Source organism: Myotis nattereri (genome assembly GCF_964212035.1).
Source record: "Myotis nattereri genome assembly, chromosome: 1".
Lineage (NCBI taxonomy): Eukaryota > Metazoa > Chordata > Mammalia > Chiroptera > Vespertilionidae > Myotis > Myotis nattereri.
In genome coordinates this window covers 110,114,853-110,186,941 of record NC_138075.1, presented here as the reverse complement: position 1 = coordinate 110,186,941, position 72,089 = coordinate 110,114,853, and the positions used below count along the sequence as shown (strand labels likewise).

At 45.2% G+C, this 72,089-nt stretch overlaps 2 protein-coding genes and 3 pseudogenes across 5 annotated transcripts; 4 read left to right on the top strand and 1 right to left on the bottom strand.

Annotated features, from left to right (window-relative positions):
* Positions 1-9,835: 9,835 nt before the first annotated feature.
* On the bottom strand, positions 9,836-12,602 carry CYP1A1 (cytochrome P450 family 1 subfamily A member 1; the record flags this gene model as incomplete). The annotated part of the gene is made up of 6 exons (XM_081105505.1): positions 9,836-10,121; positions 10,257-10,343; positions 10,490-10,613; positions 10,706-10,795; positions 10,883-11,009; positions 11,766-12,602. 6 exons carry the CDS (start codon positions 12,600-12,602, stop codon positions 9,836-9,838), a joined length of 1,551 nt encoding a protein of 516 aa, XP_080961631.1.
* Positions 12,603-30,226: 17,624 nt separating this feature from the next.
* Positions 30,227-34,915, top strand: LOC308512926 (cytochrome P450 1A2-like; the record flags this gene model as incomplete). Its single annotated transcript, XM_081082646.1, has 6 exons — positions 30,227-31,057; positions 31,562-31,682; positions 32,102-32,191; positions 32,436-32,559; positions 33,393-33,479; positions 34,618-34,915. The coding sequence occupies 6 exons, from the start codon at positions 30,227-30,229 to the stop codon at positions 34,913-34,915; spliced, it is 1,551 nt and encodes a 516-aa protein (XP_080938772.1).
* A 14,122-nt stretch (positions 34,916-49,037) lies between these two features.
* Positions 49,038-49,562, top strand: LOC308535461 (replication protein A 32 kDa subunit-like; annotated as a pseudogene). Its single transcript has one exon. The product of its transcript is annotated as a replication protein A 32 kDa subunit-like (transcript).
* Positions 49,563-50,359: 797 nt separating this feature from the next.
* LOC308527898 (small ribosomal subunit protein uS2-like) lies at positions 50,360-51,274 on the top strand (annotated as a pseudogene). The gene has a single exon. The product of its transcript is annotated as a small ribosomal subunit protein uS2-like (transcript).
* Positions 51,275-61,880: 10,606 nt separating this feature from the next.
* LOC308526162 (dnaJ homolog subfamily C member 7-like) lies at positions 61,881-63,246 on the top strand (annotated as a pseudogene). Its single transcript has 3 exons — positions 61,881-61,957; positions 62,115-62,579; positions 62,929-63,246. The product of its transcript is annotated as a dnaJ homolog subfamily C member 7-like (transcript).
* Positions 63,247-72,089: the final 8,843 nt, after the last annotated feature.

Sequence of the window (72,089 nt, the reverse complement as noted above, 5' to 3'; positions counted from 1 at the left end):
AGTTACTGGGGTGATCACTTCCTAAGTTATATAAATGTTTAATTGTGGGTTTGTACACCTGAAACTAATATAATATTGTATATCAACTGTGATTTAAAAATACAAAAATATTAGCAAACTGAATTCTAGAGCACATTAAAAGTATCATACTGTGCTGGGCTGCATATCTGGCGCTTTGGCCAGATGGGTCATACCGTGCTGTCTGTTCCTAAAACACATAGATAGGAAGGTACTGACATCAGGCCAGGCCTTGAGATATGGTCTCATGGCCCCTTCCCAGCATGCAGTACTCTCTGTTCCTAGAACACATAGATAGGAAGGTAGTTACTGTAATGATGCTGTACTGTGTCAGGAACTAAGGTTTTGTAACTTTGTGGTTTTTGCAAATAAAAATGCTGTAATTCCTGTAGTCTGGGCTGCAGTTCAGCCTCTGTTTCGGTAGGGTGCTGTAACTGTAGTCAGCTGGCCAGCTTAATAAAGGCTCTGAAATTTGAATTCTGAGTCGGTGGTCTATCTCACTGAGTGAACCCATAACAATACACTATGATCAAGTGGGATTTATCCCTAGGACACAAAGATGGTTTGATATATACAAATCAATAAATGTGATACATCACATTAACAAAATTAAAAATGAAAATTATATAATCATCTCAATAGATGCAGAAAAGCATTGACAAAATATAAAATCCTTTCATGATAAAAAACACTCAACAAATTGATTATAGAAGGAACATACCTCAACATAATAAGAGCCATATATGTAAAGCCCACAGCTAACATTATACTCAATGGTGAAAGGAGAAAAACTTTTCCTTTAAGATCAGGAACAACACAAGTTGCCCACTTTCACCACTCCTGCTCAACACAGTACTGGAAATTCAGCCAGAGCCTTTCACATTGGAAAGGAAGAAGTAAAAATGCCTTTGTTTGAAGATGATATAATCTTTATGGGGTACCATTAGATTTTTAGATTTAGCAAATAAAAATATAGGATTTCCAGTTAAATTTGGATTTTAGATAAACAATTAAATTTTTTTTCCTATAAGTATGTCCCAAATATTGCATGGGACATACTTATATTAAAAAGTTATTAAAGCTCTTGAGGGCCAGCTTGGAAAGGGACTTATTAGATCTGTGCTGTTATGTGTTCCCTAAAAAATGCTCCTTTAAAACAATCAAAACAAAAATTACTAAGGAATGGCCTAACTGGTATGGCTCAGTGGTTGAATGTTGACCTATGAATCAGGAGGTCACAGTTCAATTCCCAGTCAGGGCATATGCCCAGATTGTGGGCTTGATCCCTAGTGGGGGCATGCAGGAGGCAGCCAAATGATGATTCTCTCTCATCATTGATGTTTCTATCTCTCTCTCCCCTCCCTTCCTCTTAGTAATTTAAGGAATTACTAAGGAATGAAAAAAAATCATTTGACAATGAAATGATAAACAGGTTTAGTAAAGGATTGCCTAATGAACTCTCTAAAGTGTTAATAAAAGAGAGAACCACAAAGGAGCCTAGTATATCCTAGGATAACAAAATACAGCAGTGAGACTCAACAGAAATACTTGAAATTCAATATTGTCCTTGAGACACACCCAACAGCAAACTGGAAGTTATCAATAAAGGGCACACAAGGTCAGAATTGAGTGCTCAAGCATTGAGGGTCCTGTGGGATTGCCACCATGTGGGGCCTTCATTCTGAAGAAAATTTAAAATGGAGACTAACTGAAAGACAAAAGTGAATTTATTAAACTTGCCAAGTAATAGAGACCTTCATTTATTTGGAAATACAGTCTTTCCCAAATAACTCTTCCAGCGGTTCTCAACCTATGGGTCACGACCATCGGAAAACACATATAGCATATCAGATATTTACATTACGATTCATAACAGTAGCAAAATTACAGTTATGAAGTAGCAACGAAAATAATTTTATGGTTGGGGGTCACCACAACATGAGGAACTGTCTTAAAGGGTCGCAGCATTAGGAAGGTTGAGAACCACTGCTTAGCCATTCTTATATGTTACACTTAGTATGCACAGAAGATTCTCATTGGCCCATAGACCAAATACGAACAGCTTCAACCTTCTATAAGACTCATTTGTCCTGGCCTCCTGGTCCCTGATGTAATTTTTAAATTTGAGATATAGTACGTATACCATAATATTCACCCTTTTAAAGTCTCTAATTCAGTGTTTTCTTTACTATAGTCATGAAGTTGTGCAACTATCACCACTAATTCCAGATCATTTTTCTCACCTCAAATAGAAACTCTGTACGCATTAGCAGTTATTCCCCATTCCTCCATATAATATGTGGTCTGGCTTCTTTCACTTAACATAATGTTTTCAATGCTCATCCATGTTACAGCATGTATCAGTGCTTCATTGTTTTTAAGTTTGAATAATATTCCATTGTGGATATTACACATTTTGTTTATCCAATAACTCAAATAACATTTGAGTTATTTCTGTTATTTTGGCTATTATGAATTGCTGGGGTCTGGCCCCAGCAGACCAAGGGTTCCCAAAGGTGTGGATGGAGTCGGCGAAGAATGAAGGACATGGAGACAGCGTTCAGTTGATCAGTATAGCCAGGTTCTCTCTTTATTCTCCTGTTACATCTGTATTTATACCATTTGATCTTATAAGCATGCCTCTATAGTTACATCATCATATGTTTTGGGTCCTCCCTTGACCTTCTACAGTTCCTTGTTTCATGTCTATAGTTTCTTATTTGACCTTTGCCAAAAATCCCATCTCCATCTAGTTCAGTTGAGTTTAATCCTATCCATCTTATTCCAAAGGTTAGGGCTAGTTATCTCCATTTCAAGGTCACTATTCTACTGTTCTGTTAAGCTATAAGGAAGTAACTGAAGGAGATTATCCTAAGTAAAGATTATGTAGCTTAAGCGTGATTGTTCATAGTTAAGGTGATTAACTACCTGCCTGGCACTTAGTTAAGGGGTTTTACTGATTTATTCCCTTCCTTAGTCCTGTTAATCCCTAACTCCAGGCAAAAATCCCCACCTGGGGAAACAACCTTTCTCAGGGAGGTGGCCCTGGTTAGAACACATAGCGCTAAGAAGGGGAGCAAACATATTAAGAACAGTATGCCTTGGAACATATGCTGTGCAGATGTTTCTTCCCTGTAGCGACTGTGTCAAGCAGCAAGGATGGACCAGCTTCCAGCAATGAATAACATTGTTATGAGCATTTATGAGCAAGTTTTTGTGTAGACATATGTTTTAATTCTCTTGGTTATATATCGAAGAGTAGAATTTCTAGGTCACATGGTAACTCTATATTTAAACTTTTGAGGAGCTGTTTTCCAAAGCATCGACATCATTTTACATTTCCACAGCAATACATAAGTGTTTATTTTTGCAGACACTAAAGTATATCATGCTTCCTTAAAAAGACACTCAGAAGCCTCCAAAATGAGGCAAACACAAATTATTCATAAGAACTTCCATGAAGGATAACTGATTCCGTCTTCATGGGTACTCTGCAGCTACAATTCTCACAGTGGGAATAGCACAACTAGAAAAGATTCAAAGTTGTCTCTGACCTACCAGAGTAACATATGATCCCACTTCTCTTCTGAAGCCCAACAGGCTAGTTTAAATTCATTGACTAAAGTTGTCAGACAATCATACAGTCTGTGATTTCCTCTTGGTCAAGCAAGGGGAAGTCTGGGCTATAGCAAATATGCCTGCTGCACCTATGTAAATAAATACAAGGAAAATATAAAAAGCCACTGACTCCCTACAATAGGCCCAAATGAATTCTGGAACATGTTTTCATTGCCTGAGTTTTAATAATGTAGGTCCTTGGCTTCCAGGCCTATCAAAATACTAATAGTCATTTTGATTCTGATAATTTTCTAAGTTACAATTGGCCAATATGGCCTGTCTAGAATCTTAAGTAGTGGTAGGGTCCTACTAGTGGGGTAGCCATTGTCACAACAGATGGCCCAATAACATCCCGCAACAGAAGAAAAGATTAACCGTGGTTCAATTATAGACTACAGTCAATTACAGAAGTGTATGCTCTTCTTAATCAGCAGAGTGATCTTGGTCAGCAAAATCCTGGCAATGATGAAAATCTGGATGAATGTTCTGAGGCCTCCCTTTGTTTGTACTTGACCAAAAAAGAGGACTGAGAAAGAACAGACCCTAATCTCTGGAACTGATTTGATGCTCCCAGCTAGACCTCAGTATTTTTATAAGCTGGCCTGATACTCATTGGCCACTTTGTTCTCAGTTCTTTTTCTCATACAGGGTTATTTTGAGAACATGATAAAACAAAATAAAGCCACTATCATAGAGGCAGAATCTATGTGGGGAGGGGAATAAAGAGTTATTGTTAGTGGGTATAGAGTTTCAGTGCTATAGTGATGGATGTTAGTGACCATTGCATAATATTGTGAATATATTTAATACCACTGAACTGTACACTAAAAATGGTTAAGATGTTAATTTTATGTATATTTTACCAACATTTAAAAAATGTAAAAATACAAGACAGAGAAACCAAGATGGCGGCATAGGTAAACACCAGAGTTTGGTGCCTCGCACAACAACTTCAAAAATACAACTAAAAGACGGAACAGACATCATCCAGAACCACAGGATGAGTGGAAATTCTACAACTAGAAGGAAAGAGAAAAGCTTACCGAGACTCAGAGGAGGAGCGGTGCGAAAATAAAATACTAAGGTACAGAGGTGCATGCGGAGCGGGCTGGCGGCTGAGGGCGTGGTTGTCTTTTGCAATCAGGAGGGAGTCTCAGGCTCAGAGCTCCAGTTATGGGTGAGTCCTTGGGGACCCAGACTCATACAGGAGAACCGGGACTGTCTGACATCGGTCAGAACTCGAGGGCAGCTTTCTCTCCGAGGGGCTTGCAGTGATTACTGGGACATTGAGAAGCAGAACCTCTGAGGGCAGGACTGAGAGCAGCCATAACTGCTAGCCCCACCCTGTTGATCCTGTGAGACCTGCCCCGCCCAAGCCCTGCAGGGAGGCTTTTGCTGGGTAGCCTCAGGCAAAGGCTAGATTAGCACCTCCCTAGAGAACCAGGAGTGAGTGTGCCCAGTGGTCAGAGTGGGACCATCCAATTTGCACCTCCTTGGACCCTTATAGGACTCACTCAGGGGGCAGACTCAGTGAGCACCAAAGCCCCACTGAAGTAAGTCTTGCCCCGGAGGGTCTCCAGCACAGAAGTTCTCCCACTGCAGACACAGCTGATTCTCATAGTCAATTGGCCTGGAGGTCAATTCCTCCCAGTGATAGCTACAACAATCAAGGCTTAACTACAACAAGACTGTGCACAAAGACCACAAGGGGGTGCACCAAGAGTGTCCTCCTCAGGTAATTGGGGAGGCTGAACTACTGGGCCTTAGTGGACACTTAGCACAGAAAACCACTTTATCAACACAGGGAAGCATAAAAAATGCAGAGACAAAGAACAAGGACACAAATGACAGAAATGGAGGAAAGCAAACTACTGGACATAGAGTTCAAAACCACACTTTTAAGGTTTTTCAAGTATTTTCTAGAAACTGCTGATAAACTTAATGAGACCTACAAGAAATCTAATGAGACCCTCGAGGTTGTGATAAAGGACCAACTAGAAATTAAGCATACACTGACTGAAATAAAGAATATTATACAGACTCCCAACAGCAGACCAGAGGATCGCAAGAATCAAGTCAATGATTTGAAATGCGAAGAAGCAAAAAACACCCAACCGGAAAAGCAAAATGAAAAAAGAATCCAAAAATACGAAGACAGTGTAAGGAGCCTCTGGGACAGCTTCAAGCGTACCAAGATCCGAATTATAGGGGTGCCAGAGAAGAGAGAGAGCAAGATATTGAAAATCTCTTTGAAGAAATCATGACAGAAAACTTCCCCTACCTGGTGAAAGAAATAGACTTACAAGTCCAGGAAGCGCAGAGAACCCCAAACAAAAGGAATCCAAAGAGGACCACACCAAGACACATCATAATTAAAATGCCAAGAGCAAAAGACAAAGAGAGAATCTTAAAAGCAGCAAGAGAAAAACAGTCAGTTACCTACAAGGGAGTACCCATATGACTGTCAGCTGATTTCTCAACAGAAACTTTGCAGGCCAGAAGGGAGTGGCAAGAAATATTCAAAGTGATGAATGCCAAGAACCTACAACCAAGACTACTTTATCCAGCAAAGCTATCATTCAGAATTGAAGGTCAGATAAAGAGCTTCACAGATAAGCAAAAGCTAAAGGAGTTCATCACCACCAAACCAGTATTATATGAAATGCTGAAAGTTATCCTTTAAGAAGAGGAAGAAGAAGAAAAAGGTAAAGATACAAATTATGAACAACAGATACACATCTATCAACAAGTGAATCTGAAAATCAAGTGAATAAAGAATCTGATGAACAGAATGAACTGGTGATTATAATAGAATCAGGGGCACAGAAAGGGAGTGGACTGACTATTCTTGTGGGGGAAAGAGGTGAGGGGCATGCGTGAAGAGACTGAACAAAAATCGTGCACCTATGGATGAGGACAGTGCGTGGGGGGAGGTGAGGGCGGAGGGTGGGGTGGGAACTGGGTGGAGGGGAATTATGGGGGGGGGAAGAGGAACAAATGTAATAATCTGAACAATAAAGATTTAACTAATCAAAGAAAAAAAAAGAAAAGGTAGAATAAATGCTTGCTTTTTGCCTTGGTTTTTCACTTTTCAAGATAAGTAGGTTGGTTCCGCTGAAGGTAATCAGCTGATTTTTTATGAGCTCATGGATTCAAACATATTTGATGGGTTTTAATCAGTGGAAATATTTTTATGACACTCAGAATTGTTCTATCTTTGGCCAGTTGGAGCCTTTTCCATAGGCTCCTGAATGGCTTAATCCACTCATGGTCATATTGTGGCATATTTGCTTTGTGGTTTGTGTAACTGTTTTAAGCTCATCTTTTACATTTCTTACCCCATATCTGTAACCAGTGTTTCTCTTGCAAGAAACCCTGGATGGTAATCTAGGCATTAGGAATGCTCATTGCTATGAGTTGGCCATTGTTTCTAACACTTAGAAATATACATATACATTATATATATATACCTTTTATGCTTTTTAAAAAATATTTTTTTATTGATTCCAGAGAGAAAGGGAGAGGGAGAGAGAGATAGAAACATCAATGATGAGAGAGAATTATTGGTTGGCTGCCTTTGGCATGCACTGGGAATTGAACTGTGACCTCCTTTTTCATAGGTCAACTCTCAACCACTGAGCCACACCAGCCGGGCAACATATATACCTTTTAACTTAACCTTTTCTATATTATATCTGTATCTCTTTTTTTCCATACCAAAAATCCTGGTTCTCAAGGATACAGGGGATTATGAATTAGAATATTCTCATTATTAATTGCTCATTTATTTTACCCTAAATTACCATGTAGTCTCAAAATAGAAATACTAATATTATTAAGAATATGATTATTGAGAACTTTACATAAATTGTGTATATACTATCCCCATTCCTTTCTCACTTTTTTTTAGAAAAAAGGTTGACAAACTCTTTCATTTTTTAGTGTTTTAGTTTAAACTGCATAATTCAGTGGTTTTTAGTATATGCTGTGCACCTGAAAATAATACAAAATAATATTGAATGTAAACTGTAATTGAAAAATAGCATAAAAAGGTTATCCAATCATCACCATTATATAATTCCAGGATATTTCCATCACTCTTAAAAGAAACCTTGTATCTTCCTTTATTCCATCCCCTGGCCCCTGGCAACCACTAATGTACTTTCTGTCTCTATGAATTTGCATGTTCTGGACATTTCATATAACTGGAATTATATAATATGTGGCCGTTTGTGTCTGGTTTCTTTCATTTAGCATGATGTTCTCAGGCTCATCTGTGTTATAGCACAGGAAACAAGTTATTTTTTAAGTAAAAAAATAAATCAGTACAAGAATGATTGGGCATCTCTAGCTCAGTGGATAGAGCCTGTGGACTGAAGGGTCCCGGGTTTGATTTCGGTCAAGGGCATGTACCTTGGTTGTGGGCTCGATCCCCAGTAGGAGGCACACAGGAGGCAGCTGATTGATGATTCTCTCTCATCATTGATGTTTCTGTCTCTCTCTCCCTCTCCCTTTCTCTCTGAAATCAATAAAAATATATTTAAAAAAAGAAATCTGGGCCACAGTCTGCTTATGTGGCTGACAACCAAAGGCCTTGTTCTCCATCTATGATTAGCCTTGGGTTCTAATATGGCTGCAGGACCTGAGCCAGATATGACTAGTGAGGAATAGACCACAACTTTGAACCTCTCCCTCTCTCTACACTGACCAGAATCTACCCAAGGGAAACTACCTTCAAGGAAGACTATTCACAGTTGTCCCCAAGACCCAGTAATCTTTCCCACCATCCCTCACCCCAAGGCTCTGGACCTCACCCTCCTGTATGTATCTGCCTGATCACAATGAGTAGGATAATGTGTTTATGAGCCAGCAACTTGGGAGGCGCTCGAAGGCAGGGGCCATGTTTTACTCACTTTATACCCCCCCAGTGCCTGGTCCAGAGAATGCTGTTAGTTAATGTGTGCTCTGTCCCCAACCAGATTGTGAGCTGCCTGGGAAGAGTGGCTTTACCTCCTATCCACCTACTTTTCTTCTCCTACAGTAAAACTAGACACAAGATTGAGAGCAGGGTGGGAATGTAGATGAGCAATGGTTTAATTCAAGATTCAAAAATCTCCACTTCTGCATAATATCTTTATTTAGCTCAGGAAGATGTTTCCTACACATTTCTAGATATGTGGATATGAATTTTTCTATCACATTAAGTTAGTTGTTTTTAAGCTTTTACATACTGTATAATAAATGCAAACAAGCAAGTACAATGCAGGCTAAAATGAAAAGTTCCTTGTTTACAAACATTTTAAAAAGACATATTAATACAGGGTATAGAGAAAGGAGACCAATAGAAGGTGATTGAATTACCACCCCCTAGTTCCAGATGTGATCCTGGTTACTCGATATAGGACTCTCTCTGCTCTTTGCTCTTCTAAGACCCAAGTCCCTAGCTCCTCCTGGATAGGAACAGAGGCTGCCTAAGGCCGGAAGCAGCACTGTTCCTGTCTGCAGAAAGGAAGGGAATCCTCCCAGGCACATGTGGTCTCAGACTCATGTGGTCAGATTCTTCAGCCTTGTTCAAGAGGGGAGCCCATCTCTGTGCCAGTATCCTGGGCTGCCTCTTCCCTTCACTTTTGATGGTTCCCAATTGTCAAAGTGATTGGACAGGCCCTGGTGTTGCTTATTCTAAATGTTTCTCAAGCCAGTTAGCCCCCACATAAAGTCAGCTAGATGCTGGGCCCAGGGACTTCCAAAGAGCTCCAGAGGGTTGAGAACCTCCTAACCTTACCAGACTTCCTAGCTCAAGCACTGTGTCAGAAGGTTCCATCAGCTCCTACAGTGTCCACTGTCTGCATTTAGTATGCAGAGGGGGAAAGTCCAGGGTGGGGTACAGGCATGATCCTTCAGGATTGCCTGCAGCTACACAGTAGAATATCAGCCAGTCCACTATTTGTGGTTTTTAAGCCAAAGCTTAGACCTCCCTGGGCCATCCCCCTGGCCTGTCTGGGCAGCCAGGCCAAGGAGACAGTTATGGGCCTTACTTCAATTGGTATACCTGATCAGGACTGGTGGGAGGGACACGATATGGAAGGTAGGGGGTCTCGTTGTGGCCCTGTGCTTGACTTTACCTCCATCCCCAGTACCACCAGAGACACAAGTCTGAGTAGCTTTTACAGGTACAAGGCTCTGCAGGGCTCTCAGCCACCTAAGAGCGAACCTGCACCTGGAAGTGCTCGCAGTGGGCATGCTTCATGGTCAGCCCATAGATGGGGGTCATGTCCACCTTCACGCCTGGTGGTATGCTGAATTCTACCTGCTGCAGCATGATGGCCAGGAAGAGAAAGACCTCGAAGCGGGCAATGTTTTCACCAATGCACTTCCGCTTGCCGAGGCCAAAGAGAATCACCTGCTCACTCAGTGCCTTGTTGATAGTGCCATTGGGGGTGAGAAAACGTTCTGGTCGGAACTCGGATGGGTCATCCCACAGTTTCCTGTAATCAGAGCGAGTAACTGAAGAAGCAGCTCAGAAGCAGGAGGTTGCACCCCAGCCCACAAAAGTAGGGGATAGGCAAATGGCCAGGGACAGCAGGGTCTGAAACTCAGAAGAGGGTGGAGTTTCAACTTACTGGTCATGGTTGATCTGCCACTGGTTCACAAAGACACAACGCCCCTTGGGGATGTAAAAGCCACTCAAATTTGTGTCTCTGGTAGTACTGGGGAGGGAAGAAGCTCAGTTAAGCTCAGGGCCACAATGAGATCCCTCGACCCCCCATACCATGTCCCTCCCACCAGCCCTGATCAAGTGCATGGACTGAAGTAAGGCCCAGTATCAGGTAGAAGTAGTTCCATGGGGCCTCACCTGTGGGGGATGGTGAAGGGGACGAAGGAGGAGTGTCGGAATGTCTCCAGGATGAAGGCTTCCAGATAGGGCAGCTGGGGCCTGTCAGAGAGCCGTGGCTGCCGTGCCCTGCCAACCACTGTGTCTGCGGGGCACAGCGGACAGACAGATGAAGATGCCTCCCATACCACGGCTGGGTCCCCTGCACTGAGCACTCTGAAGGAGGTCACTACCTACCGAGCTCCTCCTGGATCTTTCTCTGCACACCGGGGCTTGTCACCAGGTACATGAGGCTCCAAGAGATGGCAGTTGTGACTGTGTCAAACCCTGTCCAGAAAAGAACAGAGGGAGAAGCTTGGTGGTTGATGGGGTTTGGCAGTTGAGTACAGGAAAGGCAAATGGGGTAGCTCATACCAGCTCCAAACAGGTCCAAGACGACACTAACGATCTTCTCATCTGACAGCTGGATATTGGCGTTCTCATCCAGCTTCTTGTCCTGACAATGTTTGATCAGGCTGTCTGTGATGTCTCGGATGTGGCCCTGAGTACAGAAGGCCCACGGGTGAGCAAGATCCCAAACCCAGACCTACCTCTCCATCCAGATCTGGTCTCTTACCATCCCTAGTATCTTTGTTCAAGAGATGATACCCCCACTCACACACCCAAAGCTGCCATCCCAGCTTCTCTCTGCCTGACCAAGGCTCTCTCCTGCCCCAACTCAAGAGAAACCTGACTGAGTCTGATACCATTATCATCTGGACGTGCTCTTTACCCTTGTATGTATCTATTGATTTCAGAGAGAAAGGGAAAGGGAGAGATAGAAACATCAATGATGAGAGAGAACCATTGATTGGCTGCCTCCTGTACACCCCCCCAACAGAGGATCAAACCCACAACTTGGTCATGTGCCTTCACCGGGAATCGAACAATGACTTCCTGGTTCATAGGTCAGCGGTCAACCACTGAACTACACCGGCCAGGCCTCTTTACCCTTTTCTCTCCCATGAGGCCAGGAGACTAACTTTTTAATTCTTCCTAGTCCCTATAACTGGCCTAGGGTACAGCATGGACTGGCTATTCAGTAAATATTGCTGTCTGTTAGAAGGATAAAAGGACTGGTCAAGAAAACGTTCTATTCCCCTCCATGGATGGAGTCCTATCCATTACTAACTTCAAAATCCCAGGGTGAAGGCCCCTGAGAGTCTGCCAAACCCCATGCTGCTCCAGTTATCACTGACCACCTGACCCCTGACCCTACCTGCTCCTCACCACCCACCTGCCTCTCCCCAGTCTGTACCTTCTCAAACGTTTTATAGTGTTCCTTAACCATCTTTTGCATGAAGATGTAGAACTTCTTATTCACGTCCTTGAAGATACTCAGGGCAGAGTTGGGCAGGTAACGGAGGATAGGGAGGAAGTCAGCTGGGTTTCCGGAAGCAGCCACCTCCCCGAACTCATTACTCAGGTTGACTATACTAAGTAGCTCTTGATCATCATGGTCATAGCGCTGACCAAAGCACATGGCACATATGACGTTGGCCACTGACACCACTACATACCTGTAGGGGTCAAAGTGTCCAACCCTTGCCATCAGCTCCTGGAACTTGCTGATGAGGACCTCAGCCTCCTTGCTCACATGCTCCTCCAAGTAGCAAGAAGATGAGGAAGTCGGGTCTGAAGCAATAGAGAAACTCTTCAGGGCATTTTGGGCCAGGCGCCGGCGGGCAGCCCACACCGGTCCAGAGTCTGGGTTAAAGGTCATGCTTTGTCCACCAGAGATGAAGGTGAAGCTGTAGAGGTCAGGCCGGCCCTTGAAATCGTCGCCCTGCCGCACCAGAGCCTGCCGGATGGTGTCCAGGCCACTGAGCACCAGCACAGGTGTGCAGCCAATGCGGATCTCTAGCACGTCCCCATAACGCTGGCTCAGTCGTGACAGCGCCAGGTGTGGGTTCTTCCCCAAGGTCAGCATGTGTCCAAGCAGGGGCCAGCCCCAGGGCCCTGGAGGACTCTTCAAGCCTTTGGGGACCCCAGGCCTCCAGGCTCTGAACATCCAGAATACTAGGCAGAAGGTGGTGGAGGCCAGGAGAAGTTCTGTGGCCGAGATGGGGATGGAGAGTCCAAATACAGAAAGCATGATCAGCGTAGAGATGGCAAGGTGGCCACTGAAAGGTGGGCAGGAGGGAAAGATCAAGACATCATATAGGGGCATAGGAGGAACCCATGTCCTAAAGTATCAGCATGCTGATTAAGAGAAAACCTTATCTAGAACTGCTCACTGAGCATGAAGGGGAGGAGGAGGTGGGAGAAGCTATTGAGCTGCCACTGTGTGCCAAGAATTTCCATATTCTTCATTCAGTCCTGGCCACAGCCTATGAGGTAGGCTGAGGTAAGGCTCAGAGAAGGTAAGTAACTTGCTCAAGGTCACATAGCCAGGAAGTTTTGGATCCACATGTCCAACCCAAATTATTTAATTCCAGAACACCCTCTCTTATTTGTGCACCAGTTTAAAATAGCGCTTTCCAACGTCACTTCGTGATTTCCATATACACCTGCACTATTATTTTCTTCACATTTTTTAAAAATATATATTTTATTGATTTTTTACAGAGAGGAAGGGAGAGAGATAGAGAGTTAGAAACATCGATCAGCTGCCTCCTGCACATCTCCCACTGGGGATGTGCCCGCAACCCAGGTACATGCCCTTGACCGGAACCAAACCTGGGACCCTTCAGTCCGCAGGCCGACGCTCTATCCACTGAGCCAAACCAGTTTCGGCTCTTCACATTTTTTTTTAAATCAACTTTAAATCTACCCACTTACCATCATCCCAAACAATCATATCTGTGTGAAAGTACAGGTTTGATTTTTCCCCTAATATATGTTAAAATAAACACATAATTGATATGCATCACCTAAATGCCCTTGAGTAATGCTCACCACACTTAGGGAAACACTGCTATTGGGAGAACTAGGCATCATCCACTTCTTTGGGGAAATTGATCTTCAGAGGGTGCACTGATTTGGCTAAAGTTACCCAGCAACCAGTGACTGAGCTAGGATTCAGACCTCTTAGCAAAGTTCCCTGGGAGATTTTTAGCTCCTGTCATAGCTACCTCCCTTTGAAGAGTGTTCCCAGAACCCTCAGTTCTCTCCTGCTCAACCTTAGGGTTTAGGGTATCCTGCCAGACCCTGGAATAGAGTGGGAAGGGAACAGGGGATAAGAAGACCACTGCCTAAGCCACATGGCTCTCAGCCCCAGCTCTCTATTTAAAAGCAGGTGGAGACCAGTTAGATTAAGGTCCCAGTCATAGAAATCTAGGCCAGAGTTTTTGTTGGGCTCAATTCTCACTGGAGAGCCATTCAAGACAGGGAGGTTGGCTGTATGGTTCCTACCTCAAGTACTATAGCTGTCTGTGTAGGGAGGCTTCCTGGAGGAGCTGGATCCCAAAGCACACATACAAAAGTCCTGGCTCCCTAAGTGAACTGGGAACACTGCCAGGCCTTGGTATGCCATGGTGTCCCCTTGCACACATGGGGTGCCCCAAGGACCTCTCGTCATACTTAGTAAGATGGTAGGAGCCCAAGAGATATGTGACGGGTGAGTTACCAAGGACTGGTGGTCAAGCTCCCTGAAGCTGACAGGCTCTCACACTGCTCCCCAACAGATGCCAGAGAAGACAGTCAACGGGATAGGGAAGGCCTCTGGGCAGTGCCCGGGACTCTTGCTCAGATCTCTTGTCCAAGTCAGCACATCTTGGCTCTGACAAGCCATGCCTTGGGAGGGTAGAGCCAGCCAGGGGTAGCTTTTAGATAAGGCAGGTACAGCTGGTAAGAACACAACCTGCCCCCTCCATTCACCCTGACCACCCAGGGAGAAGCCCTCCTCATCACACAACCTGAGGAGAGGCTATATATGCACCCAGTTTAGGTAAACTGTGTTCTTATTCCACATAACCAGGTGACTCTGATGGGGAAGGCCCAGGCATTTAGAGAGCCACTGGGGGATAAAGCTGGAGTCTGGGTCCTGGAGCCTGAAAGGGGTCCTTCTGGATCTAGAGTTCTGATACTAGCTGTGGGACATTCAGCAAGTCCTAACCTTCCCTTGGCCTCAGTTGCCCCTTTAGGGAGCTGGACTGCTTAGTCACTAAGGCCACTCCTAGCCTTCTTTTTTGAGGTGCTAGATCAGTGACTACCTGGGAAGACCTGGAGGCATTAAAATGTTCCTTCTATTGGGAGGGAGGGGCAGGCCAGAAGTCCCAGCACTCACCTGTGGCTGTGAGGAGGTGCTGAACTGAGCTGGGAAGAGTTGTCTCAGAAGCCAGGACCCCAAAGAAGATCAAGGAAGGCTCCAAGCAACTGTCTGTCACCTTCAGGGTGAGGGTGAAGGCACAACCAACTTTATAGGCAGCTTGCCCGTGGCCACGCCCCTTGGCTCAGGGATGCAACTCAGGGAGGGGCGGCCTGAGAGGGAATAGTTGCTCTAGGGTGGATGGGAAGTGGGGGAGCGGAGGCACAGGGACCGGTAAGAACCCACTATGGGGACGCCTCTTCCAAGTGCCGGCACTTAAAAGGGTGAGGGCTGGGGACACCTGGGGTCTCCAGTTCGAAGGTACCCCTTGGACAGCGCAGAGCCCAGGTGAGGCGGGGGTTTGGGGAGAAGTCCCAGCACAGCCCGAAAAGAGGGCATGGGAACGCCTCACCCTCATTTTTGTACCCACTGGACCTGTAAGTGCCTCCCCTCACTACTAGCGGACCGAGGCCAACCAGCAGGGGCGGGGCTGCCGGGTGGTGACCTCCTTTTCCCGGTTTACTGAGTCCGGGCTCGCGTGAGAAGCGCGGCGACCCTGCTCCCAGGTCACCGGGGCCGGAAGGCCAGCGGCGCCGATGGGCTGCCCTTTCCCCCTCGCAGCGTCCCCAGAGCCCGGCACCTAGCAAAAAGGTCCGCGCTCCCTGCCCCGGGACCGGGAACGGAGAACGTGGGTTCTCTCCGAGCGCTCACACGTTACTCGGTACCGCCTCTAGGGGCCACCTCCCGCCGGGACCCACCCGCCCTCGAAGTTCCCTCCCGGCTCCCGGGTTGCTAGCGCTTTGGCCGGGCAGAAAAATCAGGCGGCGAGGGGGGCTGCTTGGCTAGCTCCCGGTGGGTGAGGAAGGGGTTAGAGAGAGGCCCTGGGGCCGGGCAGGGGAATGGGCCAAGAGACTGAGGACGGGGCGCCGGGCACAGACACCTCCCCAGGCTAGCGTGCGTGTGTCTGGAACCTCCCTCCAGGGGGCAGAGGTCACGTGCCCCCCCCCTCCCCCGCTCCACTTGGCCCGGGGTGAGGTGCCCGGCGGTTGCGTGAGAAAGCCTGGGAGTCCCGCGCAGCCATCCAGCTGCTCATCGTCGCTGCCCTGGTGGGGTCCCGGCACAGTCACGCGAGGGGGGAAAGGGGAGCCGGGGCGGGCTCTTACAGGGTGGAGGGAGAGGAGTGGCGGAGCCTGGCAGATGTGCTATTGGATGTGGAGGTGGGGCGGTGCAAAGGGCCCAGGTTTGCGTGCGGAGCTGGGCCTTTGCCTGCAGGCGGGCGCCTGCGTGTATCCGTATTTTTGGCCCACGCCTGTAGCAGGACACGCAGCCCCAGCGTTGCCCGGCTCGCCTGTCTGGCTGCCTCCGAAGCTGTCCTTGGCCCCTGCCGAATCCTTCCCATGTGGAATGTCCAGGCACAACCTGTCCCCAACTAACCACAATACCGCCCCCCCCCCCCCGCCCCCAGCCATGCTCCCCTACCCATCGAATGGCACCACCATCCCTGTGCTGGCCCAGGCCAGAAAACAGCCGCATCCTGGCCCCTGACCTCCCACTCCGCCAGATGCCACTTAATGCATTGCACAAACATTTCACCAACTGCCTACTGTGAGCCAGGTACTGTTCTGGGTGCTGGCGATTGATGTGCAAGTGAACAAACTGACAACTTCCTGCTCACATGGAACTTAAATTCTATTTTGGTGGCGGGAGGGGGGCAGATAAGCACAGAGAGGGTGACAAATGCTACAGAGAAAAAGCAGAGAAGGGGTAGGAATCACACGGGGGCAGAATGCAGTTGAAAATAGGGTGGTCAGAGAAGTCCTCACAGAGAAAATGACACTGGGCAGAGATAGAAATGTGGACTCAAGAATCAAGGTGCACAGACACCAGGAGGAAGAGCGCACCTTGGAGAGGGAACAGCACGTTCAAAGGCCCTGCACAGTGGTTCTTGAGGGAGGGGCAGTACCATGGGAAGTTCTGCTGAAATTTAGTGCCCCCAAGGGGATGGGATGCTCATGGGACATCCCTGCCCCAGGTGCAGGGAGCACGCTGTTGAGAACGTGGAACTTCCTGTGTGAGACGGAGACATTGTAGAGTCTGAGTCATGAAGGTCACTCTGGCTTCTGTGCTGAGAATAGGCAAGGGCACATTTCTCTACATCTGTCCAGCCCCGCTGCCACATTGTCCTGTAGGTCCTCATCATCGCTCCCCAGAGTATTAACAGCCTCCAAACCTAGTTCCCATTTGCCTTTTACTCCCCTCAATTCTTTTTCCACCCTGTCGAATCCAAAGTGGTCTTTTCAAAAATGCAAAATCTCATTCCATCACCACCTTGCCCCTTCATTAGCTCCCATCTGGGTACAAACAGAATCTTTAGCAGAACCTATCAGGCCTATCAACCTCTACTTCTATTTCCTCTTGTTTAAGTCTCAACTAAACACCACTTCCTCTGGGAAGCCCCCCTGAATCCTCTCCACAACAAGTTAGGTGTCCCCTGGTCGTTTCCAGCTTCTCCATGGTAATACTCAGAACACTTGGCCCTTGCTATGACTCCGCCCCAACCTGTCATTCCTTCCTCTGCCCAAGCACCGAAAGCCAACCTGTGGGTAATTGATCTGATAAGCCAATTTCTTGCAAGATATTAATAACTGGTAAAGGAATTAAATCTAGCTGTATTATGCCCTGGCCAGTGGTACTCAGAAGTTAGAGCATTGCCCTTGCACTGAAGGGTCATGGGTTCGATTCCCAGTGAAGGACATGCACCTGGCTGCAGGTTCCATCTCTGGCCCCTATCGAGGTACATTCAGGAGGCAACCAATTGATATCTCTTTCACATTGGTGTTTCTCTCTCTCTCTCTCTCTCCCCCTTCCACTCTCTCTAAAAACAATCAATGGAAAAAATATCCTTGGTTGAGGGCTAACAACAAAAAATCCAACTGTATTATGACCAGGGTGATGCTGAGCCCAAAGTACTGATGCTGTAATGGTGGGATTTAGGCAACAGAACAGACAGGAGACAAAGGAACTATTGCTGGGCTTCCAGTTCATCCAGCATTGTTCCATTCATCCCTTCCTCTACATCTATGGCTCAGCCCACAAAACATGATGATACCCAAGAAAGCTCTGCCCTTCAATCCCAGTTGGAGCAAGAGCCACAGAGGAGAAAGAACCTGCATGGAAGCTGTGACAAGGAAGTGGGGAGGAAGGCACTCCCAGATTCCTTAGCCGGCTCTGTAGCCCAGTCTGTCCTTTGGCTCCGAAGAGTCCGCACCAATTCCCAAGCTTTAGAGAATCACAACTTGCTCATCAGGATGAGAGGACCACCTGCTGAGGCTCCTGACCAAGGATCCAAAAAACCTCTTTGTTTGATAGAAGAGGCATTGTTTTGCTCACATTCTCTAAGGGACTCTTTTTAAAAAAATTTTTTTTTCTTGATTTCAGAGGGGAAGGGAGAGGGAGAGAGAGAAACATCAATGATGAGAGAGAATCACTGATCGGCTGCCTCCTGCACACCTGGGCATGTGCCCTTGACTGGAATCGAACCTGGGACCCTTCAGTCCACAGGCAGATGTTCTATCCACGGAGCCAAACTGACTAGGGCATCTAAGGGACTCTTGATCCCAAATAAATTCATTAGCTAATTAAGCCAATTCCTTTCCCACTTTTCAGCTGGAGAAACTGACACCAGAAGGAGAAGGCCCAAGGATATATGGCAAATCAAAGCAGAGTCCAGAGCTCTAGCCTTTGCTTCCAGGCCAGGGCTCTTCCCACCATGATTTATTGTCCCAGAGTACCAGCAAAACACTGGGAGGCCAAAGGGGTACAGCCTTAGCCCCTGGGTCAGGGCTCCCATCTCCCCATACTCCTGGACATAAGTCTGGTGCAATGAGGGTTAAGGAAAGCATTGCACTTCTCACCCAGTCCTATCTCCACAGAACAGCTCCCCAGATGGTGGGGGTGCTCAGGAGCATTGGGCAAAGAAAGAGGGAGACAGGCAGGAGGTTAGAGAACCTTGGCCAGGAGCTGAATAGACAATTCTGGGTCAAAGTTTGCATGCCTTTGCGTGAGAAGCTCTTTGGCTGATTCCCTGGCGATCAATACCAGGAAAACAAAGTAGGGAGCAGAGACGGCTCTGGGCTGGGGGGATAGAGACTGCTGAAGGTCTTGACCCAGCAGACTGGTCCAGCTTAGAATCTGCAGTCAGCACCATTGAGGGCTATGTGGCAGGGGGATGGGGAGAAAGCAAAACCCACAACAAAGCTCTACTGCATGGTGGAGGCAGGACATACAATCTATGTTGAATCTAGAAATACTTCAGGAGCTGTGAGAAGCTGGGATGGAGGGAGCAGGTAAAGGGACTCTGGGAGAGTGGGGGACTAGAGAAGCATTATGGAATATGAAGAGTACAGGAAGGACATTTCTGGCAAGAGGACAGGACGTAACAAGAGCAAAACATGGGCGTGGGAGGCTGGGTGAAGCTGTTTGAGAAGAATACAGTGTGAGTGGTTGTATAGGATTAGGACTTGCTTCCCAATGTGTTTTCACACACACACACACCAGCCACCCTCTATCCCACTTGACCTCTGAACCCCAAGCGCCTTCTCCCTCTTACCTTGGGAAGCAGGAGAGCCAAAAAGATTTGATTTGCAGGATCCTGGGCTCAGTGTGGCAGTCCCCAACCCAACCCCAGCTCCCTGGCTCTTAGACTTGGTCTAAGCCTGTTGTCCTGATGTAAATATTAAAAGTGCCCCCTTTCACTCTCAAAAAAGTCCTGTCTTGAACATTCGATTATGTGGTTATGCTAGTAACAGTGGCCATCTGAGTGGTATTGTATGCCCAGCAACCATTCTCTCTTCTTCTGGTAATGTCACTTCTGTTCTTTAGCCCACACCTATTCTTAGCCAATAGGTTTGATGGAGCTGACCACACCCCAGACTATACGGGTGCATGACCCAGGCCTGGCCAATGAGAACCCAACAAGGGTTTTTCTGAAATTGTTGGAAAAGAGAGGTTCTCTTTCTGCAGGGTACTTAAGCTAATTTGAAAATAAGTCTGGGCCTACCAATGGCCACCTTTAAAGAAAGCCTACTTTATAATGATGCCCATTCAGGGGAAAGCAAAATGGAGAGGTGGAGAGAGAGAAAGAATTGATGACATTGAGCACCTAGATCCAGTTATTTCTGAAGCCAATGAGGTTCACCCACAGAGCATATCTGTTACATGAATGAACATCACCACCACCTTCCCCCTGACCTCACCCCTGTCCTTTCCTTCCTCACCTCTGCTTCCGCTTCTTTTGGTAGGAGTTGGATTTGAGGACTTCCAGCTGAAAGACTTATCATCCAAACCGCAGGCCAGAGAAGCCCACCCCGCAGCGCTCCCTGAGACAGCCCCAAGGAAACCCGGACAAGTTGGACAGAAGATGAAGGAAGTTACCCTTGTTTGGTTGCTTCCCACTGGTCTGCCAAAAATGCCACCAACAGCACCCCTGCAGGAAGCGAATTTTATCTCCAGAAGACTCCATGGTGGTGCTGAAGAGTTGTTGGCTGGTGATTGCCTGAAGAGAACTCTTGAGTGAAGCAGAGGTTATCAGCTGAGACTGTGCTGGAAGCAGAGCTCAACCCCCCTGTCTGCTGGGACCTCCTTGGATAGGGAATGCCCAGGAAGAAAGCAGATGTCATCAAGTTCCTGGTGCCCCATTTGCTGTCCCAGCTCCTCGCTGAAAAAGAGATGCCATTCCTTCCCCAAGTTCAGGATGGGCCAAGTTGAAATTTTCAGAAGGAAGTTTATGATGAAATAGTCCTTACAATAGCCTGCAAGGCCCTTCCAGATGTGGCTCCCATGACCTCTCTGACCTCCTTGCCTATTACTCTCCCTTCCCCAGTTCATTCCTCTCCAGGCACAAACACCTCCTTGATGTTCCTGACATACTCCAGGCAGATCCCTACCAGCCTCTGTCAGGGTCAGTTCCTACAGGAAACATAAGACTCAACTGGGTTATTAAAGAGAGTTTAATAAAGGGACAATTTACAAAGCTATGGGAAAGTTTTAGAGAAGTTAGTAAGGGACAATGCAGCACCCCAGGGTTAGCAACAGCAGGGCTAGATGTGGTAAGAGGAAGGAACAGAAAGCAGAACCCAGAGAAGATGGCCATAGAGGACTATAGAGAGTAGCCGTGGTCTTCAGTGGAGAGTTGCAGCTGGCACACAAAGACACTACAGGGAGAGAGCAGAGCCTACTCTGACTTCACTCTATTCACGCCCTCTGATGTCCCACTGGTGCCTTCTTTCCATGGATTGAACTAATTGGAAGCCAGAGGGTAAGGAGCCCATTACTATAATACAAAGAAGTCAATCCTGCCCAGCCAGTGTGGCTCAGTGGTTGAGCATCAACCTATGCCCCACGAGGTCTCTGGTTCAATTCCTAGTCAGGGCACATGCCTGGGTTGCAAGCTCAATCCCCAGCAGGGGGCAGGCAGGAGGCAGCCGAGATCGGTGTTAATGTTTCTTTCTCTTCCATGTTTCTATCTCTCTTGCCCTCTCTAAAAAAAATCAATAAAAACATATATTTTTTATAATTACTGCTAAAAAAAAAAAACAAACAAAAAAAAACAAGTCAGTCCTCCAGGACCGAGAGTAGAGGGGTAGAGAGTGAGTCTGGAGAAGCAAGTAGAAGACATTTAGCACTGTGCCTCAGGGCATTTGCACTTGCTGTTCCCTCCACATGAAAACTATCCCCAAACCCTCACGTCTTGCTTCCTCAGATATTACCTTTTCCATATGCCTTCCTTAACCATTCTATGTAAAACTGTTACCCTGACTCATAGTCTCTCTCCCTTTCCTTAACTTGATTTTTATTTGTAGCACTTAGAAACTTCAGACATACTATGTATTTTACTCTTTCATATTGTGTATGGTCTATATCCCTCAACTAGAATGTAAGCTCCAGCAGAGCAGGGGCTTTTGCCTGTTTTTATCAATCCTTTATCAATAGCAAGCTGGCACATTGTGGATGCTAAATGAATATTTGGTAAATAAATGAATGGAAACTTGTCAAACTCCCAAATAGGAAAATACACCAGGTTTGACATAGCAGAGGCTTGGTGAAATTCTGGGTCCAAATTGGGTCAGCCCAGATATTTTCTTCAGCATCTGCTAGGTGAGTGTCATTTTGCTGCCGGAAGACAGACATAGTCCTGTCTTAGGAAGCTCATCACAACCTGGCCCAGCTTAGGCACCCTGCCTTATACAACCTTCACTGCTATCCAGGATCAGCATCGAGCTGGGCCTCACTGCTGAACACAGGGTCACAATCACCAGAAATTCACAACCTCTTTCAATTTCAAAGCCTCCTGGTTTCTCTCAACAGACTACAGCTCCTCTCTCCACAATCTGGCCCCACAACAATAATCAGTAAACAGCAGGTTTTATAAATACTCTCAGCAGAGAGGGCTCTGCAGGATTGAGACAGGAGACCTCCATGGGTTGGTGGGTGGGAAGGGCTGCAAAGATACAGACCCTGGAACACTTCTCAGAGAAGGGAGAGGAGTGGCCCAGAGGTTCTGGGCTGGCTCTAGATGGAGGGTAGTAGAGATGAAGGTAGACCTTCTTTTTCCTTTTTTCTCTTCTTCCTTCAATACTCTCAATTTGATTGATTATACCCATATGAAATATCAGAACTTGATTAATTGTGCTCAGGTTGGCAATACCTTATTGCTGGGGAAATGTTTTCCAGGCCAGTGTGTTGTGAAAGCAGGTCTGAGGACATGTTGACTTCCTGAAGGGCATGCTCAAGGCCATGCTAATGTTCCAAGTTAAAGACGCCCTTTTGTATATTAAACACAAAGGTTTGCTGTTAGTGACTGTTCTTGAACTCTCATCAAATCAGGGTCTCTGAGGAACCTACTTTGTCAACCAAATGCTTCTGGATGTGCTTCCCCAGTCTCTGCCAAGAAGATGGTGTCATTTAGACCTATCAGGGCACAGCCTGGCTGTCCCACCAACCAGTGAAGGGCCACTCAACCAACTTGGGGACCCTCTTCCAACTGTTCCACCACCTGTAGACATCTAGTAGCCATCTCCCCACCTTGATTTTTCCTTCTTCCCAACACTCTCCCCACTTCCATTTTATCCAGGTATCCTCCATATTCCTTTCCAGAGCTATGTGCTTTGTGCAGAGGTCCTCAAACTCCCAGACTCAGGCAGTGGTCCTGGCTGGTCTGAACCAGTCATCGTGGCCTCAGTTGCCTTGTTGGTGTTTGGATTAAACTTGGATCTGTGACATGATTCTGACCATGTAGGAGAAATCTGGTGGGATAGCTTTTAGGAAAGGTTTTCTCACTCTTACAAAGGATACATGGCAAGAGATGCACTCTTGCCCCTCTGGCCTTTGTCATGTCTGGATGTGATGGCTGAAACTCAGTAGCCATGAGAGAGCCAGCCTGGGAGAAAGGCTGACCTTCCAACGATGGTGGAGCAGAAATTTGCCAAGAACCATTTTATTTTATTCAGTGTCCTTGCAAGAAACAGGTCCCATTCAAACTGGTCATTGAGGAGAGTTTAATAAGGGGACTATTTACAAAGGTGTGGGCAAGGTATAGAGAAACCAAGACAGGATAGTGTGGCACCATATGATTAGTAACAGAAAGGAGCCCTCATCGTCTTGGGCTTGAAGGGGTAAGAAGAAGAAACTGTTCCGGAACCCAGAGAGAGAGAAACTGTAAGAAGAGAAGAGCTGCCTTGCAGGAGCTGTGGCTTACCATGGTGACTTTGCAGGGAGGGTCTAAAGAAAAAATATCCCACTCGCACTCTCCTCCCCTACTTCCATCTCATGCCAATGCCATCCATTGACTGAATGCAACAAGAAACCAAAATATGGGGGAGCCCCTTGACACAGTTTGCAGAGGTCAGCCTCTCAGTGCACACAGCAGGGCAGAGAAGCAGGGGGAGTAGAGGATTTTCAGCACAACCTGGGTCTGCAATTACCTCATCCCTCTGCCTGCCTGCTAGTTGTAAGTCTCCTCCCTGAAAGCAGGGCCTGTCTTACTCACTGCTGTAAGTTTCCTCTGAGAACAGTGGAAATAAAACCAAAGCAATATGGCACTGTGGTGTAAGTGCCATGAGAGAGCTATGCCCAAAGGAAGAGGATCTGAACCAGAGTAGGGGTCAGGACACTCCAGAGGAGATGGGCTTAGAGCTGACTTTTGGAGGATCTATTTTAATGGACAGATGAGAATGTTTTGTCATTAATGCATCATTATACTGCAGTATGAATTAGCATTTCTAACCTGGAAGCAATGTATTTCCTTCAGGGTGTTTGTTGGATGGGGAAGAAGTGGGAACAGCATGTACGAATGCACAAAGGCAGAAAACTAAAAGAATTATAAGATGTTCCCTCTGATGGGTGGAAAGATGCATGAAAGGGAGGGAGGACTAGGATAGGAAATGAGGCGAGAAGAGTAGGAAATGGCTCACATGCTGAGCTTAGATGTTTGAAGTTGGTTTTAAATGCAATTTCAGAAAGTTCACTTGGGTGGTAGTGTGGAGCAGGGTTTAAAGAGGGATGAGGTGGGAAGGGCTCCTAGAGCTATGCTGGCCAATACAGTAGCCAGTAGCCACAAGAAACTACTTAAATTTAAAATGAAATAGAATTTAAAATTCAGTATGTCACTTATACTTGCCACATTTCATTCAACAACCACAGGTAGCACAAACAGAGAACATTTCCACCATTACAGAAAGTTATTTTGGACAACACTGGTCTAGAGACAGTGAGGCCAAGTAGGCGGTTCCTGCAAAAGTCCAGGTGGGAAGTGAGAATCTGAGAAGCTGAGTGCCACAGTAATGGAGAGAAAGGGTCAGACTCAAGAAGTACTTAGGAGGCAGAATCTTGAGAATTTGGTGGGAGGTGACAGAGAAGCAATCTTCAAGGATTCCCAGGTTTCTGGCTGGGGCGGTGACCCAGAGGGAAGATGTTTGAGCAAGAAAATGAAATGAACCATTTGGTCATATTGAGGATGGGGGCCTCTGATTGACACAGGCAGTGAGTGAATTGGAAGTCCAGGACTGAAGTTCCAGGTCCCTACCCAATAGATTGTGAGACTCCCAGCTCTAATTATTCACCTACGCTTCCCACAGCAAGAATGTCCACAAAGTCCTTCCTCTGTATCAGGTCTGGGCTGAGATGAATGCATCTCAGCCTCTGCCCTCAAGGGGCCCTCCACCTGGATTAGAGTTTGGGTTAGGGGTTGGCTAGCCCAAAACTAGCTGCGACAGAGGTAAGAATGGAATAGTGAGAATGGTGAAGGGCACAAGGGAGGACCCGCCCCACTAAGAAGAGGAAGGGGCTGCCAATTGCTGCAATCTGGCCACCTGGCCTGGCTGATGAATGTACACTGAATAAATATATTGAGTGACCTAGGGGTGCCCTTTACCCTTCCTCTCCCCTTAACCTTAGTCACACCCTGCCTTTCCCTGGGCTCCTTGCCGCTGAATAGTGAATTCTGAATGTGCCTCTCCCCTGCACCATGCCCACTGAATTGCTTTCCCCCACATTCTGGCTCTGAAGAAAATTACTTAATATCTCCAGGACTCCATTTCATCAACTACAATATGAGGCTAATGGTAGTACTTACCTCATAGGGTTACTATGAAGCTAAAACAGAGATGCCCAATGTAGATGCTCAATAAATTTTAATTATAAGAATTATTGCCCTGAAATTTATGGGGAACCCGAGGAACTTTTAAAAGGGAAATGGTCAATACATAATACTCCAGAACAGCTGAAATGAAAACAGTTGAAAATAATCCAGTGGTGGTGAGAATGAAAAGCAACTGACACCCTCATACACAGCTGCTGGGAATAAAATTGGCTAAACAACTTTGAGAAATTGTTTGGTAGAATCTACTGTTGCCGAGTTAGGCCCTGCCTATGACCCAGCATTTCAATTCCTGAGTCTATATACAGCAGAAACACACACGAAACACGTGCAAGAATGCTCAGAGCAGCCAGGCTCAACACAGCTCAACATGGAAAACAACCCAAATGTCAACCAACCGTTGAATGGATAAACTGTTGTGTATTCATATTATAACAAAACACCATACAACAACTATAACTACACCCACCATTATCAATGAATCTCATAAAAAAGAATAAGTGACAGAAACCAGATACAGGAGTGCATTCTGCCCACTGGATCATACATTTAAACGGTTGAAATGGGCTCTGGCCGGTGTGGTTCGGTTGGAGTGTTGCCACTGAAAGGTTTCAGGTTCAATTCCTGGTCAGGGCACATACCTAGGTTGTTGGTCAGGGCGCATATGGGAGGCAGCTGATTGATGTTTCTCTCTCACATCGATGTTTTTCTCTCTTCCTTCCCCTCTCTCTAAATCAATAAGCATGTCTTTGGGTGAGGATTTTAAAAAATGGTTGAAATGGTTCATTTTGTTTTATATTTTACCATGATAAAAAAAGTGGAAAAACATCTTAGAACACAAAGAGTACCTTAATGTAAACTAGAGACTTTAGTTAGTAATAATGTGTGAATATTTATTCACGAATTGTAACAAATGCATTACCCTAATACAAGATGTTAATATTAGGGGAAACCATGCTGGGGATGGAGGCATATGGAAGCTCTCTGGAGTTTCCACTTAATTTTCCTTTAACCCTAAAACTGCTGTAAAAACAAAATCTATTAATGTTTTAAAATCCATGCCAAAAAAAGTACACACAGAATGATTTCATTTGTATAAAGAACAAAACTAGTGTAAGCTCTTAGAAGTTGGGGTCATGGTTACCCTGGAGGGTGCTGACAATGTTCTGAATCTTGATCTGAGGCTGGTTACATGGCTTTGTTAAAACTGTCAAAATTCATCAAACTGTGCACATATCTGCATTTTTTATACCTTGTAATTTAATAAAAAGTTTTTAGAAAATCTTAAAAATAATGAGATAGTCTCTCACATAGAAATCCAAACGACTCCGTCCTCCAGGGAGGGGAGTAGAACTCCCACTCCTTAGGTGTGGGCTATGCATAGTGACTTCTTTCCAAAGAGCACAGAATGGAAAGGGGAGAAAGGAGTCACCTCATTGTGGAGAAGCCTGGTAAACACTACTTCCACCACCTGATCAAGGCCAATATCAATCATCCTAAGTTAGGTTGAAAGTATGTACCCTAGACATGATGTGATGAAAATGACACTTTACTTCTGTGGTCTTCCTACCAATAACCCATAACCTCAGCCTTACCATGAGAGAAACAACAGACAAATTGCAACAGTGTGCCTCCTGGTGGTCAGTGCATGTTCTGCGTGTGCCTCCTGGTGGTCAGTGCATGTCATATCATCCAGTTGTTTGATTGTTGGGTTGTTCCGCCATTCGGTCTATTTGCATATTAGGGTTTTATATACATACTAGGGGCCCAGTGCACGGATTCGTGCACCTTGAAAGGAACTGTGGGCTGCAAGGCTACGGTAGGCAATGGGCTGGGTCTTGGCCCATCCTCCGTGCCTGCACCTGCCCCTCCTGCCACGGCCCCTGGTCACCTGTCTGTTGGCAGCCCCACTCCTGCTGCCTCCACTCCCACATGCTGATGGTGCCGGCCCTGCTCACACACACTGACAGCGTGAAATGATTGGGGCCGGCTCCAGCAGTGGATGTGAGTGGGACTGGCGCCGTCAGTGGTGCAAACTGTGCTGACCTCTTGCTTGCCCTCAGCTCATTCCCACAGGGCCTGCCCTATAGTCTGTCACTGCTGGTGACCCCTTCTGCAGTGAAGTCTCATTCATGCCGCTGAAGTCCAGTTCCCTTCGGCATGAGTCTCCCATCAGAAGACTCACATCCTGATAAGCTACCCAGTTCTGGCCATGTAGGCTGCCTTCCGCTACCCTCACCTTCACATGTTGTTCCATGCAGTCTCTATGTTCACATATTTTCCCCAATTCCAGGGATATGTGTCAAGCTGGAGCAGAGTGTATCATCCAGAGCACATTCTTCTAAAGCAGTGGTTCTCAACCTTTCTAATGCCATTACCCTTTAATACAGTTCCTCATGTTGTGGTGACCCCCAACCATAAAATTATTTTTGTTGCTACTTCATAACTGTAATTTTGCTACTGTTATGAATCGTAATGTAAATATCTGATATGCTATATGTGTTTTCCGATGGTCACGACCCACAGGTTGAGAACTGCTGTTCTAAAGGTTGACTTCCCAACTCTAACGCTCTGTTAATGTAACTTCCTTGTGCCTCCATTACCTCACTTAATATGATAATAGTATTAATTTCTATCCCATAGGATTACTGAGAATATGTTTTGTTAATACATATTAAGCTCTTAGAACAATGCTGGGCCCATAAGTATCCAGCGCTATAAAGTGTGTGCTAAGTACACATAGGCCACAGTGTCCCTCACCTGCATGCCACCCACTTGGACTCAGGGCCGGGGAGTCCCCTTCCAGCAGGCATTCCACTCTTAAAGTTTGGGCCTCCTGGGATTCCCTTCACTTGGCTTTGTGAGATGGGGAGGTGCCTCCTTCCTTCCCCAGGGGGAAGAGAGAACTGCTATGGGACTCCTTAGCAAGCCACAGCCTTTCACCTAAATACAATGAACACCCACATACTTTCACAGATGTTCATGGAGAGCTGGCATTTGTGATGTCTACTCTCTTTCTCCTTTCTATAGATATACAGGTAGATATACATTTTAAAACAGAATTCTTTAAAACTATGTTTCAGAAATCATGGCATTTTATCTTCAAACACCATAGTATTCATTAATCTACTAAGAAGTTCTAAAATATTCTCCCACATAATCATGATACTATGTTCAGACTGAAGAACATTAATTCCATAATATGTCATCTCCAGTTCTTGTTTGTGTGTCTTAAATTGTCCCAAAAATGTCTTTTGTAGCTTAAAAATATTTTTTAATTCAGGACTCAATCGAGGTTCACATATTGCATGTGGTTATGTCTCTTTAGTCCCTTTGCTTAGAAAAAGGTCCTTGCCTTTTTTTTTTTAATGACATTGACCATTTTGAAGAGTGTAAGACAATTGCCACGAGGAACAGCCCACAGCATGGATTTTCTTAATTCAGTTTTACCATCTCTTATTGTGAGGGAGGAGGGTGAGGAGCCTCTCTTTAGAATGCCTCTCTTGTCATTTCTTGGTTTCAGAATAAGGACTTGGGCTGAAATTCAGAGGTGGCTGGAACACTCTTTTTCCTTATCTGATTTTGCAGGTTGCTGGAAGAGTACTACAGAACACCCTTCTGAAGAGGAACAGTGAGCCTTCTGACTGGCCTGGACTCAGTGCCCAACAGGGTCCTTCACTATGGGCACAGTGGAAAGAAGGATGGACTAGTCCAGAGGCCTCTCACTTCCAGCACCCTGCCTTGTCCTCGAGAGAAATAATCTCCCCCAACCTGGGACCCTGAAAGGAGCTGGACATTCCTCCCCAGAGACACAGCATCTATCCTGAAGAGCTGCCCCTGGGCCTGGGTAGTAGGTGGAGCCAAGAGATCATCGTCTGATTCTTCCAACTTTATTCAGTGACTTTGCTATCAGGTGACCAGGACAGCTGGGTCAATATAGGTGTTTATAAAAGGCACCAACACCTGGAGCCAGAACCTCTGCACCAGTCCCCACAACCCTACGGATCTCAAGCACCTGCCTCTACAGGTACCATTCTTGGGCTCATTCCCAGTCTCTGGGACCCTCACCCCAACCATATATCTTGGGAACAGTGGAAGTGGAGGGGTGGGGGGGAACTTCGGTGAGGTATAGGAGGCCCAAGTTCTAGTCCTTACTGCCTAGCTCCAGACCTCAGTTTCTCCATTTTTAAGTAAGCCATCTCTAAGGACCCTTAGTGTGACTGATGTGAAGAGATGGGGAGGTTCCCTCTGGCTGCAGTCCAACCTCAGCCTCCAAGATGGGTGGGGCATCTTAGGAGGAGGTAAACTTCTTGTTCTTGATAAAGACTACTCCAAGAGAGGGGAATTATAAGCCATTTGTATCAATCCTGGGACCTTGGCCCCTCTGTTTTGCTGGATAGGAACACCTCTCTATTTCCTGGGTATGAGGCAGTATCAGCAGGAAGCCAGCACTGGTGGGGCCCCTTTGACACAATGCTCAGCATACACCCTATGCTGGGGACTCGCAGGGGGTGCTTCCCCATTGTGAAGTGGCCACTTGCTTCTACCCCAGCCTCAGAATTGGAAATTGAGGTGACAGGAGAAGGGAAAGCTATGGCTGGGAATTCAGACACTTTCTAGCCTTTAGATTCTGTGATGCACTAAGGGTGAGCTCCTGGCATGCAGAATTCATGGTACATGTAACAGTCTTTCTGGTGTCTAGCTGAGAGCCACGCACAGAACATGTGCCAGTGTTTATTGACTGAGTGAAGGAAGGAAAGAAGGGCTCGATCTTGATCCTGTCTGGTTCCTCTTTCTTCTCCTGCAGTTGGTACAGATGGCATTGTCCTGGTTCAATTCCCTTTGGGCCATGGAACTTCTCCTGGCTTCCACCACCTTCTGCCTAATATTCTGGGTGTTCAGGGCCTGGCAGCCTTGGGTCCCCAAAGGCTTGAAGAGTCCTCCAGGGCCCTGGGGCTGGCCCCTGCTTGGACACATGCTGACCTTGGGGAAGAACCCACACCTGGCGCTGTCACGACTGAGCCAGCGTTATGGGGACGTGCTAGAGATCCGCATTGGCTGCACACCTGTGCTGGTGCTCAGTGGCCTGGACACCATCCGGCAGGCTCTGGTGCGGCAGGGCGACGATTTCAAGGGCCGGCCTGACCTCTACAGCTTCACCCTGATCACTGATGACCAGAGCATGGACTTCAACCCGGACTCTGGACCGGTGTGGGCTGCCCGCCGGCGCCTGGCCCAGAATGCCCTCAACAGGTTCTCCATTGCCTCAGACCCAGCTTCCTCATTTTCCTGCTACCTGGAGGAACATGTGAGCAAGGAGGCTGAGGTCCTCATCAGCAAGTTCCAGGAGCTGATGGCAGGGGCTGGCCGCTTTGATCCCTATAATCAGGTGGTGGTGTCAGTGGCCAAAGTCATTGGTGTCATGTGTTTCGGGCAGCACTTGCCCCAGAGCAGTGAGGAGATGCTCAGCCTTGTGAAGTACAGCCATGAGTTTGTGGAGACTGCCTCCACTGGGAACCCCGTGGACTTCTTCCCTATCCTTAAATACCTGCCCAACCCCACCCTGCAGAGATTCAAGGCCTTCAACCAGAGGATTGTGCAGTTCCTGCAGATAATGATCCAGAAGCACTATCAGAACTTCGACAAGGTGAGCCCAGCACACAGGTAGTGAGAAGGCACCCTGCAGAGCCTGGGTGTGCCCTCTCACCCAGCTCCAAAGTACCCACACAGGTGATGTGTAGCCAAGGCCTAGGAAGGCTCTGGGACACCTGGGAATCAGCTATGTGAACTGAAGTTAATTATTCCTTCTCCCACTCTGGTCTCAGGTTCCTCATAACAATAGCCTCCTTCTCAGAGCAGCTCAAAGGGCAGAGAGAGAAGGTTTTTGTTCTGCAGGAACCTGAACCTTGACACTCAGCTCTGGTGTCACTTTGCTTCCCTTACTCACACTAACCTCCTCCTTTGAAATTGGACCCCTACGGTTATTGGGATGGTCAATGGGGCATGAAATGATACCTTAAGCCCTCCTGCTGTGAGCCTAACCCAATGACTGGAGGTTTGGGGGGAGGGAGCGAGTGCCAGATGGGTTGGGGGCAAGGTCCAGCCTTTGGCCCTGGAAGTGAGGAGTGCCTCTAAACTTGTGATCCCTCAGGACAGTGTTCAGGATATCACAGGTGCCCTGTCCAAGCACGGCAAGAAGGACTCCAGACCCAGTGGTGGCTTCATCCCTGAGGAGAAGATTGTCAGCCTTATCAACGACATTTTTGGGGCTGGTAAGAGCCAGGTCCCTGCCCCTCCATCCATCAGTGTTTGCTGTTCACCCACAGCACTTCCCAGTACCCAAGTCCATCAAATAATTATTGAACCACATGCCAGACGGTGCAGGACATAGAGATCTGGCCCAAGTTCAGGGTTTGAGCCCAGGCTGTGCCACCAACTCCCAGGGGAAACTCAGCTAAGTCCTTCTCCTTCTCTGGATCTCAGTTTCCCCATTTGAACAATAAAGGGCTCTCTGGCCTATGAGTCTCAGCCCCTATAATTCCAGCAACTAATTATGAAACCAGTGACTCAAGGTTGGGGGCAGGAGGTCAGGAGAGGGAGACAGAGGAAGATAATGCTTATTACATACATGGTGGGTGCTTGGTAAATATTGGTTTCTTGTTCCTTCCTCACCTTGCCCCTCGCTGCCCAGGATTTGACTCGGTCACAACAGCCATCTCCTGGTGCCTTATGTACCTTGTGACAAATCCTGAGATACAGCTGAAGATCCAGGAGGAACTGGGAATGCATAGAGAAGCCTTGGGATCCCAGATCATTTGTTCAATCTATATACAGCTGTTACATGCAAACCTTGTGCATACAATGTTGTCCACCCTTGTCTAGGAGGTGCTGAGGGAGGTTTAGTGGGTCTCAACATGTAAATAGATATAGAGTGACACCACATTGAGTGGCACTTGGTATAATAGGGGACACCATGGAGCAGTCAGGGCAACCCCTAAGCCCTGTCTGTCCGCTGTGCCCTGCAGACACAGTGGTTGGCAGGGCACGGTGTCCCTGGCTCTCTGACAGACCCCAGCTGCCTTATGCGGAGGCCTTCATCCTGGAGACGTTCCAACACTCCTCCTTCGTCCCCTTCACCATCCCCCACAGGTGACGCCTGCCTATTCTGCCCTCCCACCTCTCTTCCTAGTTTCTCAGCTCTGGCCCTGGCTCAGACCTCAGCCTCTTCTTCCTGACCATGACACAGGTTCCTCACAGGCTCTTGGCCTCTAGTCTACCCCTATTCTGTCCAAACACAATAAAACAACCCAGCTCTCAGGAGAAAATCACACTCCTGACCTCAGCGCTCATTCACCTCTGCTGCGTTCTCTCCCTACAAGTACTCTCAATGTAACCAGTCTGGCCCTTTACAAGCATGATTTAGCCAGCCTCCAATTTTGCTTATGCTGGGCCTTCTGCTTGAAATGCCTTGTAATCTCTTCTCTGGCTACCAGAATCCTATCCCTGCCCAAGATCAATCCTGACAAAACTTCCTCTCCTCTAGAACCTTTCTTGACTCATCTAGCTGAAACAGCTTCGTTTCTGAAATCTTGTAGGACTTACAGCCATTTGTCCTTAATTGTGTCCTGGGATTTTAACAATGTTAAGAGAGATAGTGAACACTTCCTCTGCCCTCATATTGATCTATTTATTCCCAGAGTGAGAGTCCTGACTCCTCAGCCAGGCTGGGAACTCCCCAGTACTCCAGAGAATGGCCAAGTGCATTAACTGGGCACAAACAGAAGTATAGTACACACTTGTTGAAGTGGAAAAACAGGAGCCAAGGAAGGGGAAGGATAGTTTCCCCTCTTCCCTCCTTCTGACATTTCATTCCAGTGGTGGATAGGCTCTTGGGGTGCGGTAGAGGTAGGAGCAAGAAGCACCCAGAGATGTACCCTGGTTTTCCAGCTCCTGAGCCTGACAGAGCCCTCTTTCCTCTTCAGCACAACAAGGGACACAACACTGAATGACTTCCATATCCCCAAGGAACGTTATGTCTTCATAAACCAATGGCATGTCAATCATGATCAGTGAGTACACATTCCCCACTAAAATATGTATGCAGCTCAGCAGTCAAGAAGGCTGTTTGTCCCTCTAGGAAATGGTTATATAATAAAGGAATGGTGCCTCAATTGCTGTATAGTTTTCTCTAGGTGACAAAGTGTAGGTCTATGTTTTTCAAACTTCAGTGCAATAAGACTTAACCAGGGCCCTGGATAGGTGTGCTCAGTGGTTAGGGCATCAGCCTTCACACCAAAGGGCAGCCAGTTTGATTCCTGGTCAAGGGCATGTACCTGGGTTTCAGGGCTGATCCCTGTTCCTGGTTGGGTGCATGCAGGAGGCAACCAATCGATGTGAAACACATCGATGTTTCTCTCTCTCTTTCTCTCTCCCCTTCTCTCCCTCACTTCCACTCTCTCCAAAAATCAGTGGGAAAAAATATTCTCAGGTGAGGATTAATAAAAAAAGAATTAACCAGGATGTCAGTTACAGATTATGGCATGCCATCCCCCAAGATTCCACTTTGGTAGCTAAGGTGGAATACTGAGGTGATTCTGATGTGAGTGGCTTAGGAACCTCTGTATGGAAAATCACACTTTAGTCTATAGGTAGGGGGACCACATAATTTACCATCCAAACAGGGATACTTCTGAGTGTGGGAGGCTATCAGTAATTACTCCACCTTGGCCAGGTGGCTCAGATGGTTGGAGCATCATCCCATCTACTGAGGTTGTGGGTTGATCCCTGGTCAGGGCACAAACAGGAATTGACAGTGGGTGCATGAATGGGTGGAACAACAAAAGTCAATATTTTTCTCTCTTTCTCTCTCCCTTCCTCTCGCTCTCTTTAGAGTTAATTAATTTTTTAAAAAATTACTCCAAAACAAAAAGCACAAATCAGGATATAATATGGGTTCCCCTTTTATATTAATTAGAATGAAGATAATTTAATATTAAAAAGCACTGTTTTCAAGGCTGGTCATTTTAGAAAGAGCTTTGTAAAAGAAATAAGCATTAAAGTACAGTTTGGTCCCTTTCCCCCTCTCTCCTCTTATTGCTATCTATTCTAACACTGGTGGTATCAACAGAAGTCTGTTCAGACATCTCCAGGACTGTCCTCCCCGGGCTTCCCAGTCCAAAGATCCCAGCTCCTCTGGTTCTCTTGCAGGAAGCTGTGGGGGGACCCATCTGAGTTCCGGCCAGAGAGATTCCTCACTGCTGATGGCACTACCATCAACAAGACCTTGAGTGAGAAGGTGATGCTCTTTGGCATGGGCAAGCGCCGGTGCATAGGGGAGGTCCTGGCCAAGTGGGAGGTCTTCCTTTTTCTGGCCATTTTGCTGCAGCAGCTGGAGTTCAGTGTGCTACCAGGAGTGAAAATGGACCTAACCCCCATCTACGGGTTGACCATGAAGCATGCCCACTGTGAGCATGTCCAGGCAAAGCTACGCTTCTCCATCAAGTGAAGAAGACACCAGCACGCTGAGACAGAAGGATGGATGGCAGTCACCCATGGGCCTCGGCCCTTTTTCCTTTCCTTCTCTTTTTTAATAACAGCTTTATTGACATATAATTCATGCAGGAGAAGAGAATTTCCCCCTTCTTCTCTTCTAGGCTCCTTGGCTGGTCTAAAAATTAAATTGACATAAGACGAATTAAGAGGAGAAAAACAAATTTAATTTTGTACATACAGTAGCCCATAGAAATATGAGACTCAAAGAAGTCACCAATGCAAGCAGCTTTTATACCTTTAAAGCAAATGAAGAGTTATTTGTACAGATTTGACAAAACAAAGGAGTTTGAGTTTGGGGTAGCAAATTAATAAAGAAGTAACAAAGTTTGTTTATAAAGCTTTCTTGGCCTTGAATTCCCTATCTCTGGTAATAAGAATGGCTACTACCCTCCTGATATAGGGAGGGTATCTTCACATAGAAGATTCATTTCCTGCTTTCAGGGGGACAAAGGAGGGGCAGAGAGGCCCTTTTTATTAGCTGTTTCTTAAATATCTTTAACTCAAAATAATCAATGTGCCAAAATGGAATGTTTTAGGGTGGCTTATTTTGCTCCCCATCATTCACATGCCATAGAATTCACTCCCTAAAATGTACAGTCCATGGCGCTCAGTATATTTGCAGAGCTGTGCTACCAGCCACCATCAGTTTTAGAACCTTCTCATCACCGGCGGGGGCGGGGGGGGGGGGCGGGCGGGCATACCCATTAACAGTCACTCCCTATTCCCCCCTAACCCACCTTCCCTGCCCTATCAACCCCAGGAAATTACTACTTTTCTTTCTGTCTCTATAGATTTGGCTACTCTGGACATTTCATATAGATGAAATTACACAGAAAGTGGTCTTTTGTGACTGGCTTCTTTACTTAGCATGGTTTTAAGTTTCATCCATGTTGTAGCATGTATGGTTTCTTGAGTACTGAGACTGGGCTCATGTTTGTTTCCTCAGCCATTTAAGAGTAAATCTTTCGCTACTCTCTCTTATCTTTTTTCCTGTATGATCCAAGTCTTTGAACACTTAAAGGAAACAGGGAGGAAAGGACCCAGTCTTGTGGGCCAAACCCAGATAGGTGAATGGGGATCCCTCATGTCCCATCTTCAAAAAATAGAACATCTTACTTCTCACACAGTCCTGATTTGTTCATCCACAGCTAGGGGAGGATAAACTCCCCAGAAATGCTTGGGTTACGTGCAAAAGTCCCATGTCTCATCAAAGACACTATCAAAATTATGAAAAAATAAGGCACAGGATGGGAGAAAATATTTGCAATTAATATATCTAATAAGAGATTAATATCAAGAATATAATCAGGAACTCCTACAACGCAACAACAACAACAAAAACCCCAAAACCCAATTCAAAAGTGAGCAAAAGACTGAATGAACAGTTCTCTAAAGTAGATATACAAATGGATAAGTACATTAGTTATTAGGGAAATGCAAATCAAAACCACAATAAGATACCATTTCACCTACTGGAATAGCTATTTTTAAAAACTGGATGATTATATTTAATCCCCAACATTTATAGGGAACTCATACAACTTAAAAAAAGGAAGATAAACAATCCAATCAAAAAATGGGCAAAGGACCTAAATAGACACTTTTCAAAAGAGGACATTCAGAAGGCCAAAAGGAGAAACATCAATGATGAGAGAGAGGAGAAACCAAGATGGCGGCATAGGTAAACACTGGAGTTTGCTGCCTTGAACAACCACTTCAAAAATACAACTAAAAGACGGAACGGACATCAACCAGAACCACAGGAAGGCTGGCTGAGTGGAAGTTCTACAACTAGGAGGAAAGAGAAAAACATACCAAGACTCAGAGGAGGCGCAGTGCTGAAGTAAAATACTAAGGTGCGGAGTGCATGCGGAGTGGGCTGGCGGCTGAGGGTGTGGTTGTTGTTTTCAATCGGGAGGGAGTCTCAGGCTCTGAGCTCCAGCTCTGGGCGAGTCTCTAGGGACCCAGACTCATATGGGAGAAGCAGGACTGTCTGGCATCGCTCAGAACCCTAGGGCAGCTTTCTCTTGGTGGGGATTGCAGCGATTACTGGGACACTGAGAAGCAGAGCCTCTGAGGGCAAGACTGAGAGCAGCCATAATTGCTAACCCCGCCCTGTTGATCCCATGGGACCCACCCCGCCCAAGCCCTGCAGGAAGACTTTTGCTGGATAGCCTCAGGCAGAGGCTAGATTAGCACCTCCTTAGAGATCCAGGAGCCAGGAAGCCCAGAGGTCAGAGTGGGACCATCCAGTTTGCAGCTCCGTGGAACCATAAAAGACACACTCAGGGGGCAGACTCAGTGAGCACCAAAAACCCATCGAAGCAAGTCTACCCCCAGAGGGGTGTCTCCAGCACAGAAGTTCTCCCACTGCAGACACAGCTGATTCTCACAGCCAGTTGGCCTGGAGGTCAATTCCTCCCAGTGATAACTACAACAATCAAGGCTTAATTACAACAAGACTGTGCACAAAGCCCACAAGGGGGTGCACCAAGAGTGTCTACCTCAGGTAATTGGGACACTTAGCACAGAAAGGCACTCTATCGACACAGCAAAGCATAAAAAATGCTGAGACAAAGAAACAGGACACAAACGACAGAATTGGAGGAAAGCAAACTGCTGGATATAGAGTTCAAAACCACACTTTTAAGGTCTTTAAAGAACTGTCTAGAAGCCGCCGATAAACTTAATAAGGCCTTTGAAAAGACTGGTGAGACCGCCGATAAATGTAGTGAGATCTTCAAGAAGACTGGTGAGACCGCCAATAAATGTAGTGAGATCCTCAAGAAATCTAATGAGACCCTTGATGTTGTGATAAAGGACCAACTAGAAATTAAGCATACACTGACTGAAATAAAGAACATTATACAGACTCCCAACAGCAGACCAGAGGATCAGAAGAATCAAGTCAAAGATTTGAAATATGAAGAAGCAAAAAACACCCAATCAGAAAAGCAAAATGAAAAAAGAATCCAAAAATACGAAGATAGTGTAAGGAGCCTCTGGGACAGCTTCAAGCGTACCAACATCAGAATTATAGGGGTGCCAGAAGATGAGAGAGAGCAAGATATTGAAAACCTATTTGAAGAAATATGACAGAAAACTTCCCCTACCTGGTGAAAGAAATAGACTTCCAAGTCCAGGAAGCACAAATAACCCCAAACAAAAGGAATCCAAAGAGGACCACACCAAGACACATCATCATTAAAATGCCAAGAGCAAAAGACAAAGAGAGAATCCTAAAAGCAGCAAGAGAAAGAAAATCAGTTACCTACAAGGGAGTACCCATACGTCTGTCAGCTGATTTCTCAACAGAAACTTTGCAGGCCAGAAGGGAGTGGCAAGAAATATTCAAAGTAATGAATGCCAAGAACCTACAACCAAGACTACTTTATCCAGCAAAGCTATCATTCAGAACTGAAGGTTAGATAAAGAGCTTCACAGATAAGGAAAAGCTAAAGAAGTTCATCACCACCAAACCAGTATTATATGAAATGCTGAAAGGTATCCTTTAAGAAGAGGAAGAAGAAGAAAAAGGTAAAGATACAAATTATGAACAACAAATACACATCTATCAACAAGTGAATCTAAAAATCAAGGGAATAAATAATCTGATGAACAGTATGAACTGGCGATTGTAATAGAATCAGGGACATAGAAAGGGAATTGACTGACTATTCTTAGTAGGGGGGAAGGGGTGTGGGGTGAGGGAAGAGATTGGACAATAATCGTGCACCTATGGATGAGAACAGTGGGTGGGGAGTGAGAGCAAAGGGTGGGGTGGGAACTGGGTGGAGGGGAGTTATGGGGGGAATAAAGAGGAACGACTGTAATAATCTGAACAATAAAGATTTAATTTAAAAAAAAAAAAAAGAAAGAAAGCCAAGAGACATATGACAACATGCTCAAAGTCACTAATCATCTGAGAGATGCAAATCAAAACAACAATGAGGTATCATCTCACACCTGTCAGAATGGCTATCATCAACAAATCCACAAACGACAAGTGCTGGAGAGGATGTGGAGAAAAAGGAAAACTTGTGCACTGCTGGTGGGAATGCAGACTGGTGCAGCTACTATGGAAGAAAGTATGGAGTTTCCTCAAAAAGTTAAAAATGGAACTCCCATTTGACCCAGTGATCCCACTTCTAGGAATATATCTCAAGAAACCAGAAACACCAATCAGAAAGGATATATGCATCCCTATGTTCATAGCAGCACAATTTACCATAGCGAAGATCTGGAAACAGCCTAAGTGCCCATCAGCAGATGAATGGGTTAGAAAACTGTGGTACATCTACACGATGGAATACAATGCCGCTGTAAAAAAAGAGGGAATTCTTACCATTTGCAACAGCATGGATGGAACTGGAGAGCATTTTGCTAAGTGAAAAATACCACATGATCTCATTCATTTATGGATAATAAAGACAATTATAAACTGACTAGAGGCCCGGTGCACAAAAATTTGTGCACTCGGGGGGGAGGGGGGTCCCTCAGCCCGGCTTGTGCCCTCTCGCAGTCTGGGACCCCTCGGGAGATAACGACCTGCTGCCTTAGGCCTGCTCCTGGGTGGCAGAGGGCAGGCCCAATCCCTAAGTGCAGCCCCTGGTCGGGCTCAGAGCAGGGCCGATTGGGGAGTTGGGGTGCCGCCCCGTGTCATGCACAGAGCAGGGCGATCGGGAGGTTGCGATGCCACCCTCAGTCACGCTCAGGGTAGGGCCGATTGGGGAGTTGGGGCACCGTCCCCTGTCACCCTCAAGGCAGGGTCGATGGGGAGGTTGCGGCGCCACCCCCTGTCACGCACAGAGCAGGGCCAATCAGGGGATTGGGGCACTGCCCCCTGTCACTCACAGAGCAAGGCCCACCAGGGGGGTTGGGATGCTGCCCCCTATCACCCACAGAGCAGGGCCGATCAGGGGGTTGTGGCACCGCCACTGTCACACTCAGGGCAGGACTGATGGGGAGGTTATGGCTCTACCCCGTCACACACAGAGCAGGACCTGTGGGGGGGGGGGGGGTGCTGCACCCTGTCACACACAGAGCAGGGCCGATCAGGCGGCTGAGGTGCCGCACCCTGTCACACACAGAGCCGCAGGACGATCAGGAGGTTTGGGCCCTGCCCCCTGTCAAACTGATCCCGGTGTCGGGAGGCCTCGTGGCTCCGCTGATCCCGGTGCTGGGAGGCATATTACCCTTTTACTATATAGGGTAGAGGCCTGGTGCACGGGTGGGGGCCGGCTGGTTTGCCCTGAAGGGTGTCCTGGATCAGGGTGGGGGTCCCCACTGGGGTGCCTGGCCAGCCTGGGTGAGGGGATGATGGCTGTTTGCAGCTGGTCACACGTCCTTCAGGGTGGGGGTCCCCACTGGGGTGCCTGGCCAGTCTGGGTGACGGATGATGGCTGTTTGCAGCTGGTCACACACCCTTCAGGGTGGGGGTCCCCACTGGGGTGCCTGGCCAGTCTGGGTGAGGGGCTGAGGGCTGTTTTCAGGCTGGGGGTGACTGAAGCTGCCAACCGCTCCTTTTTTTCTTTTCTTTTTTTTTTATTCTGGGCCAGCTTTAGCTTTGAAGCTTGGCTCCAGCTCTTAGGCCTCCGCTGCTAAAAGTAGGTTTCTGGCCTTTGCTTACAATGTTGCGATCCTGCTGGCTGAAGCCCGGCGGACTAAAGCAGGTTTCTGGGGTTTTGTTTAGCTTCTATATTTGTTACATAGTTGCTTAGAGTTGCAGCTCAGAGGCCTGCAGCAGCAGGCGGGGAACGTTGGAGTCCTCCGTCACTGAAGCAAGCAAGTCTCATGTTAGTTTCAAGCTGCCTGGCTGCCAGCCGCCATCTTGGCTAGCAGTTAATTTGCATGTCGCCCTGATTAGCCAATGGGAAGGGTAGCAGTCGTATGCCAATTACCATGTTTCTCTTTTATTAGATAGGATGAACAAAAATAGATACAGAGGCAGAGCAGCATTGAACAGACTGTCAAACTACAGTGGGAAGGCCGGGGAGGGTTGGGGGGCAGGAGGGGGGGGGCAGTAAGAGATCAACTGAAGGACTTGTATGCATGCATATAAGTATAACCAATGGACACAAGACACTGGGGGGTAGGGGAGGCCAGGGGAATGTCAAGGGGGGAAAAAAGGAGACATATGTAATACTCTTTGTAATACTTTAAGCAATAAAAAAAAAGAAAAGAAAAGTCAGAAATGACCATATAGTTCATTGCCTCCTGCATATAACTCATGGCTTCACTGCTGTGAGAGTTCCTCAATATCAAATTGGACTATTCTCAACTACTATTGTCATTCTAGAGCAGGGGTGGGGTACCTTTTTTCTGCCAAGGGCCATTTGGATGTTTATAACATTGTTTGCTTATATAATTCACTTAATATAACTTTATGTTACTATGAAAAAAGCTCCCAGATTTATTGAATTCTGAGTCCCACCTGCAGCTGCCTTGGCAGGGCCAGACCAAATGATTTTTCAGGCCTGATACAGCCTGTGGGCCCGATGTTCCCCACCCCTGTTCTAGAGGGTGGAGCTCACCAAAGAATTATCTTCCAACAGAGAATTTCCGTCTTCTCTGCTCTCTTTTCTGTCTGGCCAAATTGATTATCTTTCTATTTGTGGCCCTCCACCTAAAGAATGTCCAGGTCCTGGCTGTCCTTTAAGTTCTGCCCTTATCTTCTTAATCAACTCCATCTTACCCACCTGATGATCCACTTAGGTGTTTTTCCCCCAAACCATTTGGGAGAATTCTGCATGAATTCTGTGTGATTAGAGTAGAGGACAGATTACTAAAGAGCAAGGTGACATCTGAGTGTGTGTGGGGGGCGGGGGGGAAGATGGGGAGGTTAGTGGGGGTTTGCTCCTAAGTGCCACTCTACAGAGTGTTTACTCAATCCTAACGTCAATGAGTCTCCATTGAACTGGTTAAGCAGAGGAGTGATATGACCAGGTCTTTGAAAAGACAGAGTCAGGCCAAGAGGAAAGGTTTTGGAAGCTAGGAGAATAACTATTTCATAATAGAAAAAAAAAACCCAAAAACTGGATGATTATAAATGTAAGCTCTTATATGTAAGCCTCATGTTAACCACAATGAAAAAAATCTAAGATAGATACACACAAAATAATGACAAAGGAACCTAAACATACAACTACCAAAAAAAAATCATCAAATCACAAAGGAAGAGAGCAAGAGAAGAAGAAGAAAGAAACAGAAAGCCACAAAACAATTAACAAATTATTGCCCTGGCCAGTGTGGCTTAGTTGGTTGGAGCATCGTCTCATGCACCAAAAGGGCAGGTTCAATTCCTTGTCAGGGCACATACCCAGGTTGGGGGTTTAATCCCTGGTTGGGGCACATACAGGAGGCAACCGATCGATGTTTCTCTCTGACATCGATGTTTCTGTCTGTCTCTCTTCTGTCATCAATAAAAAAACATATCCTCGGGTGATATGTCTTATCATATAGTCCAGCCAGTGTTACTCAGTGGTTGAGCATCAACCTATGAACCAGGAGGTCATGGTTTGATTCCTGGTCAGGGCACATGCCCGGGTTGTGGGCTCAGTCCCCAGTAGGGGGTGTTCAGGAGGCAGTCAATCAATGATCTTTCATCATTGATCTTTCTGTCTCTCCATCTCTTCCTCTCTGAAATCAATAAATGTGTATATGCACACATATATATGTATATATATGTGTGTATATATATTTAAAAGCAATAAATACATACCTATCAATAATTAATTTAGATGTAAATGAACTAGATTCTTCAATCAAAAGGCATAGAGTAGAGAGAACCAAGATGGCGGCATAAGGTACAAACCTGTACGTGCTGCCCCCCACAACAACATTAAAACCACAACTATAAGACAAAACAGCTATCATCCAGAACCATGGGAAAGCTGACTGAGTGGAAGTTCTACAACTAGAAGGAAAGAAAAAAGCACATTGAGACCAAGTAGGAGGGGAGAGGCGCCAAGAACAGAGGTACGGAGGCGCGTGCGAGGCTGCTGCACATTGGTGCGCGGTTTTTTTTCAATCGGAAGGGGACAAGCTTCTCGAACGCACTGAACTCATTTACAGCGAGACCCTGAGGTCCCAGGCTCCTACGGGGAGAAGCGGGTCGGAAAGCGAGGGTGACTTTCTCACAGAGCTGCTCGCAGGGATCATTGTTGCCGTGGAGGCGCATGGCACTCAGGGAGTCGCGGAGTCAGAGTCACGGGGTTGCTGACGACACCATTGCTGTTTGCTCCGCCCTGAGGACTCTCTGAGACCCTGCCCCACTCAATTTACATCCCCTCCCAAGCTGTGCTCAGTGGCACAAAGGAGGCACCTGAGCTTTTGCAGCCTAACAAACTGCAGTGAATCAGAGAGCTCCAAAACTTCCAAACTCCAAACAAAGAGGAGAAATCTGTTAATATTGCTGTAGCCCCTGCTGGGTGGACTCACACAGTGGTTGACTTGGAGATCCAGGAGCCAGGGTACTCCAGGTCAGATACTAGATTTCAACTCCTCACATCTATAAGGGACACACTCAAGAAGCAGACTCAGTGAACACCAAAGCCCCACTGAAACAAGTCCTACCGCATAAGGGTGTCTCCAGCACAGCAGTTCTTCTTATAGACACAGTGGGTCCTCACAGTCAGCCAAAAATGTGAAGACAAAGAAACATGTCACAAATGAAAGAAATGGAGGAAAGCAAACTAATGGAGGACATAGAGTTCAGAACCACAATTATAAGGTTACTCAAGAATCTTCTACGAACCTCCGAGGAACTTAGTGAGACCTTCAAGGATCTTAATGAGAATGCCAAAAAAATGGAAAAGGACCAGTCAGAAATTAAACATACACTGACTGAAATAAAGAATAATATACAGCCAAAACCGGTTTGGCTCAGTGGATAGAGCGTCGGCCTGCGGACTGAAAGGTCCCAGGTTCGATTCTGGTCAAGGGCATGTACCTGGGTTGCGGGCATATCCCCAGTAGGAGATGTGCAGGAGGAAGGTGATCGATGTTTCTCTCTCATCGATGTTTCTAACTCTCTATCTCTCTCCCTTCCTCTCTGTAAAAAATCAATAAAATGTATTTTTTTAAAAAAAGGATAATATACAGAGATCCAACAGCAGACAAGAGGATCCCAAGAATCAAGTCAAAGATCTGAAATACGAAGAAGCAAAAAACACCTATCCAGCAAAGCAAAACGAAAAAAGAATCCAAAAATATGAAGATAGTGTAAGGAGCCTCTGGTACAACTTCAAACATACCAACATCGGAATTATCGGGGTGCCAGAAGAAGAGAGAGAGCAAGATACTGAAAGCCTATTTGAAGAAATCATGACAGAAAATTTCCCTTACCTGATGAAAGAAATAGACTTCCAAGTCCAGGAAGCACAGAGAACCCCAAACAAAAGGAATCCAAAGAGGACCACACCAAGACACATCATCATTAAAATGCCAAGAGCAAAAGACAAAGAGAGAATCTTAAAAGCAGCAAGAGAAAAACAGTCAGTTACCTACAAGGGAGTACCCATACGACTGTCAGCTGATTTCTCAACAGAAACCATGCAGGCCAGAAAGGAGTGGCAAGAAATATTCAAAGTAATGAATGCCAAGAACCTATAACCAAGACTACTTTATCCAGCAAAGCTATCATTCAGAATTAAAGGTCAGATAAAGAGCTTCACAGATAAGGAAAAGTTAAAGGAGTTCATCACCACCAAACCAGGATTATATGAAATGCTGAAGGATATCCTTTAAGGGATAAATACCACATGACCTCACTCATTTGTGGAATATAATGAACAACATAAACTGATGAACAAGGACTGATCCAGAGACGGAGAGGCATTGATTGGACTGTCGGGCCTTGGAGGGAAGGTAGGGGAGGGTGGGGGTAAAGGGGAGAGATCAACCAAAGGACTTATATGCAAGCATATAGGCCTAACCAATGGACATGGACAGGGGAGGAGGGGTGGTGAGGGCATGAGCAGGGGGGCAGGGGAGGGGATAATGTGGGGATAAGGACACATATGTGATATCTTAATCAATAAAAAATATATTTTAAAAAAATGAATACATTTCAAGCCAAGTTGGGTGAATACCTCTGGAGAGGGACATGGGCTTGGAGGAAGGGCCAAGGGGAATATTCACTTAATCTCTGTTTTTATTCAATGTTAATGTTACTGAACATGTTACTTGTAAATGTTACAAATAAATAAAAAGACCTCTTTAAAAAAAAAAAAAAGGCATAGAGTTGATGATGAGATTTAAACAACAACAACAACAAGACCCGTCATAAACTGCCTACAAGAGACTAACTTCAGATATAAGGACATGAGGATACTGAAAGTGAAAGATATAAAAAGATATTTCAGCCAGGCTGGTGTAGCTCAGTGGTTGAGCATCAATCTATGAACTAGGAGGCCACGGTTCAATCCTAGAGCACATGCCTGGGTTGCAGGCTCGAACCATCATGCAGGAGACAGTCGACCTATGATTCTCTCTCATCATTGATATTTCTATCTCTCTCTCCCTCTTCCTTCTTCTCTTAACTCAATAAAAAATATATTTAAAAAAAGATATTTCATGCAAATGAAAACCAAAAGAACGCTGGGGTGGCTATATTTATATCAGACAAAATAGACTTTAAAGTAAAGATTGTAATAAGAGGAGTGGGGGCAGTGATTGAGTGATCTGAAGACAAATTTGTTGCATAGGCAATGTACCAATCACAAGAAACAACATATCACTATGAAGTTAAATTGGCATTCAAAAGCAAGGCTCCTGGCTTTGGGTTCAAGATGGTGAAGTAGGAAGATCCTGAGCTCACATCCTCTCATTGACACCAAAACTAACAATTACATATATAACAGATATCTCTGAGAATGACCGGAAGACTAGCAGAGCAAATTTTCTACATACTACTCAGCCATAAAAAAGAAGAAAATTTTACTTTTTGCAACTGCATGGATGGGCCTGCAGAATATTATGCTAAGTGAAATAAGCCAGTCAGAGAAACACAAGTATCATATGATTTCACTCATATGTGGAATCTAGTGAACAAACTGAACTAACAAGACAAATAGAGACAGATTCATATATAGAGAACAGGCTGACAGCTTGGTGGGAGGCTGTGATTGAAAAAAAAGGAAAAAAGGGAGAGAAAGGACTAATGGACATGGACAACAGTGTGGTGGTTGTGGGGAGGGGAGATGTGTGGGTGGAGGTGGAGTAGGGTATAGGGGAGATAAATGTTATTGAAAAAAATAAAATAAAATAATAAATATTTTTAAACCACAATGAGATATCACCTCACACCTGTCAGAATGGCTATTATCAACAAGTCCACAAATGGCAAGTGTTGGTGAGGAAGTGGAGAAAAGGGAACCCTCATTCACTGCTGGTGGGAATGCAGATTGGCACAGCCACTATGGAAATGAGTATGGAGGCTCCGCAAAAAATTCAAAATAAAACTGCCTTAAGACCCAGTGATTCCACTTTTGTGTATATATCTGAATAAATCCAAAACACTAATTCAAAAGAATATATGCACCCCTATGTTCACTGCAGCATTATTTACAATAGCCAAGATATGGAAGCAACCCAAGTGCCCATGAATAGACAAGTAGATAAAAATGCTGTGCTATATATGGATATGGATGTATATAATGGAATATGACTCGGCCTTAAAAAAAGAGTGAAAACTTTACCATTTGGAGATTAAAAATGGCGAAAAAGTAAGTGTTTGCTGCACAGACACGCTCCCTGGACCAAACTGGAATTACAACTAAAATACAGAAAAACTTCCTGAATAATCAACTGAAGACTCACTGGAGAGAACCCTGATAATCATGGATGGAAAGTAGAGACTGCACAGACTGTTAGGAGGAGTGGAGACATGAAAGGGCTGGCCAGGCTCCCACAGACAGCAACTGAAGTTCCAGATAGATATCTCAGATGTGGGGAGTTGCCACTGAGAACTCTGGGGTCTAATCTCTAAGCTGGGACCCTCAGCAGAAGGCACCAGAACTGAGAAGGGTGCCCACAGAACATCTGGCAGTGAAAAGCAGCAGGGTTGCTGTCTGCCAGGGAGAGACAACTGGAAATGCAGGCATCCTCTTAAAGGGCCAATGCACAAAATTCCCTGTGGAACCACTCACCTTGTGCTCCAGCAGAGGAAGAGCAGAGTGGACTGGAGCTGTGTGAGCAAAAGTCAGCATCAGGGGCACTGGGGTTAGAGCTCAGAAGGCAGACACCTCAGTTTCCTGAGCTAAGTCATTCCCTCACGCTGTGGAGGTCATCTTTCTCATGCAGACAATTGCTATCTAGGCAGTTTTGCTTTGGTGGGGGGTGTGGGGGAGGCAGGAGACCAGTTGACCCACTCTATTGGAAAACACCTTGTGCACTGGGCCTCTAGTCAATAATAACCTTAAATGTGAATGGATTATTCACAGATGATATGATACTGTACATAAAAAAACCCTAAAGACTCCATAAAAAAACTACAAGGCTTAATAAATGAATTTGGAAATGCAGCAGGATACAAAATTAATACCAAATAATCCATAGCATTTTTATGCACCAATTGTGAACTCTCAGAAAGAGAAATTTTTTTAAAAAAATCCCATTTACCATTGCAACAAAAAATTAAGATACTTAGGAATAAACCTAACCAAGAAAGTAAAAGATCTGTACTCTGAAAACAACAGGACATTGAAAAAGAGGTAGAAGAAGATATAAACAAGTGGAAGAATATACCATGTTCACGGATTAGTAGAATCAACATCATTAAAATGTCCATACTACCCAAAGAAATCTATTGATTCAATGCAATTCCTATTAAAATACCAGTGGCATATATCACAGAACTAGAACAAACACTCCAAAAATTTATAGGAAACAAATAAAGACCCCAAATAGCTGCTGTAATTCTGAGAAAGAAGGACAAAGTTGGAGGAATCACAATACCAGATACAGTGGGGCCTTGACTTATGAGTGTCCCAACTAACGAGTTTTTCTAGATACGAGCCATCTCTCGGCCAATTTTTTCCTTTGAGTTGCGAGCTAAAATTCGGGTTACGAGCCAGCTTCAGATACCCCACCGCTAGTTGGCGCAGCGAATGTCACAGTGAACGCCACATCAGCCCAGCATCACGTGTCTCACTCGTTCACTTTTGATTTGACATAGGAGTAATTTGAGTTACGAGCTCCATCACGGAACGAATTAAACTTGTAAGTCAAGGTCCCACTGTATCAAGTTATACTACAAAGCCATTGTACTCAAAACAGCCTGGAACTGGCACAAGAACAGGCATATAGATCAATGGAACTGAACAGAGAATGCAGGAATCAACCAAAGCTATTATACTCAATATTTGAAATAGGAGGCAAGAGCATACAATGGAGCAGAGACAGTCTCCTCAATAAATGGTGCTGGGAAAATTGGAAAGATACATGCAAAAAAAATTAAACTAGACTTAAATATAAGTCAGGAAATCATAAAAATCCTACAAGAATTAGGCAGAAAAAAAATCAAACATATCTCGTAGCAATATGTTTACTAATACATCTCCTAGCGCAAAGGAAACTAAAGAGAAAATAAACAAATAGGGCTACATCAAAATAAAAAGCTTCTGTACAGCAAAAGAATCCATCAACAAAACAAAAAGGGAGCCCACTGTATGGGAGAACATATTTGGCAATGATACATCATTGCCAAATACATCTGATACAGAGTTTATATCCAAAATATATAAGGAACTCATACAACTTAACAAAAGGAAGACAAACAATCCAGCTAAGAAATGGGCAAAGGAGCTGCGGCCGCAACAGGGTTCTGCGGCCTCCGGCTAACCCAATGGACCGGAGCCTTCTGGGCGTCTTTCCTGAGGGAGTCGTGACCAAGATGTGGAACAAGAACCCGAGCCCAGCACATTGTACCCTGTACCATATCTCAGCTGCTTTCTGCCACTCTGGTTGATGAAGTGTTCAGAACTGGGAGTGTAGAGATATCACAGGTCACTATTGTGGGGATAATCAGACATGCTGAGAAGGCTCCAACCAACATTGTTTACAAAATAGATGACATGACAGCTGCACCCACGGATGTTCGCCAGTGGGTTGACACAGATGATGCCAGTGGTGAAAACACTGTGGTTCCTCCAGAAACGTATGTGAAAGTGACTGGCCATCTGAGATCTTTTCAGAACAAAAAAAGCCTGGTGGCCTTTAAGATCATGCCCCTGGAGGATATGAATGAGTTCACCGCACATATTCTGGAAGTAGTGAATGCACACATGATGCTGACCAAAGCTAACAGCTAGCCCTCAGCCGGGAGAGCGCCTATCAGCAATCCAGGAATGGGTGAAGCAGGGAGCTTTGGTGGGAATAGCCTCATACCGGCAAATAGCCTCACTGTGGCCCAAAACCAGGTGCTGAATTTGATTAAGGCTTGCCCAAGACCTGAAGGGTTGAACTTTCCCGACCTCAAGAATCAGCTTCAGCACATGCCTATAGCCTCAATCAAGCAAGCTGTGGATTTTTTAAGCAACAAGGGACACATCTATTCCACTGTGGATGATGATCATTTTAAATCCACAGATGCAGAATAACTGGATCTAATTAGTACCCAACATATTTTCCAGCAGGACCTATTTTCTCAGTCTGTTGTGTCCAGCTGTGCATATGTTTTGAACAGTTGACTTCTAGAAAGTAGGTTTCATCCATAAAATGTCTCAATTGACATCATTTTGAAACTTACTGCTCTTCTGTTATTTTGAAATTCAAAGTGAGATAGGCAGCTCATAGGGGTGTGAGCCAAACTGGAATTTCTTAAAAAGAAGTTACAAATTATTAGTTATAATTCCATCTGGATAGATGGAAGTAGAAAAGGGATGCTGCCAATAGAGTTGGGCAGTATTACTTAAATACTCAGGAGTCTCTATTCCTAAAATATTACCTGTTGAGTATGATTAGGGTCTGTCAGCAGAGAGCTAGCCAAGAAACCTGCTAACTTCTGCCTGGTTTTGTTCCCCATTTTGATTATGTGGTGTTACTTTCAGAATTGCACTTTTCTTCAACTTGTCATGACTGCTGCCAAGTGTTTTGGTAAATAGGAAGTTCTAGAGTGGTAGCCTCGTGTGGCACAGGAGAAAAAGTACATTCATATGTTTAATAAAATAGTTCTATTATTGTAAAAAAAAAAAAAAAGAAATGGGCAAAGGACCTAAATAGACACTTCTCAAAGTGGACATACAGATGGCCAAGAGACATATGAAAAAATGCTCAAAGTCACTCATCATCAGAGACATGCAAATTAAAATGACAATGAGCTTTCCGCACTACCCAGGGAGGGCTCCATACGGCGTTGTTCTCGGTTCCCACATAACTTAAAGGGAAACTTTTCACAATGTCCGGAGCCCTTGATGTCCTGCAAATGAAGGAGGAGGATATCCTCAAGTTCCTTGCAGCAGGAACCCACTTAGGTGGCACCAACCTTGACTTCCAAATGGAACAGTACAACTACAAAAGGAAAAGTGATGGCATCTACATCATCAATCTGAAGAGAACCTGGGAGAAGCTTCTGCTGGCAGCTCGTGCCATTGTTGCCATCGAAAACCCAGCTGACGTCAGTGTCATATCGTCCAGGAATACTGGTCAGTGAGCTGTGCTGACGTTTGCTGCTGCCACTGGAGCCACTCCTATTGCCGGCCGCTTCACTCCTGGAACCTTCACCAACCAGATGCAGGCAGCCTTCCGGGAGCCAAGACTTCTGGTGGTTACTGACCCCAGGGCTGACCACCAGCCTCTCACAGAGGCGTCTTACGTTAACCTGCCCACCATTGCTCTGTGTAACACAGACTCTCCGCTGCGCTATGTGGACATCGCCATCCCTTGCAACAACAAGGGGGCTCACTCAGTGGGTCTGATGTGGTGAATGCTGGCCCAGAAAGCACTCCACATGCGTGGCACTATCTCCCGTGAACACCCGTGGGAAGTCATGCCTGATCTTTACTTCTACAGAGATCCTGAAGAGATTGAAAAGGAAGAGCAGGCCGCTGCCGAAAAGGCTGTGACCAAGGAGAAATTTCAGGGTGAATGGACTGCTCCTGCTCCTGAGTTCACTACTGCTCAGCCTGAGGTAACAGACTGGTCTGAAGGCGTGCAGGTGCCCTCTGTACCCATTCAGCAGTTTCCTACTGAAGACTGGAGGGCTCAGCCTGCCACTGAAGACTGGTCTGCAGCCCCCACTGCTCAGGCTACTGAATGGGTAGGAACAACCACTGAGTGGTCCTAAGCTGTTCTTCCACAAATTCCTAACAGAACGGAACGAAAATAAAGTTGATGGAAAATAAACAGTTTCTAAAAAAAAAAAAAATGACAATGAGGTATCACTTTATACCTGTCAGAATGGCTACCATCAACAAATCAACAAATGACAAGTGCTGGTGAGGATGTGGAGAAAAGGAAACCTTCAGTACACTGTTGGTGGGAATGCAGACTGGTGCAGCCAATGTGAAAAACAGTATGGCCACCCTAACCGGTTTGGCTCAGTGGATGGAGCGTCAGCCTGCGGACTGAGGGGTCCCAGGTTTGATTCCGGTCAAGGGCATGTACCTTGGTTGCGGGCACATCCCCAGTAGGGGGTGTGCAGGAGGCAGCTGATCGATATTTCTTCCTCATCGATGTTTCTAACTCTCTATCCCTCTCCCTTCCTCTCTGTAAAAAATCAATAAAATATATTTTTTTAAAAAACAGTATGGCCCTAGCTGGTTTGGCTCAGTGGATAGAGCATCGACCTGTGGACTAAAGGGTCCCAGGTTCAATTCCAGTCAAGGGCACATGCTTGGGTTGCAGCTCAATCCCCAGTAGGGCATTTGCAGGAGGCAGCCAATCAATGCTTCTCTCTCATCATTGATGTTTTTATCTCTCCCTCTCCTTCCTCTCTGAAGTCAATAAAAAATATTTTTTTAAAAAGAAAGAAAACAGTATGGAGTTTCCTCAAAAAATTAAATATGAAACTGCCATTTGACCCACTGATCCCAGTTCTAGGAATATATCCTAAAAAACCAAAACACCAGTCAGAAAGAATGTATGCACCCCTATGTTCATGGTGGCACAATTTACAATAGCTATGATCTAGAAACAGCCCAAGTGCCCATCAGTAGGTGAGTGGATAAAAAAACTGTGGTACATTTATACCGTGGAATACTATGCAGCTGTAAAAAAGAGATCCTTCTTTGAGACAATCCTTCTTTGAGGGACCTGAAGAGTATCATGCTAAGGGAAATAAGCCAGTCAGAGAAAGACAAGTATCACATGATCTCATTCATATGTAGAATCTATGTAACAAAATAAACTGATGAACGAAGTGTATCCAGAGAAATGGAAGCATGGAACAAGTGGAGAATCTCAGAGGGAAAGCAGTGGAGGGTGGGTGGGTGGGAGTTAATCAACCAAAGACCTTGTATGCATGTATGCATGGCCCATGGACAAAGACTATAGGGTGGTAAAGGCCTAGGGCAGTGGTCGGCAAACCGCGGCTCGAGAGCCACATGCGGCTCTTTGGCCCCTTGAGAGTGGCTCTTTCACAAAATACCATGTGCGGCGCGCACGTACAGTGTGATTGAAACTTAGTGGCCCATGCACAGAAGTCGGTTTTCGGCCTGGACGAGTCTATTTTGAAGAAGTGGCATTAGAAGAAGTGGGGGGTGTCAGTCGTTCGGGCGGCGGGAGACACGGCACAGGCGGGCCACGGTATATGCAGCCCGAGGGAGGTACATTGTTTTGAGGTATGTTCGCTGAGGTCGACCCCTTCCAACTCTCCCATCCACACTCGTCTATCTGAAACAAGTATACAAGACAAGTGTGGATGGGAGAGTTGGAAGGGGTCGACCTCAGCGAACGTACCTCAATCAGATTGAGGACGTTTTTAGCAAAGGCCAGCTTAGGAGTACCCTAATTAAGTTAATAACAATGTACCTACCTATATAGTTTAAGTTTAAAAAATTTGGCTCTCAAAGAAATTTTAATCGTTGTACTGTTGATATTTGGCTCTGATGACTAATGAGTTTGCCGACCACTGTCCTAGGGGGATGGAGGGGCAGGAGGGGGTCAATGGGGGATAAGGGAGACATATGTAATACTTTCAACAATGAAGATTTATAAAAATAAATAAATAAATAACATATCTGGAAGCTGTTGTTTGCAAATATCTTCTCCCATTCAGTTGGTTGCTTTGTTATTTTGTTGAGTTTATACTTATTAATCCCCTTCACCCATCCTCTCACCACTTAACCCTCTGGCAACAATTAGTTTGTTTTTGTCTATGAGTCTATTTGTTTTGTTCTTTCATCTGTTTAGTTTTTCAAATTCTACTATAAGTGAAATAATACAGTGTTTGTAAAGTTAGGTTGTTTATTTGAGATTTTCTTGTTTCTTGATGTGAGCATTTATTGCTATGAACTTCCATCTTAGAATTGCTTCTGCTGCATCATATAAGTTTATCTTTCTCTCACTTATTTCACTTAGCATAATATCCTCTAGGTCATTCATGTTGTCACAAATGGCAAGATTAGCCCCGACCGGTTTGGCTCAGTGGATAGAGCATCAGCCTACAAATGGCAAGATTTCATTATTTTTTATGGCTTAGTTTTATATATAAGTACTAGTGGCCTGGTGCACAGAATTCGTGCATGGAGGTGTTCCCTCAGCCCAGCCTGCACCCTCTCCAATTTGGGACCCCTTGGGGATGGGATCCAACCTAAACCAGCAGTCGGACATCCCTCTCACAATCTGGGACCACTGGCTCCTAACCGCTCACCTGCCTGCCTGCCTGATCACCCCTAACTGCCTCTGCCTGCCTGATTGCCCCTAACCCCTCTGCCTGCCTGCCTGATCGCCCCTAACTGCCCTCCCCTGCCGGCCTGATCTCGCCCCCAACTGCCCTCCCCTGCTGGTGGCCTGATCTCTCCCACAACTGCCCTCCCCTGGCAGCCTGATCGCCCCTAACTGCCTCTGCCTACCTGATCACCCCTAACTGCCCACCCCCCTGCAGGCCTGATCTTGCCCCCAACCACCCTCCCCTGCCAGTCAGTTCTGATTGGTCAGTTTCTATGCCAGTCAGCGTCAAAAGCTCCACCTCCTAGGCAGCCATTGGCTCCTCACAATACACCCAGATTTGGTTCTGATTGGTTAGTTTTACGCCAGTCATCATCTCTGGTCCTATCTCCAGGCCTGATCAGAGAGGTGGGGCTGATCAGCAGCCCCAACAGAGGCACGAGAGAAATAGAGGCGCAGCTGCTGGAAAAGTCCGGGGAGAAAGAGAGAGGCAACAGCTGCCATGGGGGCTGCGGATCAGACCCTGCCTCTCTCTCTGGGCCTCTCTCTGAGCCTGATCCGCAGCCCCCTCAGCAGTCAGTGCTGGGTTGCCACACCTGCACCAGCGGCAGTCAGTGCTGGGTCGCCACGGCAAACCAGCACTGACTTCAGGACTGACTTCTGGTGTTCGGTGGAGCCTTCAGTCGGTCGTTATGGACCCTAGATTTTTATATATTAGGATATTATATATATATATATATATATATATATATATATATATATTCCTTATGCATTCATATATGATGGGCACTTAAGTGCATATAGAAGGAACATACCTCAACTGAATAATAGCCATATATGACAAGCCCACAGCTAATATACTATTCAATGATTAAAGAAATTGAAAAAGGCACAAATAAATAAAAGGTATTGCATGCTCATGGATTGGAAGAATTGATATTGTTAAAATGTCCATACTAGCTACCCAAAACAAACTACAGACTTGATGCAATCCTTATAAAAATTTCAATGCCATTTTTCACAGAAATAGAACAAACAATCCTAAATTTGTATAGAATAAAAAAAAGACCCTGAATAGGCATAGCAATATTGAGAAAAAAGAACAAATCTGGAGACATCATGCTTCCTGATTTCAAGCTATATCACAAAGCTATAGTAATCTAAACATTATGGTATTGGCATAAAAACAGACACATAGATCAATGTAACAGAATTAAAGGCACACATAAATGGTCAACTCATTTATAATATACAATGGGAAAAGGACATACTCTTTAATAAATGATGTTGGAAAACCTGAACAGCAATAATTCAAAAGAATAAATCTGACCCACTCTCTTACACCATACACAAAAGTTAACTCAAAATAGATCAAAGACTTGAACATAAGACCCAAAACCATAAAATTCCTACAAGAAAACATGGGCAGTAAGCTTGTTGACATCAGTCTTGGCAATGATTTTTTGTATTTGACACCACAAGTAAGAGCAACAAAAGCAAAAATAAACAAGTGGGACTACATTAAACTGAAACACTTCTGCACAACAAAGAAAACTAATCAACAAAATGAAAAGCAATTTACTAAGTTGTATAAAATTTATACAACTTAAGAGGAAAAATATCCAATTTTTAAAATGGGCAGACTATCTGTAGAGACATTTTTCCCAAGAAGACATACAGATGGCCAACAAGTACATGAAATGGTGCTCAACATCACTAACCACCAACAAAATGTAAACCAAAACCACAGTAAGATATCACCTTACACCTGTTAGAATGGCTATTATCAAAAAGATAAGAAATAGCTAGTGTTGGAAAGGATGGAAAGAGCAGGGGATTCTTGTTCACACTGTTGGCAGGAATGTAAATTGGTGCCGCCACTATGGAAAACAGTATGGAGACTCCTCAAAAAATTAATTATAGAACTACCGAGGCCCCCTGTGCCCATCAATGCACAGGGCGCACTTGGGAGCCTCTGTGAGCCCTGGCTAGGTGCAATCTTAGACAAACAGGGGTGCAATACGGGGCTGTAGAAACTCTGAATACCCTCTTCCGGGATACCTGCTCACAGACACCTTGATCACGTGGCTTCAGTGCCAGGGCCCTTCAGCGTGCATCAGTACACCCTGATGGCAAACGCACCGCGGTGCCCCTGTGAGCTGCCACTGGGGACACGTGTATCCAACCACGGAAGCAGCAACAGCAAAAGCTGAGTCTCCCCACCCCACAGTTACAGAACTCTGGACACCACAGTCACGCCTCTCTAGAGCACAGGCCACCTGAGTCCCACCACCCCAACAGATAGCTTCTGGGTGCCACTGTGAGTCCCCGCTGGGCATGCAAGATTTCAACCAAGGGTGCAAGACAGCAAAACTTGGGACACCGCCCTCCATGGCTGCTGACTTCTAGACACTGCAGTTGCGCCTTTCCAGCTCGCAGACTTACATCAAGAGAACCCAAATAGCTCAAGTAGGGAGCTATGCTAGGTTACCAAGCCCAGGAGACCTGAGAGATCACACCAGTAGCACCATCCCCAAAAGAACCTGGGTAGCAAAGCAATCGGATCTACAATTAAAACATTACAGCAAAACATGGGAAGACAAAAAAGCAATCCCCAAAGGAAAGAAAAAGAGGAATCACTAGAAAGGGAGTTAAATGAAATTGAGACTAGTAACATGTCAGAGAAAGAATTCATAGTAATGGTTATAAGGATGCTCAAACAGCTGGAGGACAAATACACACAACTCAACAAGAATTATAAGGAGCTGAATGAGAATGTCACCAACATGAAAAGGAACCAAGAGGAAATGAAGAAGGACATAGCTGCAATAAAGAACATGATGGAAGGCTTAAACAGAAGACTAGAAGAGGCTGAGGACCGCATCAGCGTATTAGAAGACAAGGTAGGAAAAAACACACAAACACAGCAGCAACTGGAAAGAAAATTTAAAAAGCAAGAGGAGAGCCTAAGGGAGCTTTGGGACAATACAAAACAAAACAACATTTGCATAATAGGGGTACCAGAAGGAGAGAAAGAGACACAAGGAATAGAAAACCTGTTTTGAAGAAATAATGACAGAAAACTTTCCTGATATTGGCAAGAAAAAAACTGCGCAAGTCCAAGAAGCACATAGAGTCCCAAACAAGATGAACCACAAAAGACTGACACCAAGACACATCATAATTAAATTGGCAAACACCAACGACAAAGTAAGAATTTTTAAAAAAAAATTTTTTTATTGATTTTTAGAGAGAGAAGAAGTGAAAGGGAGAGAGATAGAAACATCGATGAGACAGAAAGTCATTGATTGGCTGCTTTCTTCACGGACCCACACTGGGGATCAAGCCTGCAAGCTGGGCATGTGCCCTGACCAGGAATCGAACCAGCGACTTCCTGGTTCCTGGGTCGATGCTCAACTGTTGAGCCACACCAGCTGGACCAAAGTAAGAATTTTAAAGGCTGCCAGAGAGAGACAGAAAGTTGATACCTACAAGGGTTCTCCTATTAGAATATCAACTGATTTCTCAACAGAAACACACCGAGCCAGAAGGGAATGGAATGAAATATACAAAGTGATGCAAAGAAGGGACTGAATCCAAGAATACTTTACCCAGCAAGGCTATCATTCAAATTTCAAGGTGGAATCAATAGCTTCACAGACAGAAAAAGGGCTAAGAGAGTTTATTACCACCAAGCCAGCAATGCAAGAAATTCTAGAGGGACTGCTTTAAAAAGAACAAACTGAAAGGTAAGAAGAAACACAAACATTAAGAATAAAAATAATGACAAACAAGTACTTATCAATAATAACATTAAATGTAGATAGATTAAATGCTCCAATCAAAAGACATAGATGAATGGATAAGAAAACAAGCTGAATGGATAAGAAAACATGACCCATATATTTCTGTCTGCAAGAGACCCACCTCAGAACAAAGGATTCACACAGACTGAGAGTGAAGGGATGGAAAAAAATTTTTCAGGCAAATGGAAATGAGAAAAAAGCTGGGTTTGCAATACTCATAGCTAACAAAATAGATCTCAAAGTAAAGGCCATAAGAAGAGATAAGGAAGGCCTATACATAATACTAAAGGGAGCAATTCAACAAGAAGATATAACTCAGGTAAACATATATGCACCCAATACAGGAGCACCCAAATACATCAAAAACTTCTGGAACATATCAAGGGAGAGATCGATAGCAATACAGTCATAGTAGGTGACTTTAATATCCCACTGACACCACTGGATAAATCCTCTAAACAAAAAATCAGCAAAGAAACAGCAATCCTAAATGACTCCCTAGATCAGATGGACTTAATTGACATTTTCAGAATATTTTACTCCAAACCTACAGAATATACATTCTCCTCCAGTGCACATGAGACATTTTCAAAAATAGACCACATATTAGGACACAGGCAAAGTCTCTTCAAATTCAAGAGGATAGAAATCATAAAAAGCATCTTCTCAGATCACAATGTCATAAGACTAGAAATTAACTACAATAAAAACAATGGAAAAAAAATCAAACACTTGGAGGCTAAATAACATGCTATGAAACAATGATTGGGTTACCAAAGAGATCAAGAAGAAATAAAAAGCATCCTGGAAACAAATGACAATGAAAACACGACAATCCAAAATCCATGTCACACAGTGAAAGCAGTCCTGAGAGGGAAGTTCATAGCTCTACAGGCCTACCTCCAAAAACAATAAAAACTGGTAGTAAATTATCTAACCTTGCAACTTAAAGAATTAGAAAGAGAGCAACAATAAAAGCCCACAATATTCAGAAGGAAGGAAATAATAAAGATCAGAGCAGAAATAAACAACATAGAGACAAAAAACAAACAAACAAAAAAACAATACAAAAGATCAATGAAACCAAGAGCTGGTTCTTTGAAAGGATAAACAAGATTGATGATTCTCTAACCAGGCTTACCAAGAAACAAAGAGAGAGGACCCAAATAAACAAAATCAGAAATGAAAGAGGTGAAGTAACAACTGATCCTACTGATATACAAAGGGTAATAAAAAATATACTAAGAACAACTCTACTCCAACAAACTGGACAACCTCGACAAAATGTACACATTCTTAGAAAAATACAAGCTTCCAAAACTCAATCAGGAAGAATCAAAAAATCTAAATAGGCTTATAACTACTGATGAAATTGAAACAGTAATCAAAAAACTTCCAGCAAACAAAAGCCCTGGACCAGATGGCTTCACAGGGGAGTTTTACCGAATATTCGAAGAACTAAAACGAATCCCTCTCAGACTATTCCAAAAAATTCAAGAGTAAGGCACACTTCCAAGCTCTTCTATGAAGCCAGCATTACCCTAATCCCAAACCAGATAAAGACACTACAAAGAAAGAGAATTACAGGCCAATATCCCTGATGAACATAGATGCTGAAATCCTCAATAAAATTCTAGCAAACCGGATCCAGCATTACATTAGAAAGATCATACACCATGACCAAGTGAGATTTATTCCAGGGATGCAAGGTTAGTACAATATCTGCAAATCAATAAACATGATACATCACATAAACAAATTGAGAGACAAAATCACATAATCATATCAATTGATGCAGAAAAGGCATTTGACAAAGTCCAACACTCTTTTCTGATAAAAACGCTCAGCAAAGTGGGAATAGAAGAATCATACCACAACATAATAAAAGCCTTATATGACAAACCTACAGCCAACATCATACTCAATGGACAAAAACTAAAACCATTTCCCTTAAGAACAGGAACAAGAGACAGGGATGCCCACTTTCACCACTCCTGTTCAACATAGTACTGGAAGTGCAAGCCAGAGCAATCAGACAAGAAGAAGAAATAAAAGGCATCCAAATTGGAAAAGAAGAAGTAAAATTGTCATTATTCACAGATGACATGATACTGTACATAGAAAACCCTAAAGACATAAAAAAATTATTAGACTTAATAAATGAATTTGGCAACACAGCAGGATACAAAATTAATGCCAAGAAATCTATGGCATTTTTATACACCAATAGTGAACTTATAGAAGTAGAGATTAAAAAAACAATCCCATTTACCATTGCGCAAAAATAAAGATACCTAGGAATTAACTTAACTAAGGAGGTAAAAGACGTCTATTCAGAAAACTACAGCATGTTGAAAAAGGGATAGAGGAGGACATAAACAGTTGGAATAACATACCGTGTTCATGGATTGGTATAATCAACATCATTAAAATGTCCATACTACCCAAAACAATCCATAGATTCAATGCACTCCCCATTAAAATACCAGCAGCATATTTCACAGATCTAGAAAGAACTCTCCAAAAATTCATCTGGAATAAAAAAAGACCCCCAATAGCTGCAGCGATCCTGAGAAAGAAGAACAAAGTAGGAGGAATCTCAATACCAGATATCAAGATGTATTACAAAGCCACTGTTCTCAAAACTGCCTGGTACTGGCACAAGAACAGACATATAGACCAATTGAATAGAATAAAGAACCCAGAAATCGACCCAAACCACTATGCTCAATTCATATTTAACAATGGAGGCAGGAACATACAATGGAGTCAAGATAGTCTCTTCAATAAATGGTGCTGGGAAATTTTGTCAGACACATGCAAAAAAAAGAAACTAGACCACCAACTTACACCATACACAAAAATAAACTCAAAATAGACCAAGGACTTAAACATAAGACAGGAAACCATAAAAATGTTAGAGGAATCCACAGGTAGCAAAATCTCAGATATATGCCGAAGCATTATCTTCACCAATACAGCTCCTAGGGCAATGGAAACTAAAGAGAAAATAAACAAATAGAACTACATCAAGATAAAAAGCTTCTGCACAGCAAAAGAAACCATCAACAAAACAATAAGAAAACCCACTGCATGGGAGAACATATTTGCCAATGTTATCTCCGATAAGGGTTTAATCTCCAAAATTTACAGGGAACTCATACAACTTAACAAAAGGAAGATAAACAACCCAATCAAAAAATGAGCAACAGACCTAAATAGACACTTTTCAAAAGAGGACATAAGGAAGGCCAAGAGACATATGAAAACATGCTCACAGTCACTCATCATCCGAGAGATGCAAATCAAAACAACAATGAGGTACCATCTCACACCTGTCAGAATGGCTATCAACAACAAATGAAAAGTGCAGGTGAGGATGCGGAGAAAAAGGAACCCTCATACATTGCTGGTAGGAATGCAGACTGGTGCAGCCACTGTGGAGAACAGTATGGAGTTTCCTCAAAAAACTAAAAATGGAACTTCCATTTGACCCAGTGATCCCACTTCTAGGAATATATCCCAAGAAACTAGAAACACCAATCAGAAAGGATATATGCACCCCTATGTCCATAGCAGCACAATTTACAATAGCTAAGATTTGGAATCAGCCTAAGTGCCCATCAGCAGATGAGTGGGTTAAAAAACTGTGGTACATCTACACAATAGAATACTATGCTGCTGTAAAAAGGAAGGAACTCCTACCATTTGCAACAGCATGAATGGAACTGGAGAGCATTATGCTAAGTGAAATAAGTCAGTCAGAGAAAGATAAATATCACATGATCTCATTCATTTGTGGATTATAATGAACAACATAAACCGATGAACAAAAACAGATCTAGAGACAGAGAAACATTGATCAGATGCTCAAACCTCAGAGGGAGGGTAGGGGAGAGTAGGGATAAGGGGGAGAGATCAACCAAAGGACCTGTATGAATGCATATAAGCATAAGCGATGGACACAGACAACAGGGGGTGAGGGTGAGGGCAGACTGGGGGCTGGGGGGCAATAGGGGAATAAGGACACATTTGTAATACCTTAATCAATAAAGAAAAAAATAAAAAGGAAAAAATGAATTAAAAAAATAGAACTACCATATGATCCAGCAATTCCATTTCTGGATATTTATCCAAAGAAAATGAAAACACTGACTCAAAAAGACATATACACTCCCGTATTCATTGCATTATTTACAATAGCTAAGATATGGAAACAACCTAAATGTCCATAGATGGATGAATGGATAAAGAAAATGTGGACTCTCTGGTCTAGGCCGTAAGATGGTGGCTGCCCTGGGGTGTGATGTGGTAATGGCAGCGACCAAACCAGAGCTGCCTGACGAAGAAAAGCGAAGAAGATTTTAGAATATTGGAAAACAATGGTCAGTGGCTGCCTAGGTGCCTTGTGGTCTGATGCAGAGTCCCTCTGAGAGCCCATTTCTCCCTTACTCCACTAATGTTTGTCCCCTTTCTCCAGTGCTGAGTGATGCGGAAGTTACTCAGAGGTCATTCCAGGGAAGCAGAGTCTTTCAAGGAACAAAGAAATGCATACTATACCAAGAAAGATTACAGTGAAGCTTGTAAGTATTATATAAAAGCCATAGATATGTGTCCTAAAAATGCTAGCTATTATGGGAATCAAGCAGCTACCTTGATAATGCTCAGAAGGTTCCAGGAAACTCTTGGAAATGCACAGCAGTCAGTGAGGTTGGATGACAGTTTCATAGAGACATCTACAAGAAGGCAAATGCCACCTATCGTTAGGGACTGCCATGGCAGCATGTTGCAGTTTCCAGAGAGCCCTAGAATTAGATCACAAAAATGCTCAGGAGCCACAGGCATTCCAGAATGCCAATGCAGTCAGAGAATATGAGGGAACAGTAGAAATGGATTTTGAGAAGTGGGGTTTTCAGAAAGTGGTTTTCTGCATGGATCATGCCCTACAATTTGCTTGCCATCACTTCAATATCCTCAAAGCAGTCCTTAGCTAGTTTGGTTCAGTGGGTAGAGTGTCAGCCTGAGGACTGAAGGGTCTGGGGTTCAATTCCGGTCAAAGGCATGTATCTTGTACCTCGGTTGCAGGCTCAATCCCTGCCCCCATTGGGGCATGTGCAGGGGATGTGTCTCTCTCATATCGGTGTTTCTCTCTCTCTCTCTCTCACTCTCTCTCTCTCTCTCTCTCACTCTCTCTCTCTCTCTCTCTCTCTCTCTCCCCCCCCCCTTCCCTTCCACTTTCTCTAAAAATCAGTGTCTGTGTGTGGGGGGGGGGGAGGGCGGGGGGGGGGGGTACTCGGGTAAGAATTAACAACAACAAAAATCCTCAAAGCAGAATGTTTAGCAATGCTGGGCATTATCCAGAAGCACAATCTGTGGCCAGTGACATTTTATGAATGGATTCCACGAATGCGGATGATCTGTATGCATGAGGTCTTTGTCCTTATTATGAAGATTATATTGAGAAGGTGGTTCAGTTTTTTGTACAGGCTCTCAGGATGGCTCCTGACCATGAAAAGGCCTGTGTTGCTTGCACAAATGCCAAAGCACTGAAAGCAAAGAAGATGGGAATAAAGCCTTTAAAAAAGGAAATGACAAGCTAGCATATGAACTGTACACAGAAGCCCTAGGGATAGACCCCAAATATATATAAAGATTACTACAAGATTCTGGGAGTGAACAAGAAAGCCTCTGAGGATAAGATCAAGAAAGCTTATTGGAAACGGGCCTTGATGCACTGTCCACATCGGCACAGTGGAGCCATTGCGGAAGTTCAGAAGGAGGAGAAGAAAAAGTTCAAGGAAGTAGGAGACGCTTTTACCATCTTCTCTGATCCCAAGAAAAAGACTCGCTATGACAGTGGACGGGACCTAGAGGAGGAGGAGGGCATGAATATGGGTGATTTTGATGCAAACAATATCTTCGAGGCATTCTTTGGTGGTCCTGGGGGCTTCAGCTTTGAAGTATCTGTCCAGGGAATTTCTTTTTTTCAATTTGGCTAATAAAAGGAAACAATCTAGAACCCATAAAATGCTGACTTGTTCAGTTTAACCTTGGATGTGGACACAATTCACCTCCTCCTTTCATCATGTCTCCTTGTACTTAGAGCAGTTTAGTTTGCTCAGTTGGATGCCCTGTGTCTGTGAGTGGGGTGAAGGAAAGGGAGTCAGTGCTGAAGACTATGGGGAAGGGAAGGAGGTGGAGGGATGAACAGGGAGGCAGCTTGTGAGATTTGTTTCACTGTTTAACTTTATTTTTTAAAATGTTAAGAGGGGCCCTAACCGGTTTGGCTCAGTGGATAGAGCGTCGGCCTGTGGACTCAAGGGTCCCAGGTTTGATTCCGGTCAAGGGCATGTACCTTGGTTGAGGCACATCCCCAATAGGGGTGTGCAGGAGGCAGCTGATCGATGTTTCTCTCTCATTGATGTTTCTAACTCTCTATCCCTCTCCCTTCCTCTCTGTAAAAAATCAATAAAATATATTTTTTTAAAATGTTAAGAGGGGAAAAATGTAGTATATCTACAATAGAATACTATTCAGCCATTAAAAATAATGCAGTTTTGTCATTTGAGCCAACATGGATGAACCTTGAGGGTTTTATGCTAAATTCAATAAGTCAAAGAGAAAGAAAAATACCATAAGATCTCACTTATATGTGGAATTGAAGAAAAAAAAAAAGCTCAAACAAAGGAGCTCATGGATACAGAGAACAGATTGGTGATCACCAGAGGCAGGGGGTGGGAAGTGGGGGAGGGAGAAATAGGTGAAGGAGGTTAAAAATAATAAACATCCAACTATAAAATAAATTAGTCATAGGGATGTAATATAGAGCCTAATGACTATAGTAATCTACACTAATAAAAGAGAAACATGCAAATTAACCATCACTCTGCCACGCTGCTACACACACCAGCCAATCGGGAGCAAGTATGCAAATTAACCCAACTAAGATTGAGGCTGCCACAGAGCTGGAGCGAGCAGGAGGCTTGGGTTGCCCCCAGCGATGGATGAAGCCAAGCTTCCCGCCTGCCCTGGCCGGCCTTGGGCTCCACTCAAGGCTACAAAGTTTCAATTATAGAAGATAAATAAATCCCAGATACCTGCTTCCAGCCTGCCCTGGCCTCTGCTTGAGGAGGCACTGAAAAACAAACAAAAACAAAAACAAAAAAAGGAGAGGCTGGGAGCTTGGGTCACCAGGGGGCATGGCCAGCCTGAAAACGGCCCTCAGCCCCTCACCCAGGCTGGCCACACCTCCATGGGGTGAGGGTTCCCACTGGGGGGCTTGACCAGCCTGAAAACAGCCATCAGCCTCTCACCCAGGCTGGCCAGGCACCCCAGCAAGACCCCCACCCTGATCCAGGACACCCTTCAGGGCAAACCAGCCAGCCCCCAACCGTGCACCAGGTCTCTATCTATTCTAATAAAAGGGTAATATGCTAATTAGACTGGGAGACCTTCCAGACGTTCTTCTGGACAAAGCCATGGTGGCGGGGCCTAGGTAGAGGCAGTTAGAAGCCAAGAGGGGAGGGCAGTTGTGGGTAATAAGGCTGATGGGGGGCGGGGCCACTGGGGGTAAGCAGACTAGCAGGGGGGCCAGTTGGGGGCAAGCAGGTCATCAGTGGGGGTCAGTAGGAGGTGATGAGGACAGCGATGGGGGGCAATTTGGAGTGAGCAGGGGGGCAGTTGCGGATGAGCAGGCCAGCGGAGAGGGGATGTGGGGGTGAGCAGGCCAGCAGGGGGCAGTTGGGGGTGAGCAGACCGGCAGGCAGAGTGGTTAGGGGCAATCAGACAGGCAGGCAGGCAGGCAGGTGAGTGGTTAGGAGCCAGCAGTCCCGGATTGTGAGAGGGATGTCTGACTGTCAGTTTAGGCCCAATCCCTGTAAACTGGCAGTAGGACATCCTTCGAGGGGTCCCAGATTGGAGAGGGTGCAGGCTGGGCTGAGGGACATCCACCCCCCCCCCCGCACAAATTTCATGCACAAGGCCACTAGTAATACTATAATACTGTAATACAGTATAATACTATAATACCATATTGTATATTTGAAAGTTGCTTTGAGAATAGATACTAAAAGTTCTCATCACAAAGAAAAAAAAATGTAACTATATATGATGATGGATTTTACCTAACTTTATTGTGATCACTTCACAATATATACTAACTAGAGGCATGAAATTCGTGCAAGGGGCTTGTCCCCCGCCACCTTGGCTTCGTCAGGAAGCTCGACCGAAAAGTCATCCCGTCTAATTAGCATATCTAATTAGCATATTATAGATATTGAATTATTTGTAATATACCTGAAACTAATATGACATTACATGTTAATTATATCTAAACTAAAAAATGGAAAATAACATGTGTTAGTGAGGATGTGGGAGAAATTGTAACCTTTGTGTATTGTTAATGGGAACATAAAATGGTGCAGTCACTGTGTAACATGGTTTGGTGGTTCCTCAAAAAGTTGAACATAGAATTCATATGACCCAGTAATTCCACTCCTAGGTATGTACCCAAAAGAATTAAAAACAGGTGTTCAAACAAAAAATTTGTACAGTAAATTTATAGCAGCATTATTTTCTATAGTTAAAAGGTAGAAATAACCCAAATGTCCAACAACAGATAACAAAATGTGCTATAGGCACACAATGAAATATTATTCATCCATCAGAAAGAAACATTCTGATGCATTCTGGTGCAGCAGGATAAACCTTAAAAACATACTAAATGGGGAGAAACTAAGATGGCGGCATAGATAAACACCGGGAAATTGCTGCCTCCCACAACAACTTCAAAAAAAACAACGTAAAGACAAAACGAACATCATCCAGAACTACAGGAAGGCTGGCTGAGTGGAAATTCTACAACTAGAAGGAAAGAAAAGCACGCTGAGAGCCAGAGGAGCTGCGGAAGTAAAGTGCAGAGGTACGGAGGCTCGCGCGCGCAGAAAGGGGATGGCACCTGAGGATGTGGCTGTCTTTTTGAATCGGGAGGGAGTCACAAGCTCCCGACTGCTCTGAACTCTGGTTCCAGGAAGTCTCTGGGGACCCAGGACTCATACGGGGAGAAACTGGACTGTCTGGCAGCGGGCAGAACTCGGAACTTGAGGTCGGCTTTCCCTCAGAGGTGCTTGCAGCAATTACCCGGACACTCAGATGCGGGCCCCTTAGGGCAGGGCTGAGAATCCGCCATAGCGCCTTGCTCCGCCCTGTGATTCCCTGAGACCCCACCCCACCCAGGCTGCAGCAGAGGCTTTTGCATATGAATGCCCCGGCCCTTTGCAACCTGAAAACTACCTAACTGCAGCTGGGCCAGACAGACCCAGAACTTCCAAGAGAAGGCCCAAGGCCCCACAGCGGCTTGCATTGCTTCACAGCTGGGCCTCATCAGGGTACCTCCAAACTCCAAAAAAGGAAGGGGAATCTCCAGTTCTCTTCGTAGCTCCTGCTGTGTAACCTCAGGCAGAGGCTAGATTAGCACCTCCTTAGGTCCAAGAGCCAGTGTACCCAGTGGTCAGAGGGGGACCATCCAGATTACAACTCCTCAGATCCATAAGGGACACACTCAGGGTGCAGACTCAGTGAGCACCAAAACCCCACTGAAGCAAGTCTTGCCCCAGAAGGGTGTCTTCAGCACAGAAGTTCTCCCACTGCAGACACAGCTGATTTTCACTGCCAATTGGCCTGGAGGTCAATTCCTCCCAGTGATCCTACAACAATCAAGGCATAACTACAACAAGACTGTGCACAAAGCCCACAAGGGGGTGCACCAAGAGTGTCCACCTCAGGTAAGTGGGGAGGCTGAGCCACTGGGCCCTACAGGACACCTAGCACACAAAACTACTCTACCAACACAGGGAAGCATAAAAAATGCGGAGACAAAGAAACAGGTCACAAATTACAGAAATGGAGGAAAGCAAACGACTAGATATAGAGTTCAAGGCCACATTTATAAGGTTTTTCAAGAATTTTATGGAAACCGCCGATAAATTTAGTGAGATCCTCAATAAATCTAGTGAGACTCTCGAGGATATGAAAAAGGACCAACTAGAAATTAAGCATACACTGACTGAAATAAAGAATAATATACAGAGATCCAACAGCACAAAAGAGGATCCCAAGAATCAAATCAAAGATTTGAAATACAAAGAAACAAAAAAGACCCAACTGAAAAAGAAAAAAGAAAAAAGATTCCAAAAATATGAAGATAGTGTAAGGAGCCTCTGGGACAACTTCAAGCGTACCAACATCAGAATTATAGGGGTACCAGAAGAAGAGAGAGGGCAAGATATTGAAAACCTATTTGAAGAAATAATGACAGAAAACTTCCCCTACCTGGTGAAAGAAATAGACTTACAAGTCCAGGAAGTGCAGAGAACCCCAAACAAAAGGAACCCAAAGAGGACCACACCAAGACACATCATCATTAAAATGCCAAGAGCAAAAGACAAAGAGAGAATCTTAAAAGCAGCAAGAGAAAGACAGCCAGTTACCTATAAGGGAGTACCCATACTACTGTCAGCTGATTTCTCAACAGAAACCATGCAGGCCAGAAGAGAGTGGCAAGAAATATTCAAAGTGATGAATGCCAAGAACCTACAACCAAGATTACTTTACCCAGCAAAGCTATCATTCAGAATAGAAGGTCAGATAAAGATCTTCACAGATAAGAGAACGCTAAAGGAGTTCATCACCACCAAACCAGCATTATATGAAATGCTGAAAGGTATTCTTTAAGAAGAGGAAGAAGAAAAAGGAACTCTTACCATTTGTCACAGCATGGATGGAACTGGAGAGCAGATAAATACCACAGGATCTCACTCATTTGTGGAATATAATGAACAACATAAACTGATGAACAAGGACTGATCCAGAGACGGAGAGGCATTGATTGGACTGTCGGGCCTTGGAGGGAAGGAAGGGGAGGGTGGGGGTAAGGGGGAAAGACCAACTAAAGGACTTATATGCAAGCATATAGGCCTAACCAATGGACACGGACAACGGGGGCGGGGGGGTAGGGTGAGGGCATGAATGGGGCGTGGGGGGGTAGAGGGTAACGTGGGGATAAGAACACATATGTAATATCTTAATCAATAAAAAATATATAAAAAAACATACTAAATGAGATAAATCATATGCAGAAGGGCAAATATTGTATGATTCCACTTAGCCTATCTAATAAAAGAGAAACATGGTAATTAGCCGTACGTCTACTACCCTTTTCATTGGCTAATCAGGGTGATATGCAAATTAACGGCCAGCCAAGATGGCGGCCGGCTGCCAGGCAGCTTGAAGTTAACATGAGGCTTGCTTGCTTCAGTGACGGATGACTCCAACGTTCCCCGCCTGCTGCTGCTGGGCTCTGAGCTGCTAAGAAACATTGTTACAAATATAGAAGCTAAACAAAACCCCAGAAACCTGTTTTCAGTCAGCCGGGATCTCAGAGCTGGAGTCGCAACAAAGTTTCAAATACAGAAAGTAAACAAAGCCAGAAACCTGCTTTCAGCAGCGAGGTCTCACAGCTAAAGACGGCTCTCAGCTCCAGTGACAGCCATAAATCCAAGAATAAAAAAAAAAAAGGAAAAAAGGAGCGGTTGGGAGCTTCAGTCACCCGCCAGCCTGAAAACGGCCCTCAGCCCCTCACCCAGACTGGCCAGGCACCCAAGCGGGACCCCCACCCTGATCCAGGACACCCTTCAGGGCAAACCAGCTGGCCCCCACCCGTGCACCAGGCCTCTATCCTATATAGTAAAAGGGTAATAAGCCTCACAGCACTGGGATCAGCAGAGACGCGAGGCCTCCCGGCACCGGGATCAGTGTGACAGGGGGCAGCGCCCAAACCCCCTGATTGCCCTGCAGCTCTGTGTGTGACAGGGGGCGGGGCCACAACCTCCCTATCCGCCCTGCTCTGTTCGTGACAGGGGAAGGCACCCCAACCCCCTGAGCAGCCCTGCTCTGTGCCTGATGGGGGGAGCTCCCCAACCCCCTGATCGGCCCTGCTCTGTGTGTGACAGGGTGCGGCCCCCCAACCCCCCATGGGCCCTGCTCTGTGTGTGACCCGGTGGAGCCGCAACCTACCCATCGTCCCTGCCCTGAGTGTGACAGGGGGGAGTGCCCCAACCCCCTGATTGGCCCTGCTCTGTGCGTGACAGGGTGGCGCCCCAACCTCCCCATCGACCATGTCTTGAGTGTGACGGGGACGGCGCCCCAACCCCCCAATTGGCCCTACCCTGAGTGTGACTGAGGGTGGCATCACAACCTCCTGATCGGCCCTGCTCTGTGCATGACAGGGGGGAGCTCCTCAACCCCCTGATCGGCCCTGCTCTGTGTGTGACAGGGTACAGAGCCCCAACCCCCCTGATGGGCCCTGCTCTGTGCATGACAGGGGGCAGCGCCCCAACCCCCTGATCGGCCGGCTCTGTATGTGACAGGGGTGGCACCACAACCCCCTGATCCACTCTGCTCTGTGCGTGACAGGGGTTGGCTCCGCAACCTCCCCATCGACCCTGCCTTGAGTATGTTGGGGCGGCGCCCCAACCCCCCAATCGGCCCTACTCTGAGTGTGACTGAGGGTGGCATCGCAACCTCCTGATCCGCCCTGCTCTGTGCATGACAGGGGGCGGCGCCCCAACTCCCCAATCGGCCCTGCTCTGAACCCGACCAGGGGCTGCGGGGCAGGCACCTAGGGATTGGGCTTGCCCTCTGCCACCCGGGAGTGGGCCTAAGCCAGCAGGTCGTTATCTCCCGAGGGGTCCCAGACTGTGAGAGGGCACCAGCCGGGCTGAGGGACCCCCCCTCACCCCCCCGAGTGCACAAATTTTTGTGCACCGGGCCTCTAGTACTAGTATAAGTACCTAGAATAGGCAAATTCATAGAGAAAAAAAGCATCATAGGGGTTACCAGGAGTGGTGAGGGAGTGTAGAATGCAGAATTATTGTTTAAAAGGTACAAAGTTCCTGTGTGGAATGATAAAAAAAGAAAAATGTTCTAAAAATGGCTTGGCTGATGCAGATCAGTTGTTGAGCATTGACCCATGAACCAAGAGGTTGCTGGGTTTTTTGTTGTTGTTGTTGTTGTTGTTTTAAATTAAATCTTTATTGTTCAGATTATTACATTTGTTCCCCTTTTTTCCCCACATAGCTCCCCTCCACCCGGTTCCCACGCCACCCTCTGCCCTAACCCCCTACCCCCACTGTCCTCATCCATAGGTGTACAATTTTTGTCCAGTCTCTTCCCGCACCCCCCACACTCCTTTCCCCCTGCCAGAAATAGTCAGTCCACTCCCTTTCTATGCCCCTGATTCTATTATATTCACCAGTTTATTCTGTTCATTAGATTATTTATTCACTTGATTTTTAGATTCACTTGTTGATAGATGTGTATTTGTTGTTCATAATTTGTATCTTTACCTTTTTCTTCTTCTTCCTCTTCTTAAAGGATACCTTTCAGCATTTCATATAATACTGGTTTGGTAGTGATGAACTCCTTTAGCTTTTTCTTATCTGTGAAGCTCTTTATCTGACTTTCAATTCTGAATGATAGCTTTGCGGATAAAGTAATCTTGGTTGTAGGTTCTTGGCATTCATCACTTTGAATATTTCTTGCCACTCCCTTCTGACCTGCATAGTTTCTGTTGAGAAATCAGCTGACAGTCATATGGGTACTCCCTTGTAGGTAACTGACTGTTTTTCTCTTGCTGCTTTTAAGATTCTCTCTTTGTCTTTTGCTCTTGGCATTTTAATGATGATGTGTCTTGGTGTGGTCCTCTTTGGATTCCTCTTGTGTGGGGTTCTCTGCACTTCCTGGACTTGTAAGTCTATTTCTTTCACCAGGTAAGGGAAGTTTTCTGTCATTATTTCTTAAAAGAGGTTTTCAATATCTTGCTCTCTCTCTCCTTCTGGCACCCCCATAATTTGGATGTTGGTACATTTGAAGTTGTCCCAGAGGCTCCTTACACTATCTTCATATTTTTGGATTCTTTTTTTCTTTTTGCTTTTCCAGTTGGGTGTTTTTTGCTTCTTCGTATTTTCAAATCTTTGACTTGATTCTTGCAATCTTCTAGTATGCTGTTGGAACTCTGTATAATATTCTTTATTTCAGTCAGTGTATACTTAATTTCTAGTTGGTCCTTTTTCATAACCTCAAGGGTCTCACTAAATTTATCGGCAGTCTCACTAGACTTATTGAGGGTTTTACTAAATTTATCAGTGGTTTCTAGAAAATTCTTGAAAAACCTTAAAAGTGTGGTTTTGAACTCTATATCCAGTAGTTTGCTTTCCTCCATTTCTCTCATTTGTGACCTGTTTCTTTGTCTCCGCATTTTTTATGCTTCCCTGTGTTGATTGAGTGGCTTTCTGTGCTAGGTGTCCTATAGGGCCCAGTAGCTCAGCCTCCCCAATTACCTGAGGTGGACACTCTTGGTGCACCCCTTTGTGGGCTTTGTGCACAGTCTTGTTGTAGTTAAGCCTTGATTGTAGGTATCACTGGGAGGAATTGACC